We start from the raw sequence: 72089 nt of genomic DNA on the forward strand, positions 1-72089 counted from the left end.
TCCAAAACTGACACCGTCTCACTATTTAAACCATATATTTTATTATAAAAAACATTTTAAAATGTCTAATTGTATTAGAAAGTAGAATTCAAGAGATTTCTAACGATATATTATTTTATCTTATTCCGATATTTGGATCAAAAGATATGATAAAAACAAAAACCGCAAAAACTGCTGTCTATCGCAAGAGTATTATTCCAATTCGAATTCTTATCTTTTCTTAATTCTTCGACCCTTATTTTTCATTATGAATAGAGGTCATATCTCCTTTTTTCAATCATCAACAAGCTTGATCACAAAATCATTCTCTTCTCCCTCTTTAGCCTAAATACTAGCCATCCTATTTTCTCATAATACTTTCCCTAAGCACTCCAAGAAGTTCATACTTAACCGAGGTTCCGTCCTTAAACCAAGGCCTGAAAGGTATAATTAACTGAGGGTTTGGACCAAATCAACTCTACTTTTAATTTAATTGTTTTAATTTGATTTATTTTTATTGAAGTTACTAACAGTTTATTCATGATGTAGCAATTCAAGGAAACGTGGAAAGTGAGTAATTAATTCACTTAATTACTCTTATTATTTTATATTGCTAGTATCATGATTAGGGTTATTATTACTATTTGATTTGACTAACGCTATTATTGTTAAATTACTTCCAATATTAATGTTTATTCTATTATTATATTTATTGATCACCATATTGCATGTTAAAGGGAATATGTAATTGAAAATCATGCCTAATAAGATAATTTAGACAACCGGTTTAGGTTCCTTTTTAATCTTATTGTTTAATCAAGTGATCACGATATTTTAAAATTATGTGGTGCATTAATATTTAAACCAATTTAGCTTAATAATAGTTTGGAGCAAATTGAATATTTTTTTTGTATGCCTTTGAGATTGCGGGAATCACTTTTCACTATAAGAATCGAGTAGAGGTCGGGCGAATGTGACTCCATGACTCACTTCGTACCATCATCCCCGATCCTCCTTTCGTGGTTTCGGACCATATGGAGTTAGTAATCTCATGGAATGGGGTGTAACCTTCACGGGTCAATTGTTGTTGCCTTCGTTGTCCCTTATTCGTGGTTGCCTTAAATGATCCGTGAACAGTTTACAAGTTCCTTAAAAACTTGTTGGCGGCTCCCTACTTTCCTTGTCCCTGATCGTTTTCCCTAATCGTATTATGTCAATTCCCACCTTCTATGAGTGTCAAGCATATTCACCACATGATTTTACGTAGGCGCACTTCGAACGACGCCTACACCACCACTGAAGCCTTGTGCATCCACCCTTGTGTGACCACCAAATCGAAGTATAGTGGCAATATTTTCAGCTTGTTAACCTCCATGTGTGTTTTAATTAGGGCTAGAACATTTGGATTATGAGTAAGAATTAATTCCTTAAGGACAGAAATAAAAGGTCTATTACACGCTTCCTGTACGTTCCATACCATACAAGTAATAGGTAGAAAATCATGATTCAAATTCGGTATTTTATCAACCATTGAACACAGGAATAGTTATTAAGGAACTTATATATGCATCCGAAATAAGGGGCATCAATCGTCTAACCTCATTTGGAATTAATAGAGCGACTATCAATTCTGATGGTTCTAGCTCCAATTCGAACCACATTTCCATCCTCACTTCCAACACGTTCATCAGGGGTTCTGCTATGCCCAAGTAAGGCATCTCCATCCTTTATCCTATGCAAAGGATTTTCTATAGTGGAATATTGAGCACTATTGCTCTCGATTCGAGAATTGTCACATTGGGGTCCATCTGATTGCTTGCTTAGTGCCTCTGAAGAATCCTTTGTGTTTACTAGTTTTTGAATGGCTTCTGTATTTTTTAGCTTGGAAAACAAAAAGATTATTTTCCTTTCTATCTCTTGACCTTTTAGAGAAACCCTCTTCAATAACCACAATTGAATTTGCTGCGAAACTATTCTGGAGTGGGGTCACTTGGATGACTCTTTTTTGGTAAATTACCTCTGCTTTATTTTAACCAAAATTATTATCTTTTTTTTCCTAGCTATTTTTCCCAAGAATAAAGGAAACATAATCTTTTTTGCTACTAGAAATATTTTCAACAATATTTTGAGATACTTTTTGAGAATTATCCCCTAAGTTGATCGTTTCCACACCTAACTCAAGATAAAGATTTGGTAGCTGGCATCATATCTTTTGAAGATAAATCTTCTAGATTTAGCACAGCATCCACATCTTCAGCTTTGGGATTTCATTGATTTAAGGCTTCAAAACGGGAACTGATATCAATTCCATCGGGCTACCTCCAGCTTTCTTGTTATTTGTTTCCTTAATTTTCCCCTGTTTTGTCTTTGCATAGGATCTTTCCCGTATTTTAGGCTCCTCATGGCCTCGGGTTTCTCTTCCGAATCGGTTTCTTAACCAACATCCAAGACCCATAGTCTTGTTCCCTTCAGGGTTGGGAGCTTGCTTTGGAGTTTCTTCTCTATGATCTTGGTCAATTTGAGAATTCATCTCCACAACCAGCATGTCATCATAATTAGGATTTTTCGATGCACATTGGTCTTCAACATGGCCTAACTTGCCACATTTATAGAAAATCATCTTAATACCTTCATATTAGATTCTCCAAATTCTACCCTTTAGCCAAAGCTTTGATAGTAGCGATTTTGTAAGGTTAATCTCAAAACTCAGTCTAGTGAATTAGCCTCGTTCATCATAAGCCGTGGATTTATCAACCCGTATGACTTTGCTATTTTTGCTCCAATTTTCTTCAGGACTTCCTTATCAAAATATTCCACCGATAGGTTTAGAATTCTTACCCATGTAGTTTGAACATTCAAAGATGCCTCTTCTGGATGAAATTTGTAAACCATTTTCGAATTGTTAAAATACTTGTCATCGATTAGCCATGGTCCTTGGGTAAGCACATAACTGTAGTTGTCTTGATTGTTGAATCTAGCAATAAAATACTTGCATCCAATATCCGTAAGGGATAAATTACCTTTCAATTACCAATTCTTTTTCAAATGTTTCATGAGACCCATGAATCCCAGGCTCTCATCAAACATTCAAATTATCAAAGTACTCTTCCAGGGTTTACTCATTGCCTTCTTCTCTTCTTTTGTGAGCAAAATGACTGGACACCTAACATCATCATCTAGTCTTTCTGGTGCTACATTAGACCTGGCAATCCTGACCCGACCCGAATGACCCGACCCATGACCCGAAATCGACCCGAAACCACTGACCCAAAATTGACATAAAACCCGAATCAACTCGACCCGAAGTGGAACTGACCCGACCTTGACCCAAAACCCGAAATGACCCTACCCAAAAGGACCCGACCCGAGATGACCCGACCTGAAGTTGACCTGAGACCCGAAACGACCCGACCCAAAGTTGACTCGAGACCCGAAGTTGACCCGACCCGAAAATGTCCCGACCTTTAACTTCTTTTAGTAAATAATTATATAAGTTATAAAAAGTTTATATTATATTAGGAAATTATACATTAAAATAGACCCAACTACAACATCTTTTATGACTACATTGACTTTCATATAATAGCTAAAAAAGATGGTCAAAGTGAGATGTGTAAATAGCGCAAAATGTCAAATCGTTAAGAGTAATTTGGGACGGAGGAAGTATAAGAATAATTCAAAGAAATTTTTACAACAATGACAATGATAATAGGAGTATTAAACTAAGATCAATAAGAGAGTGAGGTATAACTCAATTAGTTAGAGCATCCCTCTTAGTTTCAGGAGATCCTGAAAGTGATTCTCAGTCTAAACACAAAAAAAAAAAAATTAAATAAATAAATAAAATAAGGTCAATAAAAGTCAAACAATTACTATAATCCATGAAAAAAATAGCCTTAATAAATATAGTGAGTTTTTCGTCAAAAAAATAATAAATATATATACAGAGTTAAATTTAACCCAATGAATCACCCGAATATGACCCGACTCGAAGTTGAACCGAAAATTAGACTTGAAAATTGACCCGACCCGAACAAACCCAACCCGAAAATTAACCTGACCCAAATTGACCCGACCCAAACTTGACTCGACCCAAACTTGACCCAAAGTGTTGACCCGATACCCGACCCGACCCGATTATCAGTCGACCCGAAATCAACCCGATACCCGTAATGACCCGAACTGACCCGATAACCTTTTGACCCAAACTTGACCCGACCCAAAATGACCCATTTGCCACGTCCATGCTACATTATCCTCATAATCATCATCTTCCTCGATTAAGTCGATGGAGTTTCCTTGCCCCTGCTGCTTTAATTGAATCTCTTAGGAGGTCCCGAAAAGATATACTAGGCCTCTAGCTTTGATGTTGGAAGTCAGTATGACCTATTGGTTCTTGCCTTTGAGAATTCAATTCATTCTTATTCGAAATACCAAAAATTTGGGGGAGATGGATCTTATTCCATTGATTGATTATTTATTTGATCATCCTTATTAAAAATTAAATGCGTTATTTTTCTTATTGATTTTTTTCTTGATCGATTCAGTTGATCTTGAATCTCTGGAGGAGTCGGGGTTCGCTCATTTTCTCTCATGTTTCTCTCTAATTTCATCCTTTGTTGACTGATATGCTACTTTTGTAAGCTAATATGTATATTTTTTTGGCTAATATGTTCATTCTGTTGGCTGATATGTATCTTTTATTGGCTACTATGTACCTATTGTTGGCTGATTTGATTTTATTAATGCCTGATATATATTTTCCTTTTATTGGTTGATGTGATTTTATAAATGCCTGGTATGTATATGTTTCTAATGTTGGCTGATATATTCATTTTGTTGGCTCGTGTTGATTTTATTAATGTCTGATATATATGTTCCTAATGTTGGCTGGTAATAGATATCAGTTGGCTGATATGTTCTATTTGTTTGCTGATATACATGATATCACGTTTAGTTATAAAGGATATCATGCAACTTGTTAATGATATCATCTAGACAATAAAACTTATTTTATGAAAAGAATTAAAAAGTTAAATCAACAATGACTACGAAGTAGAGACCCTCTCTCCTCTTCCGCCATGGATGATGTGTTCGTTCTCGATGAGTTTATGAGTTTCTCACTATTGATGATACCGCCAATAACAACGCCGCCGATGATAACGACGACGACAATGACAGTGATTTTCTTTACTCGTATGCTTGCCTTCGCCAAAAAATTCATTCTTCTCCTCCATCATGGCATTGCCTGTGTCTCTTGTAATTATGCCGTTAATTATTCACTCGGCAGTCCGTGCACAATACCTTCTCTTAAAGCTATCATTGAACCTATATTTACTTTTCTTATTGTTGCAATTACAAAGTTACCCATGTTTAAATTAGTAAATTGATTATTATACCTTTACTCCTTTAGATATTAGAAAACAAAAAAGTAACATATTCTCATGGTTTAAATAGAAGTCAAAGAATTTCAAAAGGGAAAAAAAAAAAAAAAAAAAAAAAACTTTCAGAGAAGCTTTGCCGGTTGTTCGTCACCCCGGCTACCATCATCGTCACCGACGATTCAGTTGTGGTACATTTCTCGCTCTAATTTTTGCAATTTTAGGGTTCCTTTGCTTTCGAATTTTCGTCTTAGTTCCATAAAATTTTCCAGTAAATGATTAAGCTTTTTGCAATCGTTGCTGAAATTCGGTAATTAGGTTTATTCTTTAATAACTTTTGATTCCATTTTGTCAAATTTTCTCTATAATTTTAATTTTTGGTCTATTTCTGATTTTTTTTTTTTTTTTGCTCCTACTTAATTTTCCGGTGCATCAGTTAAAATTCGTTAATTTTTGTGTGTGTTCCTTGAGTATTAGTCGAATTTAGATGAATTGAATCTATGTATTTCCTTAAAAAATGATTTTTTGGGGATAAGCGAACTTGATTCTTTCTTGAGCTGGTATTAATTGAGATTTCGATTGATAATTTATTTTAAATCAAACTCAATTGCATTGTTTTTCTATCTGTTGGAATCTTTAATTTAATTTGTAACGCGTATTTGATAATAAATGTGGTGAAAGTTTCAACTGTCCTCATCTGTATCGTGGGTGAGGTTTTCGGATTGCGCCAAGAAAATATTTTGCTAATGGATGATTGGTTATCTGTGTCATAGAGCATCATTTAGTTTTGTTATGTTGATATCAATAATGTTTATGATTTTGCTTATTGATTTACACATTTTTATTTGGTCTCTTTTAGTTAAATTGTTGTCTTAAGTGTAATTAAGCTTGTGGTTGATGTAGATTCGGAGGTTATATTGTCATCGATTGAAGTTTAAGACAGGAGTACGTCATGAAAGTGTAGATATCTTGTCATGTTGTAAGTATGCAGTCACCGGAAAAGGTTCCTTTACAATGCCTTAAACAGCATAGTCCTTGTACCGATGTTAGTCACAGCGATGGACCACCGACAATAACATCGACATCTGACAATGGTGTTGCTTCACAGCCTGGTAAGCTATAGTTTATATTACGCTTTACGGGAGAGTCAACATAACTTAGGTTGTCATCATTAAGTGTGAATCAATTGCAGCAAAACGTCCAACCCGACAGTGGGCTGCATGGACACGGGAGGAGGAGGAAAGTTTCTTCACTGCATTGCGGCAAGTTGGCAAGGCAAGTTCTTTCCTTAGTTTTATAGGTGATATATTTTATAATTGTATTTTCTAATAGGGTATCTACTATTTCACAAGTGCAGAATTTTGAAAAGATCACATGTCGGGTTCAAAGTAAAAACAAGGACCAGGTATCCTGAATGATTGCATGTATATGTTTCCATTTCCATATTGTACGTTTGCTAACAGTTTCTTTTGTTAATAATTATGATCCAGGTCAGACATTATTACTACCGACTTGTGAGGCGCATGAACAAGTTATTGGGTCCTGACTTGTGTTTGGATGCCAAAAATTCCAAAGACACTAATGCTGCAATGTTGCGCTGGTAATATGATTTCTAATCAGTCTTTTGTTTCAACAATCTCTTCACATTGTATGATTCTCTCTATTGTTTTGGTATATGAAATGGATATGTTGCCTTATCATAGAAGTTCCCTATCAATACAAATATACAATATAGGGGTAACTGGTGCACTTTGTTGCTCAGTCAGGTATAGGTCTATAGGATGTCTATATAAGCTATGTGAATTTTTTAACTCGAACAGCTTATAATGATTAATATATTAACAAGAAAAGTTGAGGGCTTGAGGTGATTGAACAAAATTGTTTTTGTATAGCTTTTTGATTTGTGCTTCGTGCTCTGTGCAAAGTCAGATCTTACTAATAAGGTGTGTCACCAAACAATTTGCCCCTTTTAAAAAGTTTGTATTGCAATTCGCATTGGAACTGCAATTGGAGGTAGAAGTATTTTCTTTCACTTGGAAACCCTAAAATCCTCCGAACTTATTTTACCAAATTAATCCCAAATGAATTTATCATAATTTATTAGCTCTAAACTGAAATAAATTGAACTAAATCTACTACGAGTAAACTAAAGAGTGTTATGTAGTAAAATAACTCGGATATTATTTTGGATTAACTTCACTTCAACTTAGCTAGGAAATAGGCTCAGTAATAATTTCAGCTTAGTACTTAGTGCCATAGTATTAAAACAGTTTTAGCAGGTTATCTATCTTTGCTTCATATATGATTCAGGTTAGTCCTTAGTGCCATATATTAAAAACAGTGTTAGCAGGTTTTCTATCTTTGCTTGATATATGATATATTGTATACCCATTATTTAATTAGGGATCCGGTAGGTACAGTGCCATAGAATTCATGTTTAATAACCTTATTTGAGACTACCTTCCTTTGTGTTTGATTTTATATAGTTGCAGATTGAAGTATACCTTTCAACATTTAAATTTAAGAGGGTTTGGAGGCATTTTAGCAAGAAATTAGGAAGTAGAGTAGGGTTCATTTTGTGAGTTGAGAGATGGATTTAAAATCTAGCAGTAAATGGAGTTGAGATCCCATAGCTCTGTGCCTAAAGATCTCTCTTTAGCTGGTAAGCTGATTATTGCCACACCCACCATGCCTTGTGGACTAAATGCCTCCTAGGTCTGTAAGGTAATGGCTGCTTGTGGACTATGATGTCCAAACATGTGGAAGACATAAAGAAAGCCTCTTGCCTGCAATTACATATTAAGGAGCACTTGCTTTTAGTTTGATTATTTAATTGGAATTTATTGGTGCAATCTTTCGTGATGTTCCACACATCTAGAAGATAATTGATGATGCCAGCAGTGAAACAACAGTAGAAATTGTGAAGTTATTGCCTTTATATTAATAATTAAATTGCAAAGAATGGCAAATTAGCAATTGCAATGTTTTTCACTTTGGGGAATTGCCTTTGTTGGTTGTTCTTTTGTGCATAACATGGAACTGTTTGGTCATAACCTGGAACTTTAAGTTAGATGTGATTCGTCACTAAATAGTTTGTTAAGTTTTTTTTTTTTTTTTTCCTCTTGTGCTGATGGAGTTGTTACACATGTAACTTTTTTAATAGACTAGGTCTTTGTAGACTTATAAACCAATTGTTCTTGTTTACCATCTCTTCATCTGTATTTTCTTATTTTGCATTTATTTTTGAATGCATCAGGTGGTCTTTATTGGAAAAGTACAGTTGCAAGGCCTCAAAACTTCATCTGAAGCCACGCAGGTTTAAAACTATCGTAGAGACACTGGTGAGTCTGAACTAAGTTTTCCGTCATTGTGAACATAATTTGAATTTTTGGAGCAACTTCAGTACTGGAGATTCCCTTTTGCTTGCAGGAAAACCAACTTATGAAAGATAGAAAGAAGAACGTAAAGAAACAAGCACTTCAAGGGGAAAATCACTCCTCTTCTTTGCCTACTGCTACAAATCAGAACAAGTTGTCTGCCAATGATGCACGAGCTGTAAAAATTGTTCTAGTTGACAGCCAGAATGGTCAGAAAGTGAGCCCAGGAAAAGGGCCTTCAACACGACGTTGTTCTAGTATTGGCGTTATTCGCAGTAGCAATAAAGGAGAGCCCTCTCATAAAAAGCCATCAAGGCAACGACGAAAATCTGGTACAATACCTTCATCTTTCGTAGCCATGAATTACAAGTCTTGATTTTGTTGGACTTATTGTAGGTTGATGGTATAGAGCTTTAAAACATGTACATAAAATTTCATTTTTCCCTCATTCTTGAAATCATGAGCTTGTTTAACTGGATACCTTTTGAATGTGACTTGAAGTTTATGGCCCTGTTTGGTAGTAAGCTTATTGGGGGTATATTAGCTTATTTGACTAACTTTAGCTGATTGACTAGTCAAACAAGGTAATACAAGTGTTTGGTAGTAAGCTTATTGAAAGGGCTTATTCCACTAAATAAGCTCTTTTTGAAAAAGCTCATTTTAGGAGCTTTTTCAATTAGCTTATTCATTAATTATTGTGAAATGACACTTATAACCTCATTTAATTTAAAATCCTATCTAAACTACCTACCCCACTATTAGCTTATTGGTCATTTCACATACTCAATCACCTTTAAGCTATCAACTATTTACCAAACACTTTTATATAATCAGTTAATACAATAAGTTAGTCAAATCAGTTAATAAAATCAGCTAGTCAAAATCAGCTAACTCAATCAGCTTCAGCTTTCAGCTTTCTCCCAAACAGGGCCTATATATTTCTGATACATAGATCCTGCAACTATCTAAATTGCATTTGATTTTTGTTGGTCATACTCTTTACCTGGGTGCTTTACCTAGTGATCTTTGAGTTAGACTGTTAGAGAACTAATGATAGCCTACCAGTGTTCTTTGTGATAGATGCCTAGATGGCATATCCTTGCTTACTTTACTAAATACTCGATTCCTTAATTTATTGCATGCAAGAATTTATCACCTTTTGGGTCAAACAGTTTCACCCATCATCTATAATTACTCGGTATTACTTTCAAATCACACCGTTACATTTGAAACTTACTCTTTGTTCTATTTGATAAAAATTATCATCATACTTGGGCATTATTCTCTTCAACTGATCAACTTGACTGAACTGAAATAATTATTACTGATGAAAGAGTATTTTTGCAGATGCTCTAGTGTTTTTTCTCTTGGATATTTGTATGTACTGATTTTACTGATTGAAACTTGTTTTTGTCAATTAAAACTGATTTTTGCTTAATATTAGCTTTTTAAATGGAAGAGAATATGGCCAAAGATGGTTCTGCAGTTCTTTCCCTCCCAAATGTTTTATTAAGTCTTTCATTGCTTTCCAATTTTATTTATAAAAAATTTAGCAGGCATACTATCAGCATTAAGTAATGAAGGCTCCTGAGCCCTGCCTTGTTTAATGAAATTAGTAATATTTAGAGTCATGTTTGGTCTGATACAGGTGCTGTTACTGCAGCTGCACTCAAAAGATGGGAGAAGGCTGCCATGGCTGGTGTCTCCTTGGTTGCTGATGCTGCTGAGCACCTGGAGCGCACTGCTGGTGAAAATTGCACTTTTCATCAAGGTGGATTGACAGTGCTGTCCATTTAAGCAAATGTTTTAGGATTAATGTTAATTATGTACCTAAATTGATTGATACTTTTCCAATTTCTTGATGACTCAAACTTATATAGGTCAGTTGAACTGTACAGAGCAAACTGATTTAGGCCCTTCAATGCAAGAACAAGTAAATTTATCAAATATTTCCAAAAGCATGGCCATTGAGGACCATGTACAAGCTACCATGAAACTTCAGTTGAACTGTACAGAGCAAACTGATTTAGGGCCTTCAGTGCAAGAACAAGTAAATTTATCAAATATTTCCAAAAGCATGGCCATTGAGGACAATGTACAAGCTACCATGAAACTTAAACTACAGCTGTTCCCAATTGATCAAACTACCAGAAAGGCTCTAGAAATGGTGAGATAAAATTGGTTTCTCTGCTTGTCACATTGAATCAGTGAAAACAGCTAATTAAAAATGTTAATGATGGGATATAATGGGATGGTTATGCAGGACAAGCGTAATCCTTTCTTGGAACTGACTTTAAGTACACGAAAGAAGATATCATCCATTCTGGAACATCTTGATCGTAAGTGGGGCAATTCTAGTGTCGCATCTGGGGAGCTCATGCTTTTCCCATCCAATATTCAAAGAGAAAATTTGGTGCGATATCAGAGATGGACTCGAGATTCTGATGTAACTGCTGCTGAAGTCTATGCCGTGATTGGTAGCCCTGCAGTGTTCCGATTGAGGTTCTCTTTGCCTCCAACTTCCCTTCATGATAGGAGTTGTATTGCAGTGCTAATTATTCATATGATGATTTCTTCTTTTTTTTTTATGAAGATATGGCTGGATTTCTAGCACTGAGCTTCAATCAAGAATCTCGCAAACAACTTATGTACCTGCAATCGATTTTGAAGTGCAAGAAAGTAGAAGACAGGATGCACTTCGGGAACAATCACTTCCACAAATAGAGGAGAAGAGCAATCTGGAAAAACTTGCTGTTCACTTTCTTGGTGATCAGCAAACCCTAGAAAAACAAAAAAGAGCTCTCAAAGAGTCAGCAGTCGCTACTTTTGGTGAAGCAAATAAGAATGCTGATGTTGAACTTTCCAATGATATCTTTGAGATGCACAACTTAGGATCTAGTGTATTGTCAAAGAAATATGAACCTTGTGATGAATCTAATTTTACAAAATTTAAAACATTGGTAAGTTGCCTTCTCTTTTGTCTTCTTGTGGGTATCATAATAGCATATTGTGTATTCATATAATTTCTTCATACATTTTTTTCAAGTTTCTTCTTACGAAATTTCTCTTTTCAAGATATATTGCAGGCTTTTCTTGTTTTAATTCCTTTTAATTATTTTCCCCTCAATAACTTGGTAAATTGTTATCTGACCATAGGGTGTCTAGCTGGAGGACTTGGCTGACACATCACAATTTTTAATTTTTTTATTATGAAATATGTTGAGGATGCTTGATGTAGACATAAAGTGTTGTAGTGCTTGTTCATGCTATTTTTAGCAAACTCTCAGGTTGGGATTTTCTTTATAATAAACAGTTAAGGTTTTTATTGGCAGAGCTTTGGAAGGGGATTTTCATTTTTTTTTTTTTTTTTTTTTTTTTTTTGCTTTTCTTTTTTTTTTTTTGGGTGATGATCGATTGTATTTGAGAATTTTTGTAAAGAATTCCTGATGACTGCTTGTCGTCACGGTTGTTTAAAACTTCTCAAGTTCTGATCCCTGTGCTTTGTGTAGGTTGACCAGAGAGCAAGAAAGAGTACGAGTTTGTCAACCCGAGAATGGGCTGATAGCCTTACAAATGCTAGTGTTGGGGAGTTGTTAACTGAAGATGTAGATGTTATGGATGCCAATGGGGTTGAGAATCCTGCTTTTAGAAGTTCACAGTGTGTTGAGGCAATTCCGTTCACTTGTGACTCATTTGATGCAGCAATTGCTGCCCATATATATAGACAAAGCAAGATTGGCTTCTCTGGACCCTCTACACATTCATCATCAATTTGGGATGCTGAAGAAACGTGTGATGCATTTTCATTTCAGAACAGAGCTGTCCCTAACAACCAGGTTTTAGTGGCAACTTCAATTGCTGATTCTGAAACTTATCAAACTAGTCCAGCCAGGACCGGCAATAAAGTTCAGGTTTTTATCTTTAACTGCAAAACTTCTACATATTTTATTTTTATTGACGGGCTACTTGTAAACATGTTAATTGCTATTGTCCCCAAACACTTCCACAAATTCTTAATTAGTTTGGATCACAGGATGAAGCCATGGTTAAGGGAAATGTCTCGGAAGACCCAATGGATGAGTGTGCATCTGAAACTCATGAGACTGGGAATTCTGCTAAAGATTTTAGTAGTCTGACAGATATTTATTGGGTATGTTTTCATCTTTAAATATCATTCTGTTTAAGTACTGGTTTGTGCATTAATTTTCTTTTCTTCTGTTTTTAGATATTGAATCTTGTAGCCTTATGGTTCTAAAGAATACATGAGATACCCTTGTGTTAAAAAAAATAACTCACCGTAAATCTTGTTCAATTAATCTCTTTCCTACCCTTGAACTAATGTCAATAATGCTGTTAACCAACTTCCCCATCTCCCTCAACATATAATGGTTAACTAAACCTTAAAGTGTGTTACTCTGTTTCTTACCATTACCATTCCCATTCCCATTAATCAAAACGAGTTTTTGGGTTTTGGTTAATTAGTGAGAGGGTTTCACGATATAATATTTTGTTGGTTAGTCTTAAGGAAGTAGGGGATTTTTATTTTTTATATTTTATTCTTTTGCAAACCTTGGAGATACATTGTATTTTTTAAAAAAAATAAGTACACAATGCATGTAGTTTTTTTTTTTTTTTTTTGCCTTTGTTTGGACTGTTTCTCTTTGTGAATATAATTATCCTTTCAGTATCACCATGTCTGCATATTGTAGTTCTCACTGCTTTTCTATATTTTTGTTTGATTTCCAGCCTGACTCATTAGGACCTTTAGAGCTGGATATACCTTCATGTAAATACTATAGTGAAGATCTAATCTTAAGTGATAGCCTGAGTGGCCTGAATCGTCTTCTAGCTAGCAGCCTGGATGCATTCCAAAATTGCCCATTCTTTGGCTTGGATGAAAAACGACCTCCATCGCCAACTACCGGTACTCAAGGAGGTGCTTCTTTCGCTGGTAAAATTGATAAAAGTGATAAAGCTGGAGTGCAATCTCTTCAAGTATAGCATTTGGTGGGTAGGATAAATGATCTCAGTAGCTTTTCTTTCAATTTGCAAGGGATCTCGGTAGCTTATTGGAGGCTACATCAATTCTCTGTCATGCTCAGATCAATTTTAATTTTTCGTCTTTTTTGGGGGGTTATTTTGGGCAAGGACCGGTGGGGGTTGCCTGTGGTACATATTTCCTTGCATATTTTCCTTCGCTCTGTACAAAAGTGGTTTGTGAAGGACTATACAGAACTGTGTTCAATCTTGATGGTGTTGCACCACTGTACATGTATTTCAAATTGACTTTTATGGAAATATTTCAGGAACATGTAATAATAATGTTTTCCTTCAAATCAATATTATTTGTTGTTACTTAGGTAAATTTTGAAAGGGGATATCTTCTCATAGTTCTGGAGAAAGCAAAAGGCAAAGTTTATAATCTGAAATAATTAATTAATAGGAAAATTTGTAAATTGCAGCCATTTAAAAAATAAATTGCAAATTGCAACCAAAAGTTCGTATAAATTGTAAATTGCAGCCCGATTTAACTTTTTCATCGGTTTACAAGTCGAAAAATCTCCGATTATGTTTTTAGGGGCCATTTTAGTCCTTAGGAGCCCGAATTGAGCGCGGAATTAACAAAAAAAATAATGCAAGTGCCTCGTTTTACGTAACAAAAATGTATCGATTTGTGGGAAACTATAAATATGAGACACTTACGTTATTTTTTTGCTAATTTAGAGCTCAATTCAGGCTCTTAAGTACTTTTACAAAACTAAAAATTATTTTTAGTATTTAAAATTTGTTTTAAATTATTTTAAAAACTAAAAATTATACAGAATGATAATAAAAAAATAATAAAAAAAAAAAAAAAACGTACATCGCATGGTGGAGGGAATATTTCAAATATCTCACACTTGATCATACACTTATGGTGGCGTCCAAAGGGAAGAAACTCAGATCAAAAGAGTCGCCAACAAGTTTTAAGAAGTTGTAAACCGCTTACAGGGTGAAGATTAAACCCCTTCATAATCCATAAGATCGCTAACTCCATAGTGAACCTGAACCATGACTGGATATTCGGGGATGACGGTACAAATCCAATCTTAAAGAGATTGAACATGCCCTAAATAGGCCTCTACTTTGTCTTTCTCGTATTCATGTGCGCTTTCTGACTAACATACAATCAATATATTAATCCTAAACCTGTTTAATCTAGGTTGGTTGAATATTGCACAAATAAATCTACTATTGGCGATCACATGAATTAAAATCACATTAGCCTAAATAAAATTATTAATTATCTTATTAAGCGTGATTTCAAATAAAAAGTCCCTTTAAACTTGTAAGAGAGGGCGTGATCAAGCAATAACAATAATATCAAGCAACATATAAATTATTCATACAACAAATCATCATCATCACCAAAATGATCTCAATCTCATCAAAGCGTAATAATGTTACCAAGATCCTAGGCATGATACTAACATGATTAATGACAAACCCTAACATGTCACTAAATAATAAAAAATCAAAGCTTAATCTCTAACATGATACTAGAAACAGACATGATATTAGAAATATTAGTTAATTCCCTAAACATGATACTAGAAAATAATAAAAGCATCTTAACATATTACCAAGAATTAATAAAATAATCTAAGCACGCTTTCTAAAGAAATAGCAATGAAATTACTCACTTTGTTGCCTCGTATCTCTTTCTATCAAAACAATACAAGCGTTAGTTGAAGGAGTTTTGTCTTCGATAAGTGCAATTAATAGATATATCAAGGATCACTATTATGGAGATAATAAGTTCGTTCTTTTGGGTTGTCATTATCTGTTGCTAGACTATGATCATTGATCTTTGGGCTAGTCAAATAGTCCAAATCCCACTAGAATGGATCCTATGAGGTCACACAACAAAGGTATTGGGTTAAGCAAGTTAGAAGCCCATTTATGGGCCTCATGAACAAGTAACCAATCATGAATTGGATTGGGCTAGTATAATTAGATTAGAGTTAGGATTTGGGCTTTGTCATGGAGTCTTATTTAGAGATGAGATCTATAAATAAAGTACAGCTTAGGCTTGTATGACACAACACAATTAACAGTTAATTGTGCACCAAGCAACCAGTAATCCAAAACCCCTCTCTCTCTCTCTCTGTACCACACGCCTATCCCCTCCCCTCGTGGTGGTTCGTGATTTGTTCGTAGCTCGTTCTTCTCCATAGAAGGTCAATTGAAGGGTTCAATTGCAACTAACTAGCATTAGTGGAGGTCTTAATCTGTGCCTGTGGACCAAGTAGAGAAATCACATTGAGGTTCTTTATCTCCCTTGTTCTTGTTCGATCGCACGTGGAATCACGCTTCAAAGGTATTAATTCTAATTCTTTATGTGTTATGCATGATCTTGGGATTAGGTGCAATATGAATATGATTCATGTTTTCTGCATTCGTACCTATAAACTCCTACAGTGGTATCAATTAGCCTATTGCATTTACGCATATTGAATTTTAATTCTTTGATAGTCCACAATTTTAATTCAATTAGGAGGGAGAATAATTTAATTATGGTTCAATCTTTATATTAAACGAGATTTAATTTTGGAATTGTTTAAATATGATTTAAATTGCTCAATTTTTCTAGCAAAATTCAATTTAAGCCCTAGAATTTTCGAAAATTATGATTGAAATAAAGCCCTAAATGTTGATTTTGTGCTTAATTTTGATGATTTTCGAATATTTTATGCTTCATAAATTCAATTAGATTTATTTGATACGTAAAATATGATTTTTTGTATAATCAATAATTTGATTTAAGAGTTAGATTAAATTTGAATTAATTTTGTGAAGAACCCTAAATTTGAAATTAATTATGTGAATTTGATTTTAAAATTGAATTAGGCATAAATGTTGTTTTTTAATTCAAAAGACCTAATTTAATTTAATTTTGCAAAAGTTGTTTAATTAGATTAAATCTCTCTAAAAAAAGGGGGGGAATTAATTTGGGAGGGGGCAGCCGTGGCTGGGTGGACGAACCACCGTCGGGTGGCCACGGCGGCTGCCCAAGTGGTCGAAAGAGGGGTAGTGAGGGAGGCGGCAATTGGCAGCAGCAGCGAGTTGCCGACTGGCAGCAGCAACGAAGTGCAACAGTTGCACAACCGACTGCTGGAGGATGTGGTCTGCTCGTGGCTAGGCTCCGGCCTAGCTGCGTCGCGCGGATAACCCTCAGGCCGTAGCGTCAGTATCTGACTGGAACAGTTCCAGTTAGGTTGCGTCGTGGCTGGGTGTATTCCTGGTCGTGGTTGTGGTAGTGTCGTGGCTTGGTAAGGCTGCAGTTGTCTGTTGTTGCGTTGGCTGGTTTTTTCTTGGCTGACGTGGCAGCAGGTTTTAACAAAAAAAAATGTTTTTATTCAAATTATTTTGTTTTAAAAAATATTTTCAAAATAAATTCTGATTTTATTTTGGGGATAAAATCAAATTTCAAAAGTTGATTTTTGATAATTATCCTTAATTAAAGTTGTTAATTTTGGATAAAATTTGTTAAGATAATTTCAAATCTTAAAATTTGTTTTAATCTTTGAAAATTTTAAGGATTTTTGAGCAAGATTCCAAAAAGATAAAGATTGATTTAAATAATGTGATTATCCCATAATTATTTTTGAATAATAATTGAATTAAAATTTTGTGATTGGCTAGTAATTAGGATAGAATCTCCTAAGTTAGTTAGGATAATCTTTGAGGATAAATATGATTTATCTTTTAAGATTAAAATAAGATTTGATTCTATCTCATGATTAATTTAAAATATACGATATTTTATTGATAATCATGAATAATATATGATATTATCTAATTGCATTAATTAAAAATATGAGATATTTTATGCCATGTTTCCTTAATTATGATCATTCGATGTTGTAGTTTAGGAAAGCATGATGAGTGATTTATTATGTGGCACTTTATAATATATGATATTATTTATTGCTATTGACAGGGTAAAGTTGTATCGCCTAATCAAAAGTAATTCCTAAATCCTTTAACTAATGTAGATAGGGAAGTAGGGTCAAATCCACAGAGAAACAAGTCTTTCTATTCCTAATTAATTAATATAATCTAGATTATAAAGTAACCAAAATATTATAATTTAATCGAAGGAAACTAAACTACGAAGTTTAAGAATAAGGAGAAAACAATGAATAAAAGGCCTAGGGCATAGGTTCACCAATAAATAATATTCCAGGGTAAAACATAATAATCAATCATCAATGCATAAATTAATCAGATCATAAAGGGCTTTCGCTACGTATTAAAATCACACAATTAATCTACCGGTATTAAATCTCATTTCTCGAATCTCGACTTAACCATTTATAAATTAACCTGCCTATTGAAACTAGACCTAAACATCAATTCTCATCTGTCGAATCTCGAATCAATATTGTCAAACTCGCATAAAAGATCTGCGCAAATCTAGTCACAGAGCATTAAATCAATCAATAGGAAATTAATCTAGCATTGACAATTAACAACAATAATTTACCCCTTCATATTATTTATGGATCCCCACAAACCCTAGAAATAAAACTACTCACACATAATAAAAACTAAACTAATCAAAGCAATAAAACAAGACATGATTAAAGGAATAAAATAAATAACTAAGATTAAGAGAAGAGAAATCGTTACCAAAGAAATCTGGAATTAAGAATAAAATTAAGAACAAAGTATAAGAGAGAGAAACTAATCTAAAAGCTAAGTAGAGAGAGAAAATCTAAGAAAGAATTAAGAAAGAGTAAAAGGAGATACTAAACTCGCTTTACAGAGAAGTATTTATACTAAGCGAGAATCCTAAACTAAAACAAACTTAATCGTCGATAATTAACCCCTAATAATAACAAGCGCCCGATCGGGCAAGACATCGCCCGATCGGGCGCGCCCTTTTCCTTCATATACACTTCTCGATCCCGGCCGGGCGCGAGCTCGGGCGCCAGCCTTGCTTCCCTCGCCCGGCCGGGCGCGCCTTCGGGCGCCAGCCTCTTTGGCCGGGCGGCACTCTTGGGCCACTATTTGGACTTCGATTGAGCTCCAATTCTTCGGGCCAATCTGGGTTTCCTCTTTGGGTCTTTAATACTTGGTCCAAATGCCCCGGTATCACTTATACCGAGCCCTTAATCACCGATTCGATGACTCTGACCGGCCTTGGGCTTCAAAGATGGTCGTGCTTCTCCAATGCTCGTAATTGCTCTATAATATCTCGGGAAAATGCTCCAAAAGTGAAAATCCCTACAAAAGTCAACCAAATCTACCAAAACACTAGAAAACTTCAATTAGTAATAAAATTGGTTCAAAAGAGCCAAAAACACTACTAATTATGACCAAGGGACAGGGGTAAAATACTATATAAAATAGACACATGAGCTATATATAAAGACTAGTATGGCCCATAGATTCTAAATACGATTTGCGCATCGTTTTGTATTTTTGTAATCTAAATACGGTCTGCGTACCGTTAAGTATTTTTGTAATTTATTTTATTTTATTTAAGTAGAAGATAGAATAGAATAGTATTACAGGTTGCAGTTAATCCAAGAAATCCATGGAATGAAGGCCCAAAGGAGCAAGATGGATGAGATCCATGAAGGTTCAAGTGGGAGCCTTTTTGCTTTATTAGTTTTCTTAGGATTAATGGGCCATACTATGTCATGTTTTATTTGTGCGTTAGTAGATTATGCATGTTAGATTTTATTTATATTGCTTGATGATGCGCTAGAGTTCACTAAATAATCACAACATAATAAATCTAGGTCCTGGTAATATTGAGGTAGCTTTTCCAATCAAAAACCCGATGAAACCTTCGATATTTATGATGGGTCATGCTAAAACTGGGTGTCATATTATATCTTAGGGGAGTGGGGGTAAAACAAATTTTACACTTTTGATTGGTTATACTCAACAAGTTTACCTAAAGAGTTTAGAACCTTGAAGCTAAGGGTAATAATTAAACATGTGATGGGTAATTATTCAACCAAGAATTACAAAGAGTTGTAATCAGTAAAGAGTTTACTCACCTTGAAAATGTAATGGTTGATGGTAGGGCCAAAGTCCGGTCAATTATTGTACAATTAAAGGATCTTGGAATCATTTTATTCAATAGGGATCAATTAAAATTGAATAAATGTTTTAAAGTTACCAATTTAATTCGCTTATGGCACTTTAAATATATATTAAATATAATTGAATTTTGCATTTACTTACAAGTAATATGTCGTTCTAATTTTATTATTATATATAATCTCCTCGATTGAAAATAAAGTTGAAAAACGTTCTCAACAGGTTAAAAGATAATCCATAAACCTATATTCCAATTTTGCTAAAGATGGTTCTAAAAGGAAAGTTTTAGAAACCATGTCACATGTCTAAGGTTGGTATTATTCAAAATGCTTGAGTAAAGTGCCAACACATTTTCATTTTGAAAGGTGTTTCAAGGGATACAATGAGATGGGAGGTACAAACCCTCTAAAAGACACGTATAAAAGTCCAATAAAATATCTTATCTTCAATATGATTGAATATAAGAAAGTGATTGGAAATCTCTATTATCAAAAGTTGATCAAATGACGCTATTCTTCATCCACTTTATATAAGAGTTAAATAGTTGATTAAACGCTAATATGAATAATGATTGAATAAGACTTAGTAAAATCATGAAAAGTTCTTAAAGTAGTTGAGCAAAGTATCATTTTGAACCTAAGAGAAGTGTTCTCAGTGGCTCAAATAGGAAAGGTTTAAGAATATATGAGGATTGCATTAAGAATTTATAGGCCAAGAAATGAAAACAAATTGCTACTTCTCAAATCTAGACTGCTTACATGCTAAAAGTTGTCATGAACAACAAATGTTTCAAATTAAATGGACCAATTCCAATTGATTAGAAACTACCTCATATAGTTGGAAGGTAAAAAAAATGGAAATGTTCCAAATTTAAGAAGTATATTATAGAAATTAATTTAGCATATTGCTACTTCTTATACATAAGATGTCTTGTTTAGATCACTCATTTCACAATGTGGTTGAACTAAAGGAAGAAGTTATGGCTAAGGGAGAAATAAATCTACAAGTTTAGAAGCAAATGTTGCTACTTCACAAGTAGAATCTACAAGTTTGGAAGCAAAAGTTGCAACTTTGCAAGTAGAACCTATATTTCACCTTACCTAGTAATTGACTAAATTAAATAAATGTTATTGATTCTTGCCATTATCGAAATACTAATCAATGTTAGAAATGACTAAGCATTGTAGATTCAAAAAACCATGGAGTAAATGTTATTCTATGCTTCATTGAGTCAAAATGTGTTTTGAATTGCTAAATAGGTTTAAAATTCTATATGATAGAAATAATTAAACCATTTCTATATATATAAATTGTCTCTAATATGTCAATTAATTCGAATAGAAATGAACATTGCATGCGAAAGATCCAAAGGGATGGTTTCAATATCATTAGATTGTGAATTTATTGATATATGTAATTGTCATTCTAATTTGAAATTTTGACAAAATCACCATTTAGAGAAATGATGATGTGAGCTCAAGGTCGAATACATATCGATGTAAGAAAACCAAAGATTCAAAGGCTAGAGACGGACAATGAAACTTCACTTGTGATATGATCACTTGTGCTTAGTTGAAGCATAACTATGAAAATATTGAAAAAGTTCAAAAGGTTCGATATGAAGTTCAGCATCAACTTGACAAGATAATGATTACATTACAATATGATTGTAATTGTGAAAATTTGAGTCAAGACATTTACATGGAAATATATTCAAAGTATTGCGATATGATCGTAATAATGTGAATTAAGCCAAGACCTAGATAAACATCCAAGAGTTGTGAAATCGTTTTACAACAAACTCCGAAAGAAAACCTTATGAAATGTTCATGAAAGGGAGGTATCAATCTATATGAGATATATTTTGATAATGGATGTAAATCACCTATCTTCAGACCATTGTTCAAGGGATATACTTTTAAGATAAGCTATAAAACTAAAAACTGATACATAGGTCAAATCAAAATGTAGTAAAGGTTTCATATATGATATGGTTAAGAAAGTTCTTATAAAGTCTTACTACAAAGCAAGGAATAAAAGTTGTATTAAATTGTTTAATGCACGATCAATTCTTATACAGAGCACAGGGTACTACTACACAAATCATACTTAGCACAAAAGGTTTGTTGCTCAAGTAGGTGCCCTTATGGAAATTGTTCCAAAAGGTCAAGTGGGAGTAGTATAAATCTCGAAAGAGTTTGAGAAAAGCAACAAACAAACATGGTTCAAACCATGATTGGTTCACCCTATGCTAAATATGCCTCCTTAAAAGGCAAGTGGGAGTACAAGAATCTCAAAAAGTTAAAGAGCCAAAAATGATTTCGAAAATCTTGAAGAAATTTGAGAAGTAATTGAATCAAAGCAACAATATGAGCATGTTTCACCTCATGTTACAAATGACAACACGTGGTCTCATTAAGTGTAATGGGAATAATAACCATGTGTCGAATGTAGTACATTCCAAGTGCACATCCTCTATTGTCGTTTCTCATTGAAGCTAAACAAAGTTGTTGTATGAGTTTCAATTGTTGCATAAAAACCCACAATGATGACTAGCATATGTAAAACTTAGTCAAATAAATATGATTTCATATTAATTAAGAGTTATAAAACATTCATTTTGGAACATGATGATTATGCAAATAATAAATATGATTTGACAAGTTATGACTCCAAGTGGTTTAAAAACCAGGAAATCTGAAATAGATTCTAAGTCTTTAAGCAAGTGTATGACACTTGATTAATTTGTCTAATTGGGTGAGACCCATTAAGCAAAACAAACAAGGAAGAAAAATGTTTTCTAACTAAAGCAAAGACTTGTTAAAGGATTCAACTAATTCATAGTATGACTATGATTACGATGAAACCTTTACATTAGTCATGTTGCAAAGATCTATTAAAGATATTCTATTGATTTCTACCTTATGAGATTTGGTAGATGGATTTCAAAACGCTTTCTTAAAATTGTTCATGAAAGAAGATTTGTATATGATACAATCAAAAGTTTGAAAAACAATAATCCTAGGGATGCATAAAAGATCCTTAATGAATTAAAGTTAGCATCAGGGAGTTGATGTTCTTAATTTTGTGAGTTAATCAAAATTGTTTGATGTTCTCACAAAATGAAGATGTTATGTATACAAGATGTTTAGTGGGATCTATATATGAAGTATTCTTGGTCTAGTATAAAGAGCAAATTATTCATTGCTTGAAGAGTCAAGTGATGGATAGTGCATTTTTGTATGAAAAACCTTGAAGAGGATGATGAGTACATTTAGGATTCAAGATCTATAGAGATAGGTCTCGAAGGATGTTTTAGTTTGGTTAAGAAGCTTATATTGATAAGATTCTTATGAGGCAACATTATATTGAAAGAGTTTCAATCCCATATAACATGGCACATTGTTTAATGATTCAATGCTTTGAAAAAAGTTGATGAAATTAATGTTTTGAGTGATGATCCTTATGCAATATGCAAAGGATGCATCATGCATGTCATGGACTATACTCATCTATTTGATTCACGCGTTTTAAGAACAAGTGATGATAGATTTCAATCGAAATCCAATATAATGTTGGAATACAAATTAGAAATTCCAGAGTTACTTGCGAAAGGGCAAAGAAAATTCTTAGTGTATGGAGATGAAAATGATTATAAGATTTAGATATTGCAAAATTCATGTTTATGAGAATGTCTCATGAACTCTACTTAGTAAACCCCTTCCATTTCCAAAGGATGAGAAACATGCTAATGAAACTGGATTGAGTCAAATGATGTAATTAATAGTTGTATTTGTTTTTGGAGAAAAACAAGTTACATGTGTAATACATTCATTTGCAGAATTATGTTTATCAATTGAAACAAAGTTTCAATCTTATTTAATCGTGGTTTCAAGATAAAATAAAATGTCCAAAATAATTATGGTTTGATGGGCTCGTCAGGTTAATTTATTTAAATAACTTGGTGAATGAAACCCCATAGGTGAACAAAATCCATGCATTATTCCAGTTCCTAGTCTAGAGTCATTAAAGTGGACATAAATGATCTCATTAAATGGACTAGCATGTAAGATTGATTGGATAGCGTTGTTTCTTGGGCTATAGGAGCGTAGTGAAGCTCGGTCAATCACATGGGTATGCATGAATGATGCATGATCGAACTATAGACCTACTTTGAAGCTCAAGTATAGAGATTTCGGATATATTAGTGGATTCCTTTGACATGAGTGGAACATTGATTTCATTCAATGATTGATGTAACTGTGTACATTCAAACGTCTTTCCGTAACTGGAGATTATAAAGGGTGTTTCCTGGTTACCTCATAATTTGAGTGGGAGCCTTGGTTGCCACAAGATTGGATTGAGTCTACCTATTTAATTAGGAATGTGTCTTGGCCCCTTGAGGAGGGAGAATTCAGAAAATGTATGGTCGTACTCAAATGGATTACAAAGTAATCATTTGTTTTGTAATTCTAACTCAGTTTCTCAAGAAAAGATTTGTAGATTAATATGATCACGACATGAGATGCAATCATATTATCAAATCGACACACATTGACTTAAGGAATTTGAATATTGTGCACTTGTCTCAGACAAGTGGGAGATTGAAGGAGTTCTGTCTTCAATAAGTGCAATTACTAGATATATCAAGGATCACTATTATGGAGATAATAAGTTCGTTCTTTTGGGTCGTCATTATCTGTTGCTAGACTATGATCATTTATCTTTGGGCTAGTAAAATAGTCCAAAGCCCACTAGAATGGATTCTATGAGGTCACACAACAAAGGTATTGGGTTAAGCAAGTTAGAGGCCCATTTATGGGCCTCATGAACAAGTAACCAATCATGAATTGGATTGTGCTAGTATAATTATATTAGAGTTAGGATTTGGGCTTTGTCATGGAGTCTTATTTAGAGATGAGATCTATAAATAAAGTCCATGCCTAGGGTTGTATGACACAACACAATTAACAGTTAATTGTGCACCAAGCAACCAGTAATCCAAAACCTCTCTCTCTCTCTTTGTACCACACGCCTATCCCCTCCCCTCGTGGTGGTTCGTGATTTGTTCGTTGCTCGTTCTTCTCCATAGAAGGTCAATTGAAGGGTTCAATTGCAACTAACTAGCATTAGTGGAGGTCTTAATCTGTGCCTGTGGACCAAGTAGAGGAATCACACTTAAGGTTCTTTATCTCCCTTGTTCTTGTTCGATCGCACGTGGAATCACGCTTCAAGGTATTAATTCTAATTCTTTATGTGTTATGCATGATCTTGGGATTAGGTGCTATAAGAATATGATTCATGTTTTCCGCATTCGTACCTATAAACTCCTACATTAGTAACTTCAATAAAAATATTAAATTAAACGATCAATTTAAATATTTGAAATAGGGATTTGGGACCAAACCCTCAGAAATTATCAACCTTTAACGTCTAGGGCGAAGGAAACTTCGAGCTTGGCTAGGTGTGTCTAAGTCTCGTGATGGACGAATGTTGTTTTTGAAAAGGCAAAGCTTAGAAAGAGGGAGAAAGAATAAGATTCTAGCTTTGAGAGAGAGAGAATAGATGAATGTTGATGATTTAAAACAGGAATATATGACTCTATTTATAGAGAAAAACATCCGAAACCGGTCAGAGAAGATCGAATTTCAATCCAAGTAAAATTACTCCCATCGCGGTGCGACAGGACTATCAAGACGCGATGGCGCTCTCGCGATGTGAGAGGACTATCGCGACGCGATGGACATGTCGCAATGCGATGGTGCTGCGTGACGATTTTTGGTGTACGGAATCCTTTTTCCAATATGATTGGGTAATTAGAGTCTGTACTTTGTCATTTAAATCATATTAAATTTCTGTAAAACACTTATTTTATTTCAACTGAAATTTTTAATCTTTCCTAAAATATAATTATTAATTCTAATCTCTTTAGAAATTAAAATAACCTTTTAGACTATTCTAGAAAATTAAAGTAATTCCTAATGACTTTAGGAATGATAATTAATGGACCCTCTACTTGATCATTGGGATGCCCATAAAACTCATTTAAGATCCAATTTAATATTTGGGTTATAACTTCGTTATCATTCATCGGAATTGGGCTTATAATATATCGTTGGAAAGTTCTTTTCGAGGCCCATCCAACTACACAATTATTGGATCCATATTACGGACCAAATTAAATTGGATTGTACATTTTTCATAAATGAGGTACGAAAAGAAAGATTTTCGAAAACAAAAAGAAGTATTTTTATTAAAAACAGAGGAATCACGAGACTCTTTCACAATTCACTTAGTTCGATAATCAAAATGACGTAAAAAGTGCTCATCACTGGGTTTGGTTTTTGGGAGACACGATTTGGTGTCTACACATGGGTTCGGCGTGCCAAGCTAAAGTATCATTTCTGTTTCGGGGTTTTCTGATGTCCTGCGGGAGAGTTACAATTCCGAGACTGGAACCGGACGCCTGTACCTGCAAAATAACGGAGACTCCTGGTGGTGGGAGCTCCGCCTCCAACGGTCAAGTTAGTACTTGATTAACGAGTAATTAATGCGGAAATTAAAGTGATTGGGTCTCTCTAGGTGAAAGTGTTTAATGTAGGTAATCTGCTTTGTTAGCGAGATCAGCCGGTTATTACTGTGTGTAATTAATGTGTTTTTTCGTTCTCCCCCTTAATGAGGATTAAGGGAGGTATTTATAACCTTGGGAAACGTGCCCATCCTAGGTTTAGGTTAACCTAGGGCCGGTTGGGCTTCCCTCGGAAGTTGGGCCTGGGTGGCCGGTTTCCCCATTAGGCATGGAGTATGCCACATGTCATGACATAACAGGTCCAAGGTGGACGAATAAGCGCGTGCCACGTGGCAAGCCCTGACAGTTCCAACTGGGGGACACTTGGCAGGACCTGATTGGTCCACGTGGCGCATTCCGATTGGAGGAGCAAAATCCCCTAATCATTTGCCCCTCACAGGTGGCACGTGATTGGTCACGTGTTACCTGTGACAGGTGTCGCACTGTAATAGGCGGCGACCTTCTACAGGTGTCAGTCGGCGAAAGGACGAGAGATTTTCCCGCCCAAATTTTGAATTCTGAAAGTGACCCTTCGCCTTCTCACTTCGCCTATATAAGGGAGGATTGTCTTGAGTCATTTTCACACTTTGAGAACTTTTTGAGAACATTCGGACCCCTGAACTTGCTCTGACATTTCGGACCTTTTCTGCCTACCGCCTGTTCTGACAAGCCGACTGCACAGGATTTTCAGAACTTCATCAACCGTCACTCGTTCAGGTAACTGTCAGTTCTCTTACTCTTAATTTTCTTTTTATTTTTTGAAATGGCACCACGGAAGCACACGACACGACCTAGGTTAGTGATCAGCCGGTCACCGGGGACGGCTGAATCTAGGACTAGGAGTGCCGCCTGCCCTTTTCCGGACCCATCTTTGCCCTTTATACAAAGTCCGACTGTATCTGTGTCTATGCAGAGCAGGATGGCCAGAACGAAAAAGACTGCTAGGATCTCAAATTCAGACGGCTCCTCCCACAGGGTGCCGCTTAGTGAAACATCTGACCAGGCGCCAGATGTGGAAGTGAAACAAGGCGGCCTGAAAGCCGGCAATTCTGAGGGAGGAGTCATAGTGACCCCTTCCCATTTAACAGTTAACAAATCTGCTCCTTTTCAAAGAGAGGAGGCGGGCCCCTCCGGGAGAGGGGAGGAGTCGTCCTCTTCGGACTCGTCAGAGGACGATTCCGAGTCAAGCTCTTCTGGCCATGCTTCTTTGGACACAGAAGAGAAAAACAGCCGCCTGCAAGAGGCGAGACTTTCTCACGCAGTTGAGAAGGGGGACAATTGGGCGGAGCCATCCGCCTCTCACTGAGAGCTAAACACCCCCTATTACTGCACGGTACCTCGGGGCCGGATCACAGCCATGCAAGAGAAAGTGGAGAGCTTTATTGCAAACCACACCATGGGCCCCGACTTTCTAGTGTTTGTGCCGGATCCAGAAGACACAGTCGTCTGGCCGGCTGGTTCGAGTTATGATAGCGCCTGCTTTGGCTGCTACGAGGCGGCCATCAAGGCAGGGTTGCGCTTCCCATTACATCCGGCTGTTCAGCGGATCTTGGATGGGTATGAGTTGGGGTTATGGCAGTTAGCCCCAAACTCCTGGGTAAACGTACTCGGCTATGTGGCCGGGTGCGAACTGCACGGGGTGGAGCCGAGCTTCGAGGCTTTTGCCCATATGAACTATCTCAGCCGGACCCCTAAGACAGGCGGTACCGGCTGGTATCAATTGACAAGCCACAGGGGCTACCTCATGACGAGAGGTAAAGCAAACAAGTGGAAGGACTGGCGGAGCACCTTCCTCATCATTGAGAGTTAAGACATTGAGCTGAACAAGCGCTTCAATAGGTGGAACAGGAATCCGCCCCTTCTTGCAGGCGGCCGTAGCATGCCGCCTGTTCCCCCCAAGGCTAAGAAAAAGATCCTTGATAAAGGACTCTTTAAAGTAGAGTCGAGGGTCGACTCTACTTCAGGGGTACGAGAGCAAGTACCCCTGCACTGCGTCCCGAGCTTCAAGTGGCTCTATGATGAGTACTTTTTGGCCGCCTGTGGCCTCAGCAGTCGGTGCTCAAGAGGTAGTCGGCCTGTCGAATACTCTGTTGTTCCATACATTTGTTGTTATTTTTTATTAACTTTGCTGTTTGTTTTTGCAGCTGACGCCATGAGCAAAATCACCGCCTCCAAGACTGCGGCGGCCATGTTGCGGGCCTCCATCATGCAACAAACTTCAACCGACTCCCCCAAGAAGGGGGCACCCTTGGTGAGCTCCGAACCTTTCACCCTCTTTTTGGAGCTGTGTTTATGCATATACTGACTTTATTTCTTCTTTTTTTTTTTTTTTTAAGACGGGTGCTCCAAGGGCTTCATCTTCCCAACATCCGGACCCCAAGGCCCGGAAGACGACTGTTGGGAGCTCTCCTGGTTCTGCCAGGAAACATGTGGCGGCTGAGAAACAGCCGACCACTTCTTCTAAAACTCCAACTGGGCCGCCTAGAAGTATGATGTTGTCCTTGTAAATTTTAGACTTGCTCCCTTTTTTTACTAGGTCTAATCCGTTTGTTTATGCTTGATGCAGCCGGCCCTCAGGAGCCTGACTTGGTAGAGATGGCCAAGTCTATGATCAGGGCAGTTCCTCCAGCTGAAAGGGAGGCGGTCAGGGGTGTCGGCACCCTTGACCTAGACGAGATTTCAGGGATCCTTGCTGAGGTATACTTAGCATATTTTTGAGTATTTGAATTTCTGGACGCTTGTTTTCTTTTTTGTTTGGAAACTGACGCCTGTTTCTTTGTACTTAGGCCCTGCTCCGAGTGAACGGCCTTCGCAAGCCGCTTGATCGGAAGAACAAAGAGGTAAAGGCTGCAAAAGCTATGGCCGCCTCTGACTGTGATAAGGCAATGTTTCAAATTGCCCAAAATGAAGTTCTGACCATTGATATTCTTTATTATCAGGCGCAGGCTACCGCCGCTGTTCGGGCTCAGTTAGAGGCGGCCCAGAAGAAGAATGACGAGCTGGAGGCGACCATCACCAATCTCAAGGCCGAGCTGAAACCTCTTCGCCTAAAAATGTACTCATACGAAGCCTTGGAGAAATCCTTGGCCAACGTAAAGGAACGCCTGGTGACCCAGGAGAAGAGTCTTACTCAGGAGCTCTCGGAAAAGGCCAAGCAACAGAAGAAGGAGCTGGTCCGGGAGATGATGGAAGACTCCGCTCAAATCTAGCGCATGACTTGGGGCCGCCTCTTCCCCAATGCCGACTTTGCCTCTTGGGAAAGAACGTACCGCCAGTGTTCTGATACTTATAATCAAGAGATCCTGGCGGCTGCTGAGGAAGAGGCGTTGGAAGAAGCGTTGGAGGAGGAGGAGCCGGTAGTGGCGCTTGTGCCGCTTGGGGGTAAAACGTCAAAAAAGGATGCAGCTGAAGCCGAGTCCAGCAAGAAGAGTGCTGACCAGGCGGCAGCTGCTAATATTGAAGATCTGCCCCCTTCTTAAGCTTTATGTATTCTTTCCACGGCCTGCGTGCCGTTTGTTTTGTATTTACCCGGCCAGGGGGCCGGGGCTTTGAATATTTTGCCGGTCTTTGATGACCGGCTTCTTTTTAATGAATTTTTGTTTTGCCTCAAATTTGTCTAAGTATTCCATATTCTAATATCCAATTGTTCACTAGACCGACTGTTTTGCATGGCCGATAGTTGCAGACAGGTACGGATAGTTAGTCACGCCGCCTATGCCCCTGGACGACTGGTTGTCTGTTTCCAGGATAGACGATCAGTCGGCCATTTATCCAATCGGTATTCGGACTATTTTAAAGACTGGATCCTTTTTAGGCAGGCGGTCCTGTCATTTGTAAATTTAACCAAGTAGGAAAGTGGTCTGACCAAGTAAACATGAGTGTTACCTAGTTGCCAAGGAACTGAGTAGTAGAGATAACAAGCGGCGGGTACCGGTTGTTTCCCTTTATTCGCCAATGTTTGTTGGCTTTTAACTCATAATTTGTTAACCTAGCAGGAGTAGTGGTTGAGAGTTCCTGTTTGCTAAAAACAGGCGGACAACTCATACCTTTTAGGCTCCATACTAAGTTTGAGAGAGTGACTATGAGTTAACTTTGGGGTTACTCAGTCGCCGTCACTCCTGCTTGAGTAGTAAAGGTACCAGGCGGCGGAGGCCGGCTGAACCTTTTGATTCGCCAATGTTTGTTGGCTATTAACTCAAGAGGTACCCCCTGCATTTATCCCAAGTAATACAGGCGGTCATCTGACTCAGATGTCAACTGCTACCACTGGTTTGGTTAGTGATAGAGTTATCCTTGTCTCAAAAACGGCTACGTGGTTGCCCTTGGGGACAGTCGTATAGGTGCCGTGTAATTAGTTTATAGAACAATGTTCCACCCAAAAGGGAGCTGCTCTCTGCGACGAATTTCATCCGGAGGGATGCCGCCGGACGCCTGCTATGTTGTTGGGACAGGTCGTATTAGTTTTGTAGATTTGATCAGTTGGCTTGGCGCCTGGTCTGATCATTCGGCCTGTGGCCTTGGTAAGTTCTTGATGAACGTAGGTGCTAAGTAAAAGGAGGGTAGCCGCCTGTTAGGCACAGGGTCGGTCAGGCCCTAATTTTTTTTTTAGCTAAGTATTAGAGGGGTGGCTATGTGTTTGGAACCAGTCGGCCATCTTCTTATGGAGAGTAGCCGACTATATGTCCAGACGACATGCCCCTATTGTGAGTAAAATACTCAATGGAGAGTAGCCGACTGTAAAGGTACAGACGGCATGCCCCTCTGAAGATAGAGTGAAAAACTCAATGGAGAGTAGCCGACTGTAAAGGTACAGACGGCATGCCCCTCTGAAAAGAGTAAAAATACTCAATGGAGAGTAGCCGACTGTAAAGGTACAGACGACATGCCCCTCTTTAAGTAAATAAAAATTAAACATGGAGAGTAGCCGACTATTTGTTAGTAGGCGTGCCCCTCTTAGTACAAAATTGAATAGTAAGTGCAAACTTTTATTAAGTAGCTCTTGACTATTTACATCATTCAAAAGAAATATTTCTTAAGATTATCTACATTCCAGGTTCGAGGCAACGGTTGTCCGTCTGGTGTTTCCAGATGGTAGGTACCGTCCCTGACTTCCTCACAGATTCGGTAGGGTCCTTCCCAGTTGGGAGTTAGTTTGCCAGACTCATTAGCCCTACCAACTGCTTCCATTTTTCTAAGTACAAAGTCCCCTACTTTGAGTGGACGCCTGTGTACTTTTTTGTTGTATGATCTAGTCATTCTCAGGCGATAGATTTCATGGCGCAAAACAGCGTTGCCCCTCTTTTCAGGAAGTGAGTCTAATGCCAGGCGCATGCCTTCCCAGTTTGCCTCTTCGTCATATAGCATTACTCGAAGAGTCGGCTCGTAGTGTTCTATTGGAAGAACAGCTTCCGCACCGTAAGTTAGGAGGAATGGAGTTTCTCCAGTCGCCCCTTTTCCAGTCGTCCTAATGGCCCAGAGAACATGTGGTAGTTCATCCGCCCATAGGCCGCCTGCTCGTTCAATCTTTTTCTTGAGACCGTCAGAGATGATTTTATTAAAGGCTTCTACCTGGTCGTTTGCTTGTGGACGGCCGACATATGCAAAGTAGTTTGAAATTCCTTGGTCACCCAACCAGCTTTTGAGAACAGGCGTCTCAAATTGGGGACCATTATCAAAAACCATAGACATGGGAACCCCAAACCGAGTGATGACATTTTTCCAAATGAATGAAATTACATCTTTCGTCTTGATTCCCTTTACAGCCTCCGCCTCTACCCATTTAGTGAAGTAGTCAACGGCAACAAGTATGTACCTCCTTCCGCCTGTAGCAGGCGTATATGGACCCAGAATGTCCATGCCCCACTTAGCAAATGGTAGTGGGCTATGAATGGTAGTGAGGTCAGTAGCCGGACGGTGAATTAGTTTGCCAAACCTTTGGCACTTGTCACATTTTTTCACCATCTCCATTGCATCTGCTTCCAAAGTAGGCCAAAAGTAGCCCTGCCGCCTTGCCCTTTGAGCAAGCGTCCTACCGCCTATATGAGAAGCACAGTAACCAGAGTGAAGATCGTCTAGTATCTCTCGTCCCTTTTTTGGAGTAACACACTTTAAGAAGGGTTGAAGGTACCCCCTTTTGTGAAGTTCTCCCTTTTTCATTTCAAAACAGGTGGCTCGTTTTTTCAGTGCTGCCGCCTGTTGAGGATCATCCGGCAGTGTACCGTTTGTCAGATATGCCCTGATTGAATCCATCCAGGTTGAGCTTCTGTCTGGGATTCCAATAGGGTTTTCCTCGATGCTTCTCTTCTCCATTACTTCCCAAAAAACAGTTTGAGGAGTATCAGAGGAGGCGGATGATGCTAATTTTGACAGTGCATCCGCCTGGTTGTTTTCTGATCTCGGCACTTGGATCAGATGGAAATCCTCAAGGGAGCCGACTGCTTGTCGGACTGCCTGTAAATACTTGATCATGGCCGGATGGGTTGCTTTGTATTCGCCATTGTACTGACTCACTATCAATTGTGAATCGGAACAGGCGTCTATTTTTCTTGCCCCTGCCGCCTTGCACATGCGGATCCCGGCTAGTAAAGCTTCATATTCTGCCTCATTGTTTGAAGCCTGAAAACTGAAGCGTAGAGCATACTCGTACCTGTCGCCTTCTGGCGACTGACATATGACGCCTGCTCCACAACCATTTGAAGTAGAGCTTATGTCCACATATACCTTCCATACTTGGTCTGTAACTTGAGAGTCAGGAGGACGAGTCATCTCTACAATAAAGTCAGCAAAGGCTTGCCCCTTCACTGCTTTTCTAGGCTCGAAAGTAACTTCGAGGCTCTGTATTTCTATGGCCCATTTGATCATTCGGCCTGACGACTCCATGATGGTAAAGGGCCGCTTGATAGGTTGGTCTGTATACACGACGACTGCATGTGCCAAAAAGTAGGGCTTCAATTTTTTAACAGCCATGAAGAGTGCAAGACCAAATTTCTCCACTAGGGGATACCTCAACTCGGCATTTTTCAGTACGTGACTGACAAAGTAGACCGGGAGCTGGCATCCGTCTCTTTCAGCAAGGAGAACAGCGCTTAACGCATGATCAGAGACGGCCAGGTACATGTAGAGTACTTCTTTGGGCAAAGGGCTGACCAGCCTCGGCAAGGAATGCAAGTGAACTTTCAATTTCTGGAAGGCGACCTCAGCATCCGGCCCCCATTCAAACCTTGCCTTTTTCTTAATTTCCTGGAAAAAGTATAGGCATTTGTGGCCTGATTGGCTTAGAAATCTTCCCAAGGCCGCCAGACAACCTGTTAACTTCTGAACCTCTCGGATGGTACGAGGCGACTGCATGTCAATGACCGCCTGCACCTTCTCAGGGTTCGCCTCTATTCCTCTCTGATTGATAAGGAATCCGAGAAATTTCCCAGACTCAACTCCAAATACACATTTCTTGGGATTGAGCATGACATGGTGCCGCCTGAGTGTGGCGAAAGTTTCTCGGAGGTCCGACAGATGATCTTTCTGAAGTTTAGTCTTGACAATCATATCATCAATGTATGCCTCGACGTTTCTCCCAATCTGATCAAAGAACACAGTGTTTATCATTCGCTGGAAGGTAGCCGGGGCATTCTTAAGACCAAACGGCATGACCTTGTAACAGTATAACCCCTGATCAGTGACGAAGGTCGTCTTCTCCTGATCTTTCTTCCATAAAGGAATTTGATGGAAACCAGAGTAGGCGTCCATAAAGCTCATCTAAGCATGGCCGGCTGTTGAGTCAACCAGATTATCAATTTTAGGCAGAGGGTAACTGTCTTTGGGGCACGCCTTGTTTAAGTCTGTGTAGTCTACACACATTCGCCAGGTGCCATTCGGCTTTTTAACAAGCACCACATTTGCAACCCAGTCTGGGAAGTAACATTGCCGAATGAACCCTGCATCAAGTAATTTTTTCACTTCGGCGGCTGCCGCCTGACTTCTTTCTTCGCCATGGTTTCGTTTCTTCTGCCGTACCAGCTTCTTTTTTGGATCCACAGCCAGTTTATGTACCGCCTGATCAGGACTAATGCCTGGCATTTCATGGACTTCGAATGCAAATATGTCCTTGTATTCTTTCAATAGTTTGTGAAAGTCGTCACCAAGGTCTCTCAGAGCAGTCGTCCCAACTTTGACTGTTCGATCAGGACGTGAGTCGTCTAAGATCAGGTTCGTATGCTCACCAGTCGGCTGAGGGCGGAACTCATCCGACCGCTCCTCTGCCAATGATTGCTATTTTCTTTCTTTTCTTGCGGCCCCTGTCTGGGATGCCTTTCTCTTCTTGCCGCCTGCTTCTTGAACAGGCGCACTCTCCTTGACATTGTCAAGGTCTGTTTTTTCACCGCTTGACCCAGTGGCCATAACAGTGGGCTTGACATCCGAGAGATAGCACTCTCGGGCCATCCTCTGATCTCCCCTTAGGGAGCCGACTGTTCCATTATCCCTCTCAAACTTGAGCAACATAAGAGATGGGATTATAACAGCCTTGGAATTATTCAGGGTTGGTCGACCCAGAATCATGTTATAGGCCGAGAGTTCTTCTACTACCAGGAACCGGACTACCATGTGTCGTCCTTCCCCTTTTTCACCCAGGCGGATGGGTAAATCCACTCGTCCCAGTGGGTGGACGACTCCTCCTCCAAACCCTACTAAAGGGTGGGAGGCCGGATGTATGCAATCAGTCTGATATTTTAGTTTCGACAGACATTTGCTACTGATGAGATCTGAGGAGCTTCCGGTATCTATGAGGATTCGGCCGACTCTCTGGTTGGCCACTTTACATTCAATGACGATAGGGTCGTCATGCGGCCCTTTTACCCCTCCTAGATCTTCTTCAGTGATGACAATCTCAGGAAATGAATATTTGGACGGCCGTTCTTGGTGAACGGAATTTATATCTAACCGCCTGATATTGTCTTTATTGCCCCTAATAGTGGGGCCGCCTCCTGAGAAGCCGCCTGCAATGGTGTAGACGACTGCATCATCTGTATCGGAGCTGTCGGCCTGTTGATTCTTTTTGGCCGACTGCTTTTTTGAGGAAGTGTTCCCCGTAGATTTCTTGACATAAGTGTCAAGATCACCTTGCTCAGCCAGGCGGTCCAGATACCGCATGAGACTGATGCAGTCATTGGTGTGATGACCAACATCATCATGATAAGCACAGAATTTATCTTGGTTCCGGTTGTTTGCAGAACCCTTCATGGGGACCGGCTTCTCAATTGAGATCCGTCCCTTGATTTCTTTTAGGATAAACTGGTTATCCTTGTTAAACGCATACTTTGGGGAGTATGGTTTGAATTCTTTTTTCTTTTTCTGGGCCGGCTGTTTAGAGGAATCAGCCGCCCAGACCTCTTTTCTCTTCTCATCTTTGTTTGACGACTGTTTCTGTCGTCCTTCTCTTTTGTCGAACCTTTTTCCGTCCGACTGTTTTACCGTACAAAGATCAGTCGCCTGTATATAGGCTTCTGCTTCAATCAAGGCCTCTTGAAGAGTCTCCACCCTTTTTCGAACCAAATCAAATTTGAAGGTAGACCCGTCTTTGAGACCTCTGAAAAAGTCAGTATAGGCTACCTCATCTGGTAACCCTTGAATCTGTATTCTCATCAGGTTAAACCGCCTGATGTAAGAACGAAGCCCCTCCTTCTCGCCCTGCTGAATTGTTCCTAAATCAAGGGTCGTTTTCTTCGCAGGGATGTTCATGGCGAAATTGGAGGTGAATAAGTAAGCAAGCGTCCTGAAGCTATTTACACAACCAGTCGGCAGGTTGCCGAACCATTGTTGTGCGATTCCTTTGAGAGTCGCTGGGAAACACTTGCACCAAGTGAGATCATCCAACCCTTGAAGGTACATCAGGTTGGTGAATGCCATCAGATGGTCTTCTGGGTTAGTAGTGCCATCATAGGCGCCTACTAGTACATTTTTCACTTTGGCCGGCTGAGCGGCTTCAGTAATTTCCTTGGAGAAGGCCGACGGCTATTCACCAAGTCTAAGCAACCGTAGCTGCCAGTCCATAGGTTGGACGTTTTTTTCTGCAGGTCCACCAAACGGAGGTGGCTGCAAAAAATATTGTTGTTGCGGCACAAATGGTAAGTTTGGTACCGCCTGGTCGCTGTGAAAGCCGGACTGACGGGAGGTGCCGCCTGACTGACTCTCATGATACGACTGAGTATGCCTCATCGAGGCATTTCGCAGACTGTCTTGAAAGTTTGAAGTAGAGGCCGACTCTGACAATTGGTCACTCTTCTTCTGCTCTAGCAGTAGCCGAGCGTCTGTGAATGTTTGCTTCGACCCGTCCGCCTGAATATGACGAACAGGTTTCCTATTTCCTGTAGGAAAACGGAATTTTGTGAAATCAAGGGCAGGTGGCTCCCGCTTCCTAGATTTAGGATGAGGAGTCGCCTCTCGCCCTTGACTGGAGCAGGCGGCTTCTTGTTGATCAACTCTTGAATCTCTCCCTTGAAGTCCCTCATGAAGGTCATGAGTTCGTTCCTTGTGATGGGAGCAGACCCATCAGTCGGCTGTTGCCGAACAGGCGGTGCGCCTGCTGGCTCACTTCCAGTTTGAAGAGGTTCCCGTTCCCTCCTTTCGATATGACGGGTACGTCGGGCCCTTAGGGTCCCGTCTGAAGCTGTGTGAGCTTCAACTTCAAATTCACTCTCGGTATCATGGTCCGACTGAACTTGAGGGTCGTCTAGGGGACGCCTCTCTTCAGGAGTCGGTACAGACTTGGATGCCATCTCAGAAGTACTCTCCCCACAGACGGCGCCAAATGTTTCGGGGTTTTCTGATGTCCTGCGGGAGAGTTACAATTCCGAGACTGGAACCGGACGCCTGTACCTGCAAAATAACGGAGACTCCTGGTGGTGGGAGCTCCGCCTCCAACGGTCAAGTTAGTACTTGATTAACGAGTAATTAATGCGGAAATTAAAGTGATTGGGTCTCTCTAGGTGAAAGTGTTTAATGTAGGTAATCTGCTTTGTTAGCGAGATCAGCCGGTTATTACTGTGTGTAATTAATGTGTTTTTTCGTTCTCCCCCTTAATGAGGATTAAGGGAGGTATTTATAACCTTGGGAAACGTGCCCATCCTAGGTTTAGGTTAACCTAGGGCCGGTTGGGCTTCCCTCGGAAGTTGGGCCTGGGTGGCCGGTTTCCCCATTAGGCATAGAGTATGCCACATGTCATGACATAACAGGTCCAAGGTGGACGAATAAGCGCGTGCCACGTGGCAAGCCCTGACAGTTCCAACTGGGGGACACTTGACAGGACCTGATTGGTCCACGTGGCGCATTCCGATTGGAGGAGCAAAATCCCCTAATCAATTTCGATCAATGATAAATTAGATTTATATTTTATTTAAGAATTACAAAATTCATTCACCACTTAAGCATACTTAACAAATAGAATTTGAGAGTATAGCCACGTAGGGAAAAAAAACAACAAATATTAATTTATGATTTTAATCATTTTAAAAAAAATTGAAAATTATCTTTTGTTATTTTGATTTAAATTACTTTTAAAACTAATTTTAAAAATTAAAATTTTGATATTAAAGTAAATATCTGATGAATGAAATAATAATTGATATATAAAAGTAATTTATTTCAATTTAATAAATCCAAGTTCTAACTAAAGAAGAAGACAGTAACATCAATCAAATAATTTAAAAACTTAAGATAAAAAATTGAAGTTATATTTATGTTTAAAAAAAAATTATAATAGCAAAACGAAATTAATAAATATCAACTACGGAGTACTATATAATAATTTTAGGATATTACGTAAAAGTACATAACCAAGATGATACTCCATATACTACTATATAACATTTATAATCAAGCATCATAAAAATCATCACACAACCCAAAAATAATAATTAGATCAAGGATGGATTAAATTAAAACCAAAAAGAATATTTTTTAAAAAGGGTGCGCATGACCACCAAGGTCGGGCTGCTGCCGCACGCTTGCCTGGTTGCCACCGCTGCCGGCGTGTGCTGGTGATGGCAGGCGACTGTGGTGATGGACGGCCGGTGGTGCGTGTGTGGTGGTGTAACAAATAAAGGGGAGGGGGGAAATAAGGGAGACATGCAAAAATTCCAAAAAAAAAAAAAAAAAAAAAAAAAGACCCTATTCTCTCTCCTCTCAAATTTAAGAACTCATTAAACTTCACATATTACATAGACAAAAATAAAATCAGGAAACAAAAAAATACCACGTTTAAAGCAATACATTTAATCTATGAACTCTAAAAACATCAACAAAGCAAATATTTCAATTGTTAGTGTAAAGACCCATTTACAGAGGAGAGAGAAAAGGAGATTATAAAAAATCTTAAGGCTTAACAATGGTGGTATCTTTACTCAAGCAACTTTTTATCTCAAAACTAGTGTGTAGCCCCGGCAATGTCCCGAATTGCTAGTTTGTACTTGTTTAATTTGCTAATCAAATTCGACTATTTAGATAGTAAGATTTGTTGGTTTTGATTTTAAGTCTTGATATAAACATTTTTTATTTGTCAAACTCAATCATTACATAATGAAAACAAACAGTATAATAAGACACATATTAATTTATCTAAGTTAACTATAATTTTGTTGGATAAAAAATACACAATTAATAAATGACTAAGATGGTAAGACTCTTAACTTAAGACTTATTGGTCTTGAGTTTAAGTCTTGTTATAAGCAATTTTTAGATGCAAACCTAATATATGTGAAAGTGATATGTCGAACTTGAAAAAAGTGACACGTGGAACATATTCTGTTTTAGAAACGCTTTTTAATATATAATAAGTATAGACGCTTTTTAATATATAAGTATAGATAGATTTTTCAATTGAATGAAATAGTAACTGTCACTGATTTTTTTGCCCCATTAATCTTCAAAACGGGCGACTTCAATAATGGATGGCAAAGGTGAAGATCGAAATTGGATATGGATATGTAAAATTAGAATTAAATTGTTTACATTTATTTGTAGTTTGAGGGCGCTGGTGTCAGGAATGTGACTTACACTAAGTAATTAATCAATTGATAATGGTGTTTGATAATTGAAAAAAGAAAAAAAAAATGAACTAGTGCAGAATCTAGGGGAGAGAGACTGAGCATAAAGGAGAGGTTGAAGGTCTGCCAAAAGAAAGAAAGGGGTATGGAGGAGAGAGGAAAGAGAGTGGGGTCTTTTTTGGAGAAGAAAGAGTATGGGTAAAATTGTCATTTAACAATACGAAACTACCTAAAATATATTCATGTCAACTAAAAAAATTCCAAAAAGAAATACGTATCAACTACAAAAAACCAGAGGTAGTAGCATTTTTGTATATATACGAAATATTGAAATAATATAAACTATGTCAGGTGTTGTGCTATGCACGGTAGTTAATTTTCACTATTTATTATTTGTTTAACACTATATTTAATTATAAAAATTGTATGAATAATTGTAAAATAAGCTAAAATTATGTAATTACAAAAAAATTAAAAAATATTGTACTAAAGAAAACCTAGGGCATAATGCAGTAATACACGACTAATGAAAATATTGTGGATTGCATCACAAAGCTATCGATAATTGCATAGTATTAAATAAAAGATTAAATTTTTTGCTGAATGTATAAGTGGAATACAATAAGGGAAATATTATTTTATAGTACTCCCTCCGTCCTTAATTACATTCATGTTCTCCTTTTTGGGTGTTTCAAAATTACATTCCTACTTTCTCTTTTTAGTAAGTGAATTTTTACCAAATATCCCCAAATTATCCCTAAATAGTTGTGACGTGGCATTATTTTAATTATTTTTCTGTTTTGCAATTAATGGTTGCACAGAAACCATAATTTTTATTCACCCTTTTGAACAATCTGAATCCATGTGCAGCACTATAGTTGAATAGGATAGGTCCTAAGGACACACCAGAAGATGACATGTGTCATTGCTGGTGTGTCTTTTAGTATATAGTTATTGATTGATTGAATATTGATTCTACTTTGTTTTATTCAAAGACAATAATAAATGACTTGTAATTCCCATTGTATTTTCTAATCATGGGTTTTAAGGTTACTCCAAACTCCTTAATTTCCGTGTAAATTTAGAATTAGGAATGTAATTAAGGGACGGAGGGATATAAGAAATATTATCTAAGAAGCTTGAAAAATAAAAAATTGACGGATAATTTTTTAACTAAAAATAACATGTGTCATTCTTTTTTTTTTCCTAGTTACGCCTTATTATATAAATTGATAGATAGATTACCATTAATCATTCAATCCATTGTTTTAATTTACCAAAGTTACCCTGGAAACTTTAATGAGTATTTTTAATTTTTATAGAAATTATTGAACATACACATTGTTTTGTTTATAAAAAATATTCGAGTAATTTTTTGGTAAATAAATAAATAAATAAATATATATATATATTCATTTCTTTCTTGTCAATTAAAATTTTTTAGATTAAGAAATATATTATTTGAAATATGATTATGAATATTTTAGGCTAAATCTAGTGTAGAAAGTAGAGAAGATTATTATTAAAAAGAAAATATAAAATACTCTTGCTATGATTGATTTGCTTATATAACCACGCTATAATTGTTTCGCTATTATTAAAACTATTTATATTTTAATTAATTCTTTTTAACCTTATTAGAAAATTACTCAAATATGGTTTTCACAAAAAAAAAATAAAAAAATAAAAATAAATAAATAAATAAAATAAAGAACACACCAGGAGATACGTGTGTCATTGCTAGTGTGTCTTTTAGTATATAACTAGTAAACATTGGTGAGAATCCAATGCCCCGAAAACCTAAGGGTTCCTCCGCAAGGTTCGTCCACGGAGGGTGAGTCAGGGCCTAAGATCAGGCCGAAAGGCGTAGTCGATGGACAACAGGTGAATATTCCTGTACTACCCCAAAGGTAGCCTTTGGATGTTGTCGTGACCGCTTAAGGTCAAGCCGGCTCTTCCTGATCTGACATTGCGGGGTGGTAAAGCACTGTTTCGGTGCGGGCCGCGAGAGTACCCGTGCATTGCACTTTGGTGATAAGTAATTTTTTCATATTTCTTTTATATATTTTGTTGTTGATATCATTTAAAAATAACTTGGCTTGCTTTTAAAAAATAATATTAAAAAAAGGGTATATAGATATAAAAAAAAAAACATGTACATAGTCCTTTTTTTAATATATTTATTATTTATTGTTGCATTATAATATTTACTACAATATTATACAAGTATAAAAATTTTCTAAAATGATGGTTAGAAAAAATGTATTTAATGTTTCATCATCTGTTGAGCTTATATATTTAGAGTGGAAGCTTAAAAAATATATATTATTAGCTATCAATATCTAATATTTTTGTATATTGAAAAGATTCAAAAGTAGTAATGAGTATACAACGATATTAGTGCCAAAGTCAACTTTGTATTTTTAGTTTTAAACCTACTTAATCCTAAAATCTAGCAAGCAAAAAGAAAGGGAAAAAAATAAATAAATAAATTGATGACATCATAATTAAATTTGGAGGAAAATTTTTTAATGAGAGCTTGACACGTATGACACTTTAAGGAATTGATGACATCAACACGTTTTGTTTTGGTAATAGTTAATAGATAGATTATTGATTGATGGATTGTTTCTTTTCTCTTAGATAAAATTCCAATACAAAAAAATATCATTTTATTTTTATTATAAATTTAAAATTTTAATTTTAATCCTACTTGGTGCTTTAACATAACAATGCCACGTGGCATAATCCTATCCATAACACTCTAAAAATAATATGACGCTCTAATAATTTTTTAAAAATCAAAATCCTAAGATACATGATATAAAGACTCGCTAATATGATTAACTAGGTTAGCGGATTTCACAGTAACTTATCTTTGGATTTTTGTTTTCATATGTTTTTTTTTTTAGTTCAAAATGTTCAGAAGTCCACTTTAATTATTGACCTCAATTATTATGCTAATAAATTTCCTCAAAAAAAAAAAACTTATTTTGCTAATAACGGTTTTTAATCAATGTCAATTTTGTTGTTGTAAAAAAAATTAAAAAAAAATGCTAATAACTGTTAAAAAGACTCCAACAACCTAATATCAACATAAACTAATTTAGGTCATGTGCCATGTACGGTTATGTTAATTACTCCATATTTTCTTTCTATAAATTAATTTATGGCATACAAAATAAGAAGTTAATATCTTTGTAGAATAACCTAGATTCCACCATAATTACGTTTTTTGTAAAAAGATTATTTATTTCCTTATTATTCCGTACTTAATTGCGTAATAACATAAGAAAGGTAAATATTATTGCTTGTTTATTTGCTTGACAAAAAAAAACTTCTCTTTTAAATAAATTCCTTAAATAAAATTTTCAGATTATTTAAAAAAATACTAAGGATACACCACGAAATGACATGTGTCATTGCTGTTGTGTCTTTTAGTATATAGTTATTGATTGTATTTTTTTTTTTTGAAACAAAGTTATTGATTTAATACAAGTACTAGCATAGTGCCCGTGCGATGCACGGTTTATAAATCAAATTATTAAACCCGTAGGAAAAATAAAAATAAAAACAAAGGTAATTCATTTACTATTAAAGGACTTGGTTACTAATGGTCAATATCTGAATAGTATTTTATGTTATTTGAATTTCTTTTAATTTTTTATAATGTTATTTTATTAATTGAAAAATACTCTACATAACTATATAAGAAGTGGACTAATTTATTGAGAAAAAACTAAAATTTTCTTATCATACCATCCGCATCAGTAGCTACAATCAATCTAATATATACATGTTTTATTTATCCGCCGCACTCATTAAATCTATAAACACAATAATAACCTTATATTTGACTTACCAGTACATATATTTTCCTAAGTTAAGCATTGTGCCAAAAACCATTTATTATATAATAGTCATATATATAACCAACAGTTGATTAAATATAGTATACAACACAAATACTTCGTATATAGGTATGGATACTGATAATTTTATTATAAATAAAATATACAGAGTATATTTTACTAAGATTTATCCCTACCTTAATAATAAAAAGGTTAACAAAACTCTTATAATAGTGCATGGACATTTATATATCTAAAAATGTTCTTTTTACATATATTTTCCCCCATTTCCCTACTTTATAAAAAGTGGAAAGATGTTCTTATGAACAGTGTGAGGACTATTTGTAACACCCCAATAATTCTCTCTTTAAACATGTGAGGACCCTGAACAATATTCAAGACAATTATTGGCGTGCTACCGTCATGTGTTCAAACGTTAAGGCTTTATCAGAAAATAGTAGCGGAAAAACTAACTCAGTTATAAATAAGTTTCAAAACCAATAACCAAAACCAAATTAAATCATACAACTTGGAACCATTAAGGCCCTTATTCAAAACCCCACAAAAGTAGTAAATAAATAAAACCAAAGTTTAAATAAATTCAAACTTATGAAAAGAAATAAACTGCAAATAATAACCAACTCTCAACTCAAAATCCCACAACCATGATGTGAATGCTGCATATGTAAGAACATGTGGTTAATCTGCTCCCCAATATTACAAGTGTAAAAATTGGATCGTCACAGGGTCATTGAAAGGCGAAGGCCATGACCAAAGAAAGACACACACAAAAGCACGCAATCAGCAAAGCTGAGTACATACAAGCTGCAAAACATAAAAGAAAACCCTAACATGCTACTAATAATCAACCATTACGCATCATTAGTTTATAGACTCGGCACATGACTCAACCATCAAATTTATTAAGACTTCACTAGTTAATATTAACTAACTTATTTATTTATTTCATTGGATTTAGCAATAGACAAGGTTGTCCAACCCATGTCCCATTTGGAACATCAATAAAAGAAAAACCCCATGCCTCCTTTCGGAAACATCAATAAACATCCAACGACCACGGAAGCGACTCCGTGACCGTAGTTAGTATGAGATCTCACCTAACTCCTAGTTTTAAAAAAAATATATTTGAAATAAGAGACTCGTAGATCAGACGGCCTCGAGAAAAGTACACAGCTAATACCCCGTGTACCCCAACCCCTGATTGTCATTACTCCAGAAGTGCACCAATCCAGAGTTTTATTGCTCATCCATCTTGCACTTTACGTGATTTACAGGTTTAGACTTGGTGATGACTCATATACATAACAATACAAACATTCTAAACACAATTCAATCAAACAAGACAAGTTTCCAATTTCAATTCGTGATTTATTAGTGACAAACAACACTTATTATTTAATCCTTTACTACCTCGGTGTATAAACACCTTGAGTGCATAAGGCACCCCAAAACCTTAACCTCGTCTTATAAGACTTAAATCCTTCCTTTACTCCTCCTGTTTGCATAATTATGAATGAGTAATAAATTAATCTTTTTACCAATCACATACCTTAGCCTTTAAGCGCACCTTGCATAGTTAGAGCACAAATAATACTTGCAATATAAAATAGTGCACGTCATACGAAATTCACAATGTATAACCAAACAATTCAACCCAGTCAATCCTATACATGATACTAAGTTCTCGATCCGTCCTTAAACATGCACCTACAAACAAGGTTTCGTAACTTGTACGTACCTTGAATAAACAAATTGGTATGCCACTTTACTATCTAGAAATCACCTTCAATAAACTCCTCTCCTAAACCAAACAATAACATCTCAATCAATACCCAATCAATCAAATTTACAGCAATACTAACTTACTTTAAAACCTTCAAAATCCAAATCAAACAACACTTTAAAACCTTCCCTTTAGTTAAAATTAAAGGCTTATATATAGTTCTTTAAATTTTCTTCATAAAAACCTTAAAATACACTCTTATACATAAAATTACAGCAAGTTTAAAGTTTAATAAAAATCTGAAAATTATATAAAAACCCCTAATAATCTCCCTTTTTAATGGGTGATTAAACCTTCTTTATAAAACATCAAAAGTAGTACTTAGAAACTATTTCCAACACTTAAAAATTCAATAAAAACATATATTTATGCTTAATTAACTTTAAACATAATTAATTTTATTAATTAAACTCAAGGATAATATTTTAAGTATAAAAAAACTTCGTTAAAATAAAAAACTGCCCAAAAATCATATTTAGAGGCTGTATTTGGCCACGAGAGGGTAGTTCTCACTACCATAGGTAGTGAGTCTTTCTTAAAACGTTGTTTCCACATGAAAAACACTACTGTTTTTTGTCAAAATCGGATGAGTTCAGAACCTGATCGGGATTAAAACGGGATTAATATTAACGAACCGAAATCTGAAAATTAAAACACGAATTTACATGTTCAAAATAATCTGGAATTAAATTAAAATAATCATTAGTTATAATCAATTAAATTTCAAAACATCATTTCTATAAAAGCCCTAAATCAATTGTTCATAAAAACCCTAAAATCATGATTTTCAATAAATTGAAACCCTAGGTTTATAATTCATAACATATGAAAATTTATAACATAAATATAATCTGAAATTTATAATATTTATACCATCAAAATATAATTTGATACTAAAAATATAATCTTTATACTAAAATCAAAACCCAAAACAATTAAATTAACATTAAGCAAAATAATGAAACAGAGGAGGATGAAAATAAGACTAACCTTTTTTGTGTGGGAAATTTTTTGAGATTCATGGGGAATTTATAGGAGAGAATTATTGTAGGGTAAAAAGGAAGATTGAGCCTCATAAAAATAATGGGTCAATTAAGTAAACAAATGGGTTAGGCTTGTGTGATTGGACATAAATTGTAGATTAAAGGTGCATAAAATAATTTGTTCAAATAATTTTTGACCCAGATTAATAATTTGAAACTTTTGAAATTAAATTATGAAAAATAACAAATAAATATTATAAATAAAATAAATTTTCATTTATAAAATATTTAAAAATACGGGGGATTACACTATTACACCCTTAAAAAAGTTTATTTACCTATTTATCCCCAATTAAAGTTTTGATACATTTGACCATTCATATCTTTTTACTCAATGTATGTGGGTTACATTAAAGCACTTTTGAGCCCACAACCATCTCTGAAAAAGGGTGTTTTTGAAAATAAATTACCACAAACATTCACACTTTCCATTGACTTGTTGGAGACAATTACACAAACCTCTCCATATGACCATAACACTCTTATTGTAGTCATGGAACGATTTAATAGCTTTTATTGCCTTTTTTTATAGTAATACATTGGTGAGTTATATTATCATCATTTTCAAAATAAATAATCGTAACACAAACGTGCTTCTACAATAAATATATAAATAATCTCTGTTGATCAATCTAATACAAGTATAATGCAACAATAACTAAAAGTCCGTAAACTATGAGGTTCAAATACATAATTCTTTCACGAAGGCTAGCTACACCGCGCGCATCGCGCGCGTGGGCTCCCCTAGTAATTTTAAAAGCCTTAAAATTTTCTTTTGAATTCGCTAAATTGATTTAAAAGGTTATGTCTATTTCAATATTTAAAGCCATTTACTATTTTCATTTCCTTTTGTTTTAATTTTTCTATTTAGAATTTATTAGATTATTAGGTTTCAAGATCGAAGTCAATATCTTTTTATCATACAATCACTAAATCAAAGTCGCTCAACTAAAGTTTTGGACATTGCATAGCTACACAACATCCAACACATTTAATGATTACACGCAAATAATTTTAATAAAACTACGCATTTGATATAAGTTATTAAACAATTTAACTATATATACATTTTGATAGGTTTATATCTTTCATATTAAAATTATTTTGAAAAAAAATTTAGACTTTGGAGTTTTGTATAAGATAGATAAAGGATAAGTTAATTCCTGTCATATATGCATTGAGTTTTGGGTGTCTATCCGGTTCACCCTTCGGGCTAATCCAGATTTGAGGATCAGTTCTAGGTTATTAGGCTCCACTCCCCTTCCGATTGTTGTTGCAGGGGAGCGAACACAGGTCCTCCCTACCAAGTGTAATCTCAATCACCACTACACCAACAACCAATTGGTGTAGTGGTGATTGAAACTACACTTGGTATGGAGGACACATGTTATAAAATATTATATTATATACATTTACCTTTTTATATTATAAAAAATATTATATTATATACACATACTATTATAGTTAAAAGTATTATTATGTATAAAACAACATAAATTATTGCACATGATTGTTGTATATCTAGTATAGTACATGAGCAATGCACGATTTTTAAATCAAAATGTTAGTTTTTCGACATTGTATAGAAAATTAAAGGTCAATTAAAATTAAATTTATGTTCAAGATAATGTATTTTTTTCTAAGACAAAATTTCGGCTCAGCATTCAGTATTTGTCAAGGAGTACAACAAACGATAAAAGTAATTTTTACACTATTTTGTATCGATCTTTATCAAAAACTTTTGTATTCATCCGATTACTTGAATTGAATTTAGGATAACTTGTAGACTATTTTGGGTAACTTTTATCAATAAAGCATAAATAACTTTCATTCATTAAAGGGTAGCTTTTATAATAGGTGCGCAATATTTTATTGTACATCTGATTTTTTTAAATGTTTGTATTGATTTCATAATTGACGTCAAACTAAATTATATCGATTTTATTTAATTTTCATAAAAAATAAAAACAATATTAGCCTTTCAAAATACGAAATATTTGTTTCCTTAATTATTCCACTTTAATAATATTGCTTCAAATTAGTTAATATTCTTTAACTTGACTATAAATAAAGATTGGAAAGACTTTATGGATTATTTGTAGTATTAGTAATTATATATGTATTATATAAAATTAAATCAATATTTATGTTAGGAAATCATGAAAATCTTATGCATGTATAGAAACTTGCTTTTATTGTTTGAAGTTTAACAGAAATAACTATGCTTGAATATGTAAATAGTACTTATATAGATATATTTTATACATAAGATAAGCCAATGAGAGAGTGTCATTTGTCATCCTCACATTGAGGCGCTTGTCTTTTAGTATAATAATTCTTTAACTTGACTATAAATAAAGATTGGAAAGACTTCATGGATTATTTGTTAGGAAATCATGAAAATCTTATGCATGTATAGAAACTTGCTTTTATTGTTTGAAGTTTAACAAAAATAACTATGCTTGAATATGTAAATAGTAATTATATAGATTATTGTTTGAAGTTTAACAAAAATAACTATGCTTGAATATGTAAATAGTAATTATATAGATATATTTTACACATAAGATAAGCCAATGAGAGAGTGACATTTTTCATCCTCACATTGAGACGCTTGTCTTTTAGTATAATAATAAATAGATATATTTTATACATAATATAAGCCAATGAGAGAGTGACATTTGTCATCCTCACATTGATGCGCTTGTCTTTTAGTATAATAACTAGTATAGTGCCCGTGCATTTGCACGGTTTATAAATCAAATCATTTTTTTTTTTTACAAAAGCATGATTGATCCCGTAGGAAAAAAAATCCTAAGATAATTCAATTAGTATTAGAGGGCTTATTTTCTCTAACAATTAATTATTAAAATTTTGTTCAGCTGCAATAATGGCCGATACATAAATAAATTTATAGAAGATGTGATTTGAATAGTATTTTATGTCATTTACTCATTTGCAATTCTTTTCTTTTATTCCCTATTATTTTTTATAATGTTATTTATTATAATTGAAAATAAATTAATTATCTTGCCTCACATAACTATATAAGAGAAGTAGAGGAAAACGTCGAGCTACTTGTCATACCATCTGCACATAACTATAGACAAACAATAGAAGAAATACTAAAATTTAGTTGTCATATTACATGTTCAGTATCTATACAATCTAAAACTTATTTTACCCGTCGCATTCACTAAATATACAAAACACAGTACAATAATAGTCTTATATCTTATTCACCGCTATATTTTACAATTATCTAAGCTAAGCATTGTGTCAAAAACTATTACATCATATTCATATAACTAATCAACAACTGATGATTGAATATACAACACAAATACTTCCTCCGTTCTATTAATACTGCAACAATGGACTTTTTGCACTATTCATCACTCTTGTTTGACCATATAACATGAGTTATACGTTAAGCAAAATATAGTCAAGTGGGATCTTGTTGGATTCGTCTCATATAATACTTTCACAAAATCACCTCTTTGTAATTTTTACTATTATACAATTACAGATATTTAGCATATAAAATGTGTTTCGGGATGCGTAATTTCCTCCTTGTTGCAATATTAACAGAACGGAGGAAGTATATAGATATGGTTATTAATAAACTTTATATGATTAAAAAATATTTATTGAAATTATAAGAATAAAAGACATAGGGCATGTTCACTTCAGCTTAATTTTAGTTCAACTCCAATCTGTTTAGTTCAGTTTAGTTCAGTTCAGCTCCAATCAGTTCTGTTCAGTTCAGCTCCTAATTTCCTTCTTTCATAAAATATTCATTTCAGCTCCAGTTACTGCAGAAAATGTAAACAGGCCCATGATTTGTCAACTAACCAATCATGTATGTAATGCATTTCTTTACGGACATGTATTCTTATACTGTAACTATGAATGTTATAAAACTTATAAAATTGAATATTGAATTATTTAAATTTTGAATATGAGCATTACATGAGTAAGAAAATATGAAAATTTAAAGACGAAAATTATTTTGAAACTATTATGGTGTACCTTTCCATCAACTAAAATTGAATTGACTTAAGTGAGCTAATTTATTTGGATTGGAATATTTAGGTTGGTACCATATAGACTCACAATTCATACTTTTATTCTCCATAATTTTTTTTAAGAGGGGTGAGGTCAGATATCATAGTGCATGCCATATTAAATAAGAATATATTAACATGCCCTGTTCACTTCACCTTAAAAAATAATATATAGTAAAAATAATTTTAGTTCAGTAAAACTAATTTCAGTTCATTACAAATATTTTCAGTTCAGTAAAAATAAGTAAACTTATAGAAGAAATATAATAGAAAATCGATAAAAATAATTTAAGCGCAGCAAAAATAATTTTTGTTAAGTAAAAATAACTACAGTTCAGCAAAAATAAGGTGAAATGAACGGGGCTTAAATTATATGACCTTAAAATGAAAATTGTAAACACTTATATAACAATGACTATTATTTATATTAACCTAACGTATTATATAGATGATAAATTGATAATACAAAAAAAATATTGTATCTTATTTTATTATTTGAATATTATGATTTGATTTTACATGTTAACTATATTTTATTTTTGCCGTTTTTTATACGAAATATGTGACAATATTATGTTTGACTAATTTATGTAAATCATTATTTATATAGATGGTTGTATCATGTTATCATAATATTTATAGACTTTACAAATAAGATATGAAATTGCATTTTACTAATTAAGGTATTAGTAATTAAGGAAATATATACATACACGATATCACGATGTTACCATAATATTACTAATAGAATTAAGGATGTAAACTTTTAACATAATTAAGAAATATGTAACTATAAGAAGTGGCATAATAATTTACTAATTACAGAAGTATATTTATGCACGGGTGCTACGCTACCATAATAATACTAACAAAATCATGCTCTGGCCATTTACCATTATTATCACTATGCTAGACTTTACTAATTAAATGTGATATTACATTTTTTTCCCATAATATTTTATGTAGTCATTTAGAAAAACATACTTAGAATATTCTTGTTTTTATATATGGAAGCATAAACGTTAAAAAAATCAAAAAAAAAAAATATAAGATAGCGAATCATATAGTGACATTTGTCAGGTTCGCATTGAGGCGCTTCTCTTTTAGTATAGTATATAGATAGATAGATAGATAGATAGATAGATATATAGATAGATAGATAGATAGATAGATATTTGTAACTACAAGAAGTGGCATAATAGTTTACTAATTACAGAAGTATATTTATGCACGGGTGCTATGCTACCATAATTTTACTAACAAAATCATGCTCTGGTCATTTACCATTATTATCACTCTGCTAGACTTTACTAATTAAATGTGATATTACATTTTTTTTCCCATAATATTTTATGTAGTCATTTAGAAAAACATACTTAGAATATTCTTGTTTTTATATATGGAAGCATAAACGTTAAAAAAAATCAAAAAACTAAAATAAAATATAAGATAGCGAATCATATAATGACATTTGTTAGGCTCGCATTGAGACGCTTCTCTTTTAGTATAGTAACTAGCATAGTGCCCGTGCGATGCACGATTTATAAATCAAATTATTAAACCCGTAGGAAAAATAAAAACAAAGGTAATTCATTTACTATTAAAGGACTTGTACTAATGGTCAATAAAAAAAATTAAAGGAACGTTATTTGAATAGTATTTTATGTTAGTAGCCAATTAAATAAGAGATTATTAATTTCTTTTAGAATTAAATAATTTAAATGTCATGTAAGCAAAATTGGCGAATGAGATTTTTAAGTTTAAATTAATTAAATATTATATATTATCTTTTAATATTAGGAATTTTATATAAATATATAACAAATTTTAGGCTCATAAATACAAAAAAAAACATTATTTAAAAAAAATCAAACAAACCGTGCATCGCACAGGCTTCATCTAGTTTGTTATTATTCTTTAACTTAACTATAAATAATATAGATATATTTTATACATAAGATAAGCCAATGAGAGAGTGACATTTGTCATCCTCACATTGAGACGCTTGTCTTTTAGTATAATATACTAGCATAGTGCCCGTGCGATGCACGGTTTATAAATCAAATTATTAAACCCGTAGGAAAAATAAAAATAAAAACAAAGGTAATTCATTTACTATTAAAGGACTTGTACTAATGGTCAATAAAAAAAAAAATTAAAGGAACGTTATTTGAATCTCTTTTAATTTTTGTATAATGTTATTTTATTAATTGAAAAATAATTGAATAATACTCCACATAGCTATATAAGAAGTGAACTAATTTATTTATATCTCCCGTTGAGAAAAAACTAAAATTTTGTTATCATACCATCCGCATTAGTAGCTACAATCAATCTAATATATACATGTTTTATTTACCCGTCGCACTCATAAAATGTATAGACACAATAATAACCTTATATTTGACCTACCAGAACATATATTTTCCTAAGTTAAGCATTGTGCCAAAAACTATATATTATATAATAGTCATATATATAACCAACAACTGATTAAATATAGTATACGACACAAATACTTCGTATATAGGTATGGATACTGATAATTTTATATAAATAAAATATACGGAGTATATATTACTAAGATTTATCCCTACCTTAATTATAAAAAGGTTAACAAAACTCTTATAATAGTGCATGGACATTTATATATCTAAAAATGTTCTTTTTACATATATTTTCCCCCATTTAATTTTAAATGCCTTAAAATTGTCTATTGAATTCGCTAAATTGATTTAAAAAGTTATGTTTATTTCAATATTTAAAGCCATTTACTATTTTCATTTCCTTTTGTTTTAATTTTTCTATTTAGAATTTATTAGACTATTAGGTTTCAAGATCGAAGTCAATATCTTTTTACCGTACAATCACTAAATCAAAGTTGCTCAACTAAAGTTTTGGACATTGCATAGGTACACAACATCCAACACATTTAATGATTACATGCAAATAATTTTAATAAAACTACGCAATCGATATAAGTTATTAAACAATTTAACTATATATACATTTTGATAGGTTTATATCTTTCATATTAACAAAAATTTACAAATGTTATTATTATATTTTGAAAAAAAAAAATTAGACTTTGGAGTTTTGTATAAGATAGATAAAGGATAAGTTAATTTCCGTCATATATGCATTGAGTTTTGGGTGTTCTACCCGATTCACCCTTTGGGCTAATCCAGATTTGAGGATCAGTTCTAGGTTATTAGGTTCCACTCCCCTTCCGATTGTTGTTGCAGGGGAGCACATACATTTTGATAGGTTTATATCTTTCATATTAACAAAATTTTACAAATGTTATTATTATATTTTGAAAAAAAAATAGAGTTTGGAGTTTTGTATAAGATAAATAAAGGATAAGTTAATTCCCGTCATATATGCATTGAGTTTTGGGTGTTCTATCCGGTTCACCCTTTGGGCTAATCCAGATTTGAGGATCAGTTCTAGTTATTAGGTTTCACTCCCCTTCCGATTGTTGTTTTGCAGGGGAGCACATAGGTCCTCTCTACCAAGTGTAGTCTCAATTAGGGCTGAGAAAAATTATCCGAAAAACCGAAAACCCGAAATCCGAACCGTAACCGAACCGAAAATTAGGGTACCCGTTCCGATAACCATAACGGTTCGGGTACCCGATCCGATAATTTGTTATCGGGTACGGTTATCGGGTATCATTTTAAAATTAACGGTTACCCGATCCGTTCCGATAAGCAATTTTTTCTTTTTTTTTCGTACTTAAATCTATTTATTCAAAATCTAAACGATTATTTTACTTCGTAATCGCTTCATAACTTAAATGATAAGTAATTATTAGTAATTTGGTCATGATCATGTGGTGTTATTGCTAATTAGTGTTGAATGATATCATAATAACTATATTATAAAGTCTAAATTTTTATTATTGGATATCATATTGGGTACCCGATAACCGAACCGAAAATCCGGGTACCCGAACTTATTGGTTCGGGTAATGGATATCATTTTTAGTGTTATTGGTTATCGGGTACCCGAACCGATAGTGTTAACGGTACGGGTACCCGTCCCATGGTCACCCCTAGTCTCAATCACCAGTACTACACCAACAACCAATTGGTGTAGTGGTGATTGGGACTACACTTGGTATGGAGGACACGTGTTATAAAATATTATATTATATACATATACTTTCTTATATTATAAAAAATATTATATTATATACACATACTATTATATTTAAAAATATTATTATGTATAAAACAACATAAATTATTGCACATGATTGTTGTATATCTAGTATAGTAAATCAAAATATTAGCTTTTCTAAAAAAAATTCATAAGTAATAGCATTGTTAATACGAATATTACAATTTAAAACATGAGTAATAGTTATAATACATTTTATATCTATCCCTTTTCCGTCAAATGTCTAATTCAATTTAACTTTTATTCTTCTTGTTTAGATTGGTTATTAGTTCAGTTTTTTATTTATTTATTTTTATTTTATGCAAGAAAAACAAAAGGTCATTGTAAAAGACATTGTATAGAAAATGAAAGGCCGATTAAAATTAAATTTATGTTCAAGATTATGTATTTTTTTCCAAGACAACATTTCGGCTCAGCATTCAGTATTTGTGAAGGAGTACAACAAACGATAAAAGTAATTTTTACACTATTTTGTATCTTTATCAAAAACTTTTGTATTCATCCAATTACTTGAATTGAATTTAGGATAACTTGTAGACTATTTTGGTTAACTTTTATCAATAAAGCATAAATAACTTTCATTCATTACAGAATAGCTTTTATAATAGTGCACAATATTTTATTGTACATCTGATTTTTTTTAAATGTTTGTCTTGATTTCATAATTGACGTCAAACTAAATATTATCGATTTTATTTAATTTTCATATAAAAAAAAATAATATTAGCCTTTCAAAATACGAAATATTTGTTTCCTTAATTATGCCACTTTAATCATATTGCTTCAAATCTAATCTAATATATATATATAAAGGGGAGTTTTTTCCCGAGTTTTTAGAGAGCCACTTAGGATCTAATTTTCTCAGCGTGCCATGTAGGATTATAAATCTTAGTTAGTAGCCAATTAAATAAGAGATTATTAATTTCTTTTAGAATTAAATAATTTAAATGTCATGTAAGCAAAATTGGCGAATGAGATTTTTAAGTTTAAATTAATTAAATATTATATATTATCTTTTAATATTAGGAATTTTATATAAATATATAACAAATTTTAGGCTCATAAATACAAAAAAAAACATTATTTAAAAAAAATCAAACAAACCGTGCATCACACAGGCTTCATCTAGTTTGTTATTATTCTTTAACTTAACTATAAATAATATAGATATATTTTATACATAAGATAAGCCAATGAGAGAGTGACATTTGTCATCCTCACATTGAGACGCTTGTCTTTTAGTATAATATACTAGCATAGTGCCCGTGCGATGCACGGTTTATAAATCAAATTATTAAACCCGTAGGAAAAATAAAAATAAAAACAAAGGTAATTCATTTACTATTAAAGGACTTGTACTAATGGTCAATAAAAAAAAATTAAAGGAACGTTATTTGAATCTCTTTTAATTTTTGTATAATGTTATTTTATTAATTGAAAAATAATTGAATAATACTCCACATAGCTATATAAGAAGTGAACTAATTTATTTATATCTCCCGTTGAGAAAAAACTAAAATTTTGTTATCATACCATCCGCATTAGTAGCTACAATCAATCTAATATATACATGTTTTATTTACCCGTCGCACTCATAAAATGTATAGACACAATAATAACCTTATATTTGACCTACCAGAACATATATTTTCCTAAGTTAAGCATTGTGCCAAAAACTATATATTATATAATAGTCATATATATAACCAACTACTGATTAAATATAGTATACGACACAAATACTTCGTATATAGGTATGGATACTGATAATTTTATATAAATAAAATATACGGAGTATATATTACTAAGATTTATCCCTACCTTAATTATAAAAAGGTTAACAAAACTCTTATAATAGTGCATGGACATTTATATATCTAAAAATGTTCTTTTTACATATATTTTCCCCCATTTAATTTTAAATGCCTTAAAATTGTCTCTTGAATTCGCTAAATTGATTTAAAAAGTTATGTTTATTTCAATATTTAAAGCCATTTACTATTTTCATTTCCTTTTGTTTTAATTTTTCTATTTAGAATTTATTAGACTATTAGGTTTCAAGATCGAAATCAATATCTTTTTACCGTACAATCACTAAATCAAAGTCGCTCAACTAAAGTTTTGGACATTGCATAGCTACACAACATCCAACACATTTAATGATTACATGCAAATAATTTTAATAAAACTATGCATTGATATAAGTTATTAAACATTAACTATATATACATTTTGATAGGTTTATATCTTTCATATTAACAAAAATTTACAAATGTTATTATTATATTTTGAAAAAAAAATTAGACTTTGGAGTTTTGTATAAGATAGATAAAGGATAAGTTAATTCCCGTCATATATGCATTGAGTTTTGGGTGTTTTATCCGGTTCACCCTTTGGGCTAATCCAGATTTGAGGATCAGTTTTAGTTATTAGGTTCCACTCCACTTCCGATTGTTGTTGCAGGGGAGCACATAGGTCCTCCCTACCAAGTGTATTCTCAATCACCAGTACTACACCAACAACCAATTGGTGTAGTGGTGATTGGGACTACACTTTGGTATGGAGGACACATGTTATAAAATATTATATTATATTATATATATATATATACTTTTTTATATTATAAAAAAATATTATATTATATACACATACTATTATAGTTAAAAGTATTATTATGTATAAAACAACATAAATTTGTTTAATTTTCGATTATATACGTCAAACTAAATATTATGGATTTTATATACGTCAAACTAAATATTATCGATTTTATTTAATTTTCATAAAAAAAAACAATATTATCCTTTCAAAATACGAAATATTTGTTTCCTTATTTATACCATTTTAATCATATTGCTTCAAATTAGTTATTATTCTTAAACTTAACTATAAATAAAGATTGGAAAAATTTTATGGATTATTTGTAGTATTGGAAAGTATATATTTATTATAAAAAAATTAAATCAATATTTATGTTAGGAAATCATGAAAATCTTATGCATGTATAGACACTTGCTTTTATTGTTTGAAGTTTAACAAAAATAACTATGCTTGAATATGTAAACAGTAATTATATAGATATATTTTATACATAAGATAAGCCAATAAGAGAGTGACATTTGTCATCCTCATATTGAGACGCTTGTCTTTTAGTATAATATATAGATAGAGATAGATAGATAGATATATAGACAGATAGATATCATAATTATTTTTAAGGATAAAATTTATATTAGAAAAATAGTAACTTTTATAATATAGAAAGATAATATGAAATATTTTGTAGTAAATTTAATTCATATTACAATAAATTTTCCTTCAAAAAAATTATTTCTATAAGTTAATGAAATTCTGCCTTAATTAGGATTTGTGAAGACTTTAAGGCCCTATCAACTTTTATCCTTAAAAAAAAAAAAAAAAAAAAAAAGTTGTTTCTTTCTACGCACGAAAGGAAGCCGTACCTACTCATCTAAAATGCAACCATTATAAATATCTCACCTCTCTTCTTCTTCTTCCCTTAATTACTCTTATTTTCTCTCTCTCTTCTTTCTTCGCTCTGCAAATTTTTTTTCGTATTCAATCAACAACAACCTTTAATCTATGGCGGATCCTGCTGAATCCTCTGAGTAAGTTTCCATCATATAGTCTGAATTTCGATGATTTCTGTTTTTGATGTAATTCAATTGTGAAATTATGAACTTTTAATCATGTAATTTAATTGCGAAATTTTGATGATTTTGTTGAATTTTACTGATAATTGCGCAACTCAATTGTGGATTTTTGACAGTAAGGGAGCGAAAAGAGATTTTAGTACTGCGATTCTTGAGCGTAAGAAGGCTGTGAATCGTTTGGTTGTCGATGAAGCTTTGAATGATGATAATTCGGTTGTTTCTATGCACCCTGATACCATGGAAAAGCTTCAGCTTTTTCGTGGTGATACTGTTCTAATCAAGGTTGTTATTATTATTATTATTTTTTTTTTATTTTTTTTTTTAATTTATGCTTATATTTATTGCTGATTTTTGTTATGGATTTATGATTTCTGTTGATCTTGTGATTTTTGTACTATATATATACTAAGTACTATTTGATGTTCCTGGTTACTTAGGGTTTTTAGAATTGTGCGTGTTGTCGTGTAGAATTTATATTATTGCTAATTGTTTCGGATTAATGCGTGATTAATGATGAGGGTATGGAGAGATTTATAGGTTTATGTATGACACTTTGATTTTATGTTATTTGGGAAGTGGGGCATCTGGGGGTGTTGTGTTCATGTTAGAAGGGATTGAAGGTGTTTTGTCGAATATTTAGGTCACCGATTAATCGATCATGGCTTTGTCTAAGTTATTAATGGTGGGTTTTAATCAATTTGTGCTGCAAATTGTTATGATTATTTTTTGGATTTAAAAGAGTTTGAATGTACAAATTAAGTTACATTTTTTCGCTGCTTACCCGATACCCATTGTGAAAGGAAAAGAGAAACAATTTACATCCTCAAAGAGTTGGGGATTTAGGTTTTATGAAGTTCGTTTAGTTTGGCTTGAGCACCTTTTGTGGTTGATCCTAGAGGCTTGTTAAATGCCTTTTGAGTTGTTCTACTAAGCACGTCCATATTTACTGGGTGCAGATTAGGGTCTCCTCAGAATAGAGAATAATGGGTTGAGTCCATTTTACCTTTGAGTTTGTTTTGGGTCAATGGAGACTTGATAGTTGATAACCTATGCAACAAGTTTGTCTTTTAAAGAGATATTTGGAGTTTCTAAGTACCCTTACTATGTACAAAATATGAATTGAAACGTATAATGTGATGGAGAACTAGATGTCTTGACTTGTTCTCTGGTAAAGCCTTTAAATTTTGGTGCTTTCTTCAGTTCATGAGAGGTAAAAAATCTGGGAGTTTATCTACATTTACAGTGCTCTGTATGTGGTCCAACCTTTGTGTGATATTCCCACGAATTTGAAATTTATTCCTTCAAATTTGAAATTCATGGGAACTTCTATTTCAAATGTGAACTGAACAAACCACTATGATTTTGATTTCCTACTACAAGATTTTTTTTATGTTTTTTTTAAATGATTTTTGAGTTCTGACTTTCATCATCTGTTTTGGTGACATTTTCTAGGGAAAGAAAAGGAAGGACACAATCTGCATTGCCCTTGCTGATGAGACATGCGAAGAACATAAGATAAGAATGAACAAGGTTGTGAGATCTAATTTAAGGGTGCGACTTGCAGATGTGATTTCTGTACACCAATGTCCTGATGTGAAATATGGGAAGCGTGTGCATATTCTTCCTATTGATGATACCATTGAGGGTGTCACTGGAAATCTATTTGATGCATACCTAAAACGTAAGTTTCCACTTTCCAGCACTGAAATTATTTATGTAACTGAAGTTTAAGCCACGTGTTTAAAATACAATCATAAAATACCATTAAAAATGCAATATAATTATTTTCTGCACTCAATTTTTGACACTATCCTTCTTTTAAACTAATCTTGAGTGCCTGAGCTCTTGTTTAAAAGAAGGAAAAAAAAAACCTACCAGTTATCATGTAGCTACATGTTTTTTCCTGAAAAAAATGAGACACAAGAACTAGCCAAGTAGCCAAGATTGAATGTATTTTGCTCTGAAGTAGGAAATTGGAAAATCCAATGGAGAGTCTTTGAGATAACCTAAGACAAATTCTTGCAATTTAAATCTCTTATAAAGTTGCTTGTTTTTCTTTATTTGGACCTTCCCTAAAGTGAACTCATGTATCAAGGTGTAGTTGTGTACTTGTTTTGATTGTTGTAGTTGTGTTGATTGATTTGGTGCAAGCTGTGGGCTGAGGTAGCCAAGTCTTTTCTGTTTATGATTTATTTTATTTTAATTTTATAACTTTGATTTCTTTTTTGGAAGGAAATTGATATTTCCAATCACCCTTCATTTTTTCATTGGTGCCATGGCCCTATATATTTATGCCAAACCCATCGCTTAAGGCTTTACTAATGGGCACTAGATTCTACCCCTTTTCTTTACTTTTCTTAATTTATGTTCATAACTGAAAGTGAGCTAGTTAATTAGCTTTAGAGGGATTATTCTCTTGAGTGTTCTTTCAGAAAGTGTTATCTACAATTTGATTTATTCAAGAAAGCTAAGATTCATTACTTATGATCTGAAATGATCTTTATGATATGTGCATTAATGTGCAATTAGTGTGTTATTCCCCGTAAGTCCTTGAGTGGTCTAAATTAATATTTGTATGGCTTGATAAATACTTATATAAGGACAGTGGATTTATGTGGTTGTATAATTTGCTGGTCCATAAATTATGATGTTTAAACTAGCTCATCAGTTAAACAGTTTTATGATTTATATATGTTTTGCTATGGTACTTTGGGAAATAATGGTGTTGTAGTTAGGGTGGTACCGAGTGGCATCATAGATATTATGTCACACTTCATTCATTCAAATGCTCTGAAACACACATTTTGAATAATTAAAATTGAAAATTTCACATTTAGGATCTTATCCACTAAGATATGAGCAAATGGTTTCGTACACTCCCTTTGCAAGAAAAAAGCGTCATTGTATTTGGTTTAGTTTCTCTCTTGGTAACCTAATCTGAATTATGGGTTTTAAGTGGGACTCTAGTGAGAGAAAGCCAATTTTCAAGTACATGCAATTTGTGAATCACAGCTTTAGTAATGCAATATAATTGATGGTAGGGTAACATAATTATCTATAGCAAATTGTGTGATTTTTGTAATGCATGTTACAGAATTAATCACCATGATACGTCTAGTTGAAATCCTTTTTGGTACAGCCTTTGAATAATGGGTCAACCTTTATATCTAGCTATTTGTAACCATCTGCAGTGAGTTTACTTGCCATCTATTTTTGTGTGCTTTGCAGCTTATTTTCTGGAAGCTTACCGGCCAGTGAGGAAGGGAGACTATTTTCTTGTGCGAGGAGGAATGCGAAGCGTTGAATTTAAGGTTATTGAGACTGATCCTCCTGAATATTGTGTTGTTGCCCCGGATACTGAGATTTTTTGCGAGGGTGAGCCAATTAAACGAGAAGAGGAGGATAGATTAGATGAGGTTGGTTATGATGACGTGGGTGGTGTTAGGAAACAGATGGCCCAAATTAGGGAACTGGTAGAGTTGCCATTGAGACATCCACAATTGTTCAAATCTATTGGTGTCAAGCCACCAAAAGGAATTTTGCTCTATGGACCACCAGGTTCGGGAAAGACTCTGATAGCCCGAGCCGTGGCAAATGAAACTGGTGCATTCTTCTTTTGTATCAATGGGCCAGAGATCATGTCAAAATTGGCTGGGGAAAGTGAAAGCAATCTTAGGAAAGCTTTTGAGGAAGCTGAGAAGAATGCTCCATCCATCATTTTCATTGATGAAATTGATTCTATTGCTCCCAAACGAGAGAAAACCCATGGAGAAGTTGAGAGGCGTATTGTTTCCCAGCTTTTGACTCTTATGGATGGGCTTAAATCACGGGCACACGTTATTGTTATGGGTGCTACAAATCGTCCTAACAGCATTGACCCAGCACTGAGAAGGTTTGGTCGATTTGACAGAGAAATAGATATTGGTGTTCCAGATGAAATTGGGAGACTTGAGGTTCTTCGAATTCACACGAAAAACATGAAGCTTTCTGAAGATGTATGTACCTTTTCTCTAAAAATTAATATTAAAATGTCTCTGCTATAATAATCTGTTTAATTGAGTTTCTATTTGTCAAACAGGTTGATTTAGAAAAAATTTCTAAGGAAACACATGGTTATGTTGGTGCTGACTTAGCTGCCTTGTGCACTGAAGCTGCACTTCAATGTATCAGAGAAAAGATGGATGTAATTGACCTGGAAGACGAGACTATTGATGCTGAGATCCTTAATTCCATGGCTGTCACGAATGAACACTTCCATACTGCTCTTGGGCAGAGCAATCCATCTGCTCTGCGTGAAACGGTTGGGTTATGTTGTGATATCATTAGTATTAAATCCCTTTCTGTTCTTGTAGTTTTTGTTGATTATCTTTGTATTTGTTTATTGTCAGGTTGTGGAAGTTCCTAATGTCTCTTGGGATGACATTGGTGGCCTTGAAAATGTCAAAAGGGAACTTCAAGAGGTGCTTCTATTTGCCTTCAATTGCTTTTCACTTTTCTTTATCTTCTATACTGTAGACTGAACACATGATGTATTCCTGATGTAGACTGTTCAATATCCTGTGGAGCATCCTGAGAAATTCGAGAAATTTGGAATGTCTCCTTCCAAGGGAGTTCTTTTCTACGGGCCTCCTGGATGTGGAAAGACTTTGCTGGCAAAGGCTATTGCTAATGAATGTCAGGCTAACTTCATCAGTGTGAAAGGGCCTGAATTGCTAACAATGTGGTTTGGAGAGAGTGAAGCTAATGTCAGAGAGATTTTTGACAAGGCCCGCGGATCAGCTCCATGTGTTCTATTCTTTGATGAGCTTGACTCAATTGCAACTCAGGTGCGCACATATACTTTTTTTTTTTTGACGTCTGTATTTTAATATATATATTTTTTTTGTTATTGATGGGATATAGACATATATTATCTTCTTTTATGTCAAATGGTCAAGTTTTTTTTTTTTTTTTAAGTTGTGGCTTTTAAGAATTTAAGTGGTTTAATTCACTCCCCTTTCAAAAGGTTTGGCATTTGCATAGAATTTATCCTGTGATGCTATTGTCCATACTGGGAGCTTTCAGCTTGTTCTGTTAGTTCTGCCAAAAATTTTAATGGAGAAATTTGAAAACACCATTGGGAAAGGGAAAGTTTTGAAGGCACACTTGTGTCTTTTTTTAAAGAGTTTTTCTTACCTAAACCTTTTATATTTTGCAGTTATACATTGATTTGAACTCTGCTTTGATGAGCTAGTTGTTAATAATCTTAAGACATTAGTTGTTCTAGGTTTACATTTATTTATTTACTTGGGAAGTTTTATGTGGTGGTGTCATGGTAATTGAAAATTCTACTGGGTGGGTTTTTTTTTTTTAAATTAAAAAAATTATTTAATTGTTTTCTCAAGTGACCCAGTGATAATGCATGTTCCAATACTAGTCCTTATGTGCTGATATATAGACTTTATGGCTGATCCAACAATTTAATGACTGCTTTCTAATCTTAATCTTAGATTTACTAACCTATCCCTAGTTAACACCCATCTTGACCAAACTGGTGGTGGTTGTTGCTTTCACTGTTGTTGTGCCAGTCTTGAAATGGTGGTGGTTTCCTCCATATTAAAACTTATTTTAGTTGTAATTTGTACTTGGGTTACCATTATTAGAACTTAATTTCCTTTAATTGAACTTATGTGAACTTATCACACCTGAAATAAGTGAAAATAAGCAGACTTCTTAGTGCCACTTTACAAGCAAAAAGGTGAGATTTATTTCTAAACTGAACCTTGGAGGCTTAGTTGAACATTAAAATAATAAAATAAAAACTCAACCCCCCCATATTAGAAAAGCAGATTAAATTGATATTCACATCCAGGGGAAAAAAATTGTTTCTATTTTTTTAATTTTCAACAGAACTAGACTGTGACTGAAGGAATATCTACCTTGTAATCTGACTTAGAGGCAAGAGATGGTTATGAGAAGAGAGAGAAAGTGAAGAAGATGAAGAAGGTAAAGACTAAAGATAGAGATATCAGATATGGGTCGCACAGTGTTGGGGCATGGCGGAGGAGAAAAGAACACTTCAAAATCAACCCAGGAGAGTGTGGGTTGTTTATTGGTTAGATTAGATAGGAGGGTTGGTTATTAAATTCATTTATTTAAGCATTGGTTAGCCATAAAACAGAAATTAAGGGTACACTAAAATCAGTATACAATTTAATTTCTTCTTTTTTTTTTTGGTTGGTGTGGGGGGTGGATGCTGGAACTTCAATGTCTGAATTGCATTATATCATTTCTGTAATTTAACACTTTAAATCCTAATTTATTCCTGCTTCAGTAATTTTCTGGATGAGTTTGCCCCATGGATCACATCAACCTCTTACGTTACATCTTTTTTTCAAGGCCTTTTTTTTTTTATAAGTAATTAGTATTTTGTTGGGGTGGGGGTTGGGGGGTGGATGCTGGAACTTCAATGTCTGAATTGCATTATGCATTTCATTTCTTTAATTTAACACTTTAAATCCTAATTTATTCCTGCTTCAGTAATTTTCTGGATGAGTTTGCCCCATGGATCACATCAACCTCTCACGTTACATCTTTTTTTCAAGGCATTTTTTTTGTCAGTAATTAGTATTTTGTTGTAGTTTCATTTTATAGTCAATCTGGCTGATTCAACTGTGTTCTGTGGTTGTGTTTTTGCAGAGGGGAAGCAGTTCAGGTGATGCAGGTGGTGCCGCTGACAGGGTTTTGAATCAACTTTTGACTGAAATGGATGGCATGTCTGCCAAAAAAACTGTTTTCATCATTGGAGCCACCAATAGACCTGATATTATTGATCCAGCGCTTCTGAGACCTGGTCGTCTTGATCAACTAATATATATTCCTCTTCCAGATGAGGAATCTCGTTATTCGATTTTTAAGGCTGCATTGAGGAAGTCGCCTATTGCTAAAGATGTTGATATTAGAGCGCTTGCCAAGTACACTCAGGGCTTCAGTGGGGCAGATATAACTGAAATATGTCAGCGAGCTTGCAAATATGCCATCAGAGAGAACATTGAGAAGGCAAGTATTTTGATGCGTGTGATATTTTGAATTTTAATTCTTTTATCTGTGTTCCTGCAATTTTAAGTTATCAGAATTTGATGCCTGTGTGACGTGAAAATTTAACTGTTCTTATTCACCTATACAATTTTAAGCTATCAGAATTAGAGAGATGTTTGAAAAGTAACCTTCTTTGGAGTTCTTTCTGTTCTCTAGACTATTTTTTTCTTTTTATTAACTGTCTTTGTTGAATTCCAGGACATTGAAAGAGAGAGAAGGAGAAAAGATAACCCTGAGGCTATGGAGGAGGATGTGGATGATGAAGTTGCTGAAATCAAGGCTGCGCATTTTGAGGAATCCATGAAATTTGCCCGGAGAAGTGTCAGCGATGCTGATATCCGTAAGTATCAGGCATTTGCTCAGACCTTACAGCAATCTAGAGGTTTTGGTACAGAGTTCCGTTTCGCCAATACCACTTCTGGGACTACTGGTACAGATGCATTTGCTGCTTCTGCTGGTGGAGTTGATGAAGATGATCTCTATAATTAGGTTCTCTTTGGCATTTTGTTTTTTAATCCTACCAGTTTTATGTCAGAGGACATGTATAATTTGGTTGCTTCTTTGTAAGAATTTGTTGCTCTTAAGTTGATTCCGTTTTGACCGATTTGTAGATTTCTAATTAGTCTGGATTTGGTTGACGGGAGCAGTTAATGTGAATCCTCTAAGACTTGTTAGCATGCACTACGTAAATGACAAGTTACTTTTCCTTTTCCCGTCACTCTATTTGTTTGCTTGCTTTTTAATCTCACTGCGGTCTGTAAAGACTACTAGTGTAATAACTCTGAGTACTATAGGTCTTGATTCTTGCTAGATTAATGAAAAAATTTGTAGAAAATCTTGGACCTGGTCCACAATAATATTATTGTAGACCTAAGGTTTATACACACGTAACTGACATTATATAACATAGTGACTCCTAATTTAGGTTTATACATACGTAACTGACATTATATAACATAGTGACCCCTAATTTTACTATAGTATTCTTTTTTAAAACTTTTGTGACCTTAATGTTATTATAAATTTAAAGTACAACATTATGTTGAATAGTGATCTAATTTTAACATAAGCTCTTATAGCTTTATAATGTCACACTGACTTTTATTTAAACATAATAACTTTTATTTTAATATAGTGACTTTTTTTTTTTTTTTTTTTTTTTTTTTTTTTTTTTAATTAATAAAACAATCATATTGTCTCTAATATTAGTGGTCTACAATAAATTAGTGTAAACCAGATTCATTTAAAATTTTTTACAAGTATTATACAACTAGTTGTAAATGCTTTTGGTTCTCCTCTAATGATATGCTTAAGGCATGTTGTGTCCTTTATTACCTTTCTACCATTAAGGTTTGAGGTAAAAAGATTAAACCAATACCTCAAGGAGGAAAGGTGGCAGAGGAACCAAGGGCTCGTTCTACCCACCCTTTCACTTGTTTGAGCTTATTTCAACTTATAATTACATGTCTCTAGTTGAAAATTTAACTAGATATAAGTCCTTAGAACAACAATAATAACAATATTAATAATAGTAGCATTAATAATAACAATATTAATAATAGTAACAAATAACAATAATAATAATAACAAAAACAAGGAAAATTTGAAAATTACCACAAACTATTGTTCATGTTCAAGTAATTACCACCTCAAGTTTTTTTTTTTTTATTTTGTACTTTTCTTAAAAATATGAAGAAAAAAAAATCATCCACCACTTTTCCCAAACCCCCTAACTATGGGCCTCATTACCAAATGTACCTCTCTTTTCCCTCAATTCTCACCTATGTTTTTTCTTCTTCTTCTTCCTCTCTCTTCCTCTTTGTCTAATTTTAAAATCAATTAGGTGGTATTTAGGGTTTTAATTTGCTAATTGTTGTTCAAGCCAAATGACAATGCAAAATCGAGGGCATAATCATATTATAGAGAGTTTTGTTTAATTAGGGTTTATAAAATCAATTTGTGGTTTTTTCAATTGAAATTAGGGTTTATAAATTAAATTTGGGAAGTTGATTCTAGGGTTAATTAGTGCAAATTAAATTTGGTTTATTAGGAAGAAAAGGGAAGAAAAATGGTGAAAATTAAAGGAAGAGAGAAGAAAAATTGGTAGTGGCCTGGGTCCACAGTGATATCATTTAGGAGGGTTCGAGAAAAGAGATGGGAGTGTTTTTAAGAAATGTAGGTGGTAATGTACCATATAAAAAACTTGAGAACAATAGTTGATGGTATTTTTCAATATTTCCTAAAAACAATAAGAACAATAATAATAATAATAACAAAGAACCCACCGCTTCCCACCACTTTCTCTCCCCTGGGTTCTATGTAACCCACCGCTTCCTACCGCTCGGGCCTGCTCACTAACGAACTGGGTTAGCTAGGCATCTCCACTTCTGGTTCGCCAATGAGCCTTAACCCTCCTATCGTTCTTGGTCGTTGGGTTATTCCTTTTGCCGGCAACCCCGAGTTTTTCTAGGTTTTTCATTCTCTTTTTCTTTGTTTGTTTACTGCCGTTGACTTTTCCCCTTCAGTTCTTGTTTTTCCTTTAATTATGTTGCATTGATTAGATGTTGGTGTTTAGTTTCTGTTCTTTTTAATACCCCTGTTTTTTTTTGTTTGTTTAAATATTTTTAATTCCCTTGTATATATGTTCTGGTTTTCTTTTTCTATTCATGGGTTAATTCTTATCTTCTTTTTTTTTTTTTTTTTTTTTTTTTTTTTTTTTTTCTAAATACTCCCCGTTACAAATTACTCGTAACAATTACTAAAAATGGCCAGTACACATTACTTACAACAAACTTATTTTTTTTTTTTTTTTATGGTAAGTTTTTTGTGTGATTTTACAACATTACCCCTACGTTTTTTTAACACCCTAATTAAATTACTAATTTTATCTTATTAACTTAAGCATTATCATAAATTAACTTAATCATTTCCACCAAAATAATTCTCTTTCCATCTAGATTCATCATCACCTTCTTTATCAACTACCACCCACCAATCTCCTATCATCACCAAGAATTTCTCTGCCGTTGTTTATTAACCACCACCACCACCACCACCACCGATCTCCCATCTTTGGTTTATCAACCACTACCGCCGCCGCCGATATCCTATCTCTTTTTATCAAGTCACTACCGCAGCCCCGTTGCTTGTGGCCGCCACCGTCTTCTCTCCCTTCCTTTTCTTGTTGTTTTGTCATTGCCGGTGAAGCTCAAATTTGAAGGTTTTATGGTCAAATTTTACCATGAAAACTCTAGATCTTGAGTTTTGATGGTTAAGTTTGACCAATTAAAGCTTTAATTGATAAATTAGTTTGTGATTTACATCTGTTTGGGTCATATATTTAGAGTTGCATTTTTCTTAGGGGATGGAGTTTTGGGCTCTCTTAGTTCGTGGATTGTGGTTTGCTAGGTTGTGGGCGAAATTGGGGTTGTCGGTTTTGTGGGTCGAAATCCGGGTATGGGCGAAATCGAGGTTGTCGAATTTTCTGGGTTGTGGGCGAAATCGAGGTTGTCGGATTTTCTGGGTTGTGGGCAAAATCGGGGTTAGGGTGGTGGTACAACTAGGTGGTGGTGCGAAATCGGGGTTGTGGTTGTCGAATTTTGTGGGTTGTGGGCGAAATTTGGTGCTAGATGGTGGTGCTTCTAGGTGGTGGTGGTGGTACTGCTAGGTGGTGGTGGAGGACTGGTGTCTGGTGGTGCTGCTAGGTGCTAGGTGGTAGTGTTTGATTTTTTTTAATTATTTTTTTTATTTTTTTTTTGTTGGATTAATACTAAACATATGCCCTTATTTTTTGTTAATTACATTTACCATCTTTTGCCGTACGAGTCCGCAAACTCCCTCTTTGTTGCGAATAACTCGTAACGGAGGGAGTACCTTGATAGGTTTTGTCTCTTTTTAGGATTTTCTCTTACTTGGGTTGATTTGCCTCTTTGTAAAGAGTTTTTACTGCAATTTTATTTTGTTATGTTATAGAGGTTCTTCTTTCTTTTGGTTTGTAGAAGCCGTTGAATGGGTGTGCTTGGTGGAGTTTCCTCCTACTTGGGTAGTTGTGGTGTATGTTTTTTCTGTTCCGTTTTTTAATTTAATTTTTATATATTTTTTTGCTCTTAGTTTAGAATTCTGAGTCTGATTATATAGTTATTTCCAGCCTTTAGTTCTTTTCATCTTCCCGGTGATTTCAATGATGACAGTATTTTTCACCACTTCATTCCTCTATGGATAATCCCGGTGATGTTGTTTGTTCCTCGGAGTTCAGGGAGCACGAGAACTCCTTGTTTAAGGCTGTCTAGTTTAAACTTGCCTTTTTTAAGAATGAGTTGGTTAGTAAATTGTTGTGTTTTACTATGCTGTGTTCTGTGGAAGCTTTTCTTCGTTTCGATCTTTGGCATTTGCCTTTAAACCTGGGCACGGGCCGGGTTGGCCCGCGTGCCGTCCGGCACGGCCCGAAGCCAAGCACGGCACGTCACGAAGTTCAACTCCCGTGCCACGGACAGGGTTGAGAATTCCCAGGCACGGCCCGGCACGAGCACGGGCATGGCCCGCCGTGCTGGCCCGCAGGGACGGCAAAAAAAAACGGCTAGTTTTTTGCCAATTTGCTCCCCAAAAATTCTATAAATACTCACCTCCATTTCATTCCCAAATCACAAAATCACAATCTCTTCTTCTTATCTCTTATATTCTCTAAATCTCTAATAATCCTTATTTTCTTAAATTCTCTAATTATTCTCTTAAATTCTCTAATTATTTTCCTAATATCGGAAAAAATTAAAAAGTTCGTAATCGTAATTAGTGGAGCGTTGAAGCACGGTTGTAAGATCTAAACTAATCTTAAATTTATTATTGTTTTATTGTTATTATTAGAATAATCTTGTTTAATTATTATTGTTGTTAATTGTTATTGTTGTTGTTATAATTGTTGTTATTAATTATTATTATTGTTACAATTGTTGTTATTATTTATTTTTGTTGTTATTGTTATTGTTATAGTTGTTGTTATTAATTAATATTATTGATATTTTTATTGTTAAAATTGTTGTTTTTAATTATTATTATTATAGTTAACCACTTTTTATTAAAAAATTAATTGTTAATTATGGCATCGAACAACCCATCATCTAGGTTTAGGGGGAAAGACCGACTTATCCGTAGTAGTAGTTCTAGGGAACCACCAAATACAACGAGCCCCCAAATACGAGTCAAACCAATGACCCCATTTACTTCCCCCCGGGCTATGAGCCATATAATACGTCGGGATTTCCAGCACCACCACTAAACCAATTTCCACTACCACCATACCAATTTCCACCTAATTATATCGGTAATCAACAAAACTATTGTTCTAGCCAAGGTAGCCAAGAAAGTACCCGAATTCCCTCCGGTTCTACCCCTTCTACTGCCACTCCCACTACTAACCATCAAACACATCATGAATGGTTAACCGAAACTGAGATGCTACTTTTGAAAAACCGAAGGAGTGAGGTATGGCGTTATTTTGTCCTAAGTAAAGATGGTGAACAATGGGCAAAATGTAAAACATGTAATAGTGTATTCACGGCAGTTACCAAAAACGGGACGGGACACTTATCTAGACACATGAAAGCTTGTGCAAAACCAGCTAGTGATCCAACCCAGCCCAAAATTTCCCAATTCCATCCATACGGCTTTACATACAACTATGAGAGGGATAGGGATGAACTAGGAAAAATGATAGTACACGCCGAACAACCTTTTCTTTTCTCGGAAAGTGACACATTCAACACCTACATTAACAAAGCACTACAACCCCAACATAAAAGAATCTCTAGGAAAACCGTTCGTTCCGCCGCAATGAAAAATTTCCTAGAGTACAAAGTCCGGTTACAAGCCGAATTGAGTAACCTTAACTGTAGAGTATCTTTAACAGCTGATTCTTGAGATAGTGGTTATAAATATCACTATTTATGTGTGACTTGCCATTGGGTAGATGATCAATGGATATTACAAAAAAGAATAATACATTTCAAAATGCTGGAATACCCACACACCGGCATTAACATTGCTCACCATTTAATGCAAGCAATAGACGAATACAACCTTCGAGATAAAATGATGTCTATGACTTTTGATAATGCAACCTCTATGACATACACAGCTAATCTTATCAAACAAAACTTAACCGATGTACTATTAGACGGTGAAGCTCTTCATACTAGATGTGTTTGCCATGTACTTAACTTATGTGTACAGGATGGAGTTCGGGCAATAGGCCCATACTACAGCAAAATCAGAGATGCTACTATGTCTATTAATAGCTCTAACATGAGATACCAAGAATGGAAGAGTTTTCTAAAACAACAAAAGATAAGGGTAATAAAAATTAGAACCGATTGCCCAACTAGGTGGAATTTCACCTATGACATGTTAACAAAGGCAATTGAGTACAAGGGCCCGTTAACATTATTTTACAACCAAAAATTTCCACAAAATGCTTTGTATGATGATGATTGGAAAAACTGTGAAAGATATATGCAATTTTTACAGTTATTATATAACATGACGTATTGTTTTTCTACTGTTTACAATCCTTGTGCTCAAAACTTTCTTTCTAATGCATGCTTACTCGCCCAACTTTTCGCTGATCATCGCGATTAAAGTGATTATGATCAGTATCTTCCAGCAATGGAAAAAAAGTGGCGTAAATATTATAGTGAGATTCCTTTGATTTATATTTTTGCTTCCATATTAGATCCTAGGCAAAAGTATGAAAACACATTTATGTTAGTTGACATTTACTTTCAATGCATGTTTCTTGACGATGATGTAGAAAACTATAAGACTAATGTGATGGATCAGTTTTTTGCTTTATATAGAGTCTATGAAGCCAAATATGGCACCGTTCCTCGCTCAGGGCCTTCCCAACCATCCAAAAACGTAAGTAAGAAGGCCAAACATTTATTTTCACAAGCTACTAACT

General features: G+C 34.6%; 2 protein-coding genes across 4 annotated transcripts; both read left to right on the forward strand.

Annotated features, from left to right (window-relative positions):
- The first annotated feature begins 5404 nt into the window (after window positions 1-5404).
- On the forward strand, window positions 5405-14102 carry LOC110724949 (TSL-kinase interacting protein 1-like). Of its 3 annotated transcripts, none has more exons than XM_021904428.1 (14): window positions 5405-5551; window positions 6264-6472; window positions 6553-6635; window positions 6718-6765; window positions 6851-6960; window positions 8617-8701; window positions 8790-9069; window positions 10386-10508; window positions 10618-10904; window positions 11001-11239; window positions 11331-11697; window positions 12247-12648; window positions 12771-12887; window positions 13484-14102. In XM_021904428.1, exons 2-14 carry the CDS (start codon window positions 6346-6348, stop codon window positions 13736-13738), a joined length of 2523 nt encoding a protein of 840 aa, XP_021760120.1. In that variant the 5' UTR covers window positions 5405-5551; window positions 6264-6345; the 3' UTR covers window positions 13739-14102. The 3 variants fall into 3 exon arrangements, with proteins under 3 accessions (XP_021760120.1, XP_021760122.1, XP_021760121.1); XM_021904430.1 differs by having other exon boundaries at window positions 10636-10904; XM_021904429.1 differs by having other exon boundaries at window positions 10401-10508.
- Window positions 14103-57866: 43764 nt separating this feature from the next.
- On the forward strand, window positions 57867-65855 carry LOC110724950 (cell division cycle protein 48 homolog). The gene is made up of 9 exons (XM_021904432.1): window positions 57867-58015; window positions 58177-58342; window positions 59513-59741; window positions 61289-62055; window positions 62139-62360; window positions 62449-62520; window positions 62605-62886; window positions 64739-65098; window positions 65336-65855. Exons 1-9 carry the CDS (start codon window positions 57990-57992, stop codon window positions 65624-65626), a joined length of 2415 nt encoding a protein of 804 aa, XP_021760124.1. The 5' UTR covers window positions 57867-57989; the 3' UTR covers window positions 65627-65855.
- The last annotated feature ends 6234 nt before the right edge of the window (window positions 65856-72089 follow it).

The sequence above is a fragment of the Chenopodium quinoa genome, unplaced genomic scaffold (genome assembly GCF_001683475.1).
Source record: "Chenopodium quinoa cultivar QQ74 unplaced genomic scaffold, ASM168347v1, whole genome shotgun sequence".
NCBI classification, from domain to species: Eukaryota; Viridiplantae; Streptophyta; class Magnoliopsida; order Caryophyllales; family Amaranthaceae; genus Chenopodium; species Chenopodium quinoa.

What these genes read in the sequence shown, in the direction of transcription:
- LOC110724949 (XM_021904428.1), top strand. Translation starts at nt 6,346, where the DNA reads ATGCAGTCACCGGAAAAGGTTCCTTTACAATGCCTTAAACAGCATAGT. An exon ending in AAATTGCACTTTTCATCAAG is followed by an intron (nt 10,509 to 10,617) that starts GTGGATTGACAG and finishes AAACTTATATAG; the next exon opens with GTCAGTTGAACTGTACAGAG. An exon ending in GGACCGGCAATAAAGTTCAG is followed by an intron (nt 12,649 to 12,770) that starts GTTTTTATCTTT and finishes TTTGGATCACAG; the next exon opens with GATGAAGCCATGGTTAAGGG.
- LOC110724950 (XM_021904432.1), top strand. Translation starts at nt 57,990, where the DNA reads ATGGCGGATCCTGCTGAATCCTCTGA. An exon ending in GTGATACTGTTCTAATCAAG is followed by an intron (nt 58,343 to 59,512) that starts GTTGTTATTATT and finishes GACATTTTCTAG; the next exon opens with GGAAAGAAAAGGAAGGACAC. An exon ending in TCAGAGAGAACATTGAGAAG is followed by an intron (nt 65,099 to 65,335) that starts GCAAGTATTTTG and finishes GTTGAATTCCAG; the next exon opens with GACATTGAAAGAGAGAGAAG.